General features: G+C 44.5%; 8 non-coding genes and 1 pseudogene across 8 annotated transcripts; 5 read left to right on the forward strand and 4 right to left on the reverse strand.

Moving 5' to 3' along the window:
* The first annotated feature begins 12,091 nt into the window (after nt 1-12,091).
* Nucleotides 12,092-12,210, forward strand: LOC148812784 (5S ribosomal RNA; annotated as a pseudogene).
* Nucleotides 12,211-12,834: 624 nt separating this feature from the next.
* LOC148812785 (U1 spliceosomal RNA) lies at nt 12,835-12,998 on the reverse strand. The gene has a single exon (XR_016086303.1). It is a non-coding gene; the product is annotated as a U1 spliceosomal RNA (small nuclear RNA).
* An 18,374-nt stretch (nt 12,999-31,372) lies between these two features.
* On the reverse strand, nt 31,373-31,444 carry trnad-guc (transfer RNA aspartic acid (anticodon GUC)). Its single transcript has one exon. It is a non-coding gene; the product is annotated as a tRNA-Asp (tRNA).
* A 2,650-nt stretch (nt 31,445-34,094) lies between these two features.
* trnav-cac (transfer RNA valine (anticodon CAC)) lies at nt 34,095-34,167 on the forward strand. The gene has a single exon. It is a non-coding gene; the product is annotated as a tRNA-Val (tRNA).
* Nucleotides 34,168-40,456: 6,289 nt separating this feature from the next.
* On the forward strand, nt 40,457-40,530 carry trnan-guu (transfer RNA asparagine (anticodon GUU)). The gene has a single exon. It is a non-coding gene; the product is annotated as a tRNA-Asn (tRNA).
* A 9,766-nt stretch (nt 40,531-50,296) lies between these two features.
* trnat-agu (transfer RNA threonine (anticodon AGU)) lies at nt 50,297-50,370 on the forward strand. The gene has a single exon. It is a non-coding gene; the product is annotated as a tRNA-Thr (tRNA).
* A 3,864-nt stretch (nt 50,371-54,234) lies between these two features.
* On the reverse strand, nt 54,235-54,316 carry trnal-aag (transfer RNA leucine (anticodon AAG)). Its single transcript has one exon. It is a non-coding gene; the product is annotated as a tRNA-Leu (tRNA).
* A 1,351-nt stretch (nt 54,317-55,667) lies between these two features.
* Nucleotides 55,668-55,809, reverse strand: LOC148812791 (U4 spliceosomal RNA). Its single transcript, XR_016086304.1, has one exon. It is a non-coding gene; the product is annotated as a U4 spliceosomal RNA (small nuclear RNA).
* A 1,133-nt stretch (nt 55,810-56,942) lies between these two features.
* Nucleotides 56,943-57,014, forward strand: trnaw-cca (transfer RNA tryptophan (anticodon CCA)). The gene has a single exon. It is a non-coding gene; the product is annotated as a tRNA-Trp (tRNA).
* The last annotated feature ends 6,565 nt before the right edge of the window (nt 57,015-63,579 follow it).

Genomic DNA, 63,579 nt, shown 5'->3' on the forward strand with positions numbered 1-63,579 from the left:
GAGCATGTCTCTCAATAATAATAGAATAGTGTGTGATCTCCAGTCCCAGCCAGAGGAACAGACATTGAGCCTGTCTCTCAATTATAATAATACAGTGTTTGACCTCCTATCCCAGCCTGAGGAACAGACAGTGAGCCTGTCTCTCAATAATAATAATACAGTGTGTGACCTCCTCTCCCAGCCTGGTGAACACTGAGCCAGACTCTCAGTCATAATAATACAGTGTGATCTACTGACTCAGCCTGAGGAACAGTGAGCTTGTCTCTCAATAATAATAATACAGTGTGATCTCCTGTCCATGCCTGGAATACAGACAGTAAACCTGTCTCTCAATAATAATAATCCAGTGTGTGACTTCCTGTCCCAGCCTGAGGATCAGACAGTGAGCCTGTCTCTCAATAATAATAATACAGTGTGTCATCTCCTGTTCCAGCCTGAGGAACAGACAGTGAGCCTGTCTCTCAATCATAATAATACAGTGTGTGACCTCCTGTCCCAGCCTGGGGAACAGTGAGCCAGACTCTCAGTCATAATAATACAGTGTGATCTACTGTCCCAGCCTGAGGAACAGTGAGCTTGTCTCTCAATAATAATAATACAGTATGGTCTCCTGTCCCAGCCTGAGGAACAGACAGTGAACCTGTCTCTCAATAATAATAATAATACAGTGTGTGACTTCCTGTCCCAGCCTCAGGAACAGCGAGCCTGTTTCTCAATAATAATAATACAGTGTGTCATCTCCTGTCCCAGCCTGAGGAACAGTGAGCTTGTCTCTTAATAATAATAATACAGTGTGATCTCCTGTCTTAGCCTGAGGAACAGACAGTGAACCTGTCTCTCAATAATAATAACCTTGTGTGGAATGTCCTGTCCCAGTCTTAGGAACAAGCAGTGAGCATGTCTCTCAATAATAATAATATAGTGTGTGACCTCCTGTCCCAGCCTGAGAAACACCGAGCCTGTCTCTCAATAATAATAATAGTGTGTCATCTCCTGTCCAAGCCTGAGGAACAGTGAGCCTGACTCTCAATAATAATAATACAGTGTGTGATCTCCTGTCCTAGCCTGAGGAACAGACAGTGAACCTGTCTCTCAATAATAATAACCTTGTGTGGAATGTCCTGTCCCAGTCTGAGGAGCAAACAGTGAGCATGTCTCTCAATAATAATAGAACAGAGTGTGATCTCCAGTCCCAGCAAGAGGAACAGACAGTGAGCCTATATCTCAATAATAATAATACAGTGCGTGATCACCTGTACTAGCCTGAGGAACAGACAGTGAACCTGTCTCTCAATAATAATAATACAGTGTGTGACCTCCTGTCCTAGCCTGAGGAAGAGACAGTGAACCTCTCTGTCAGTAATAATAATACAGTGAGTGATCTCCTGTCCCAGCCCAAAAGAAGAGACAGTGAGCCAATCTCTCAATAATAATAATACAGTGTGTGATCTCCTGTCCCAGCCTGAGGAACAGACAGTGAACCTGTCTCTCAATAATAATAATAATACAGTTTGTGACCTCCTGTCCCTGCCCAAAAGAAGAGACAGTGAGCCAATCTCTCAATAATAATAATACAGTGTGTGATCTCCTGTCCCAGCCTGAGGAACAGACAGTGAACCTGTCTCTCAATAATAATAATAATACAGTGTGTGACCTCCTCTCCCAGCTTGAGGAACAGACAGTATGCCTCTCTCTCATTAATAATAATAAAGTGTGTGACCTCCTGTCCCAGCCTGAGGAACAGCGAGCCTGTCTCTCAATAATAACAATACAGTGTGTCATCTCGTGTCCCAGCCTGAGGAAAGTGAGCTTGTCTCTTAATAATAATAATAATACAGTGTGATCTCCTGTCCCAGCCTGAGTAACAGTGAACCTGTCTCTCAATAATAATAATACAGTGTGTGACCTCCATTTCCAGCCTGAGGAAGAGACAGTGAACCTCTCTATCAGTAGTAATAATACAGTGTGTGATCTCCTGTCCCAGCCCTAAAGAAGAGACGGTGAGCCTGTCTCTCAATCATAATAATACAGTGTGTGATCTCCTGTCTCAGCCTGGGGAACAGACAGTAAACCTGTCTCTCAATAATAATAATCCAGTGTGTGATCTCCAGTCTTAGCCTGAGGAACAGACAGTGATCCTGTCTCTCAATAATAATACCCTAGTGTGGAATGTCCTGTCCCAGTCTGAGGATCAAACAATGAGCATGTCACTCAGTAATAATAGAATAGTGCGTGATCTCCTGTACTATTCTGAGGAACAGACAGTGAGCCTGTCTCTCAATAATAATAATACAGTGTGTGACCTCCTATCCCAGCCTGAGGAACAGACAGTGAGCCTGTCTCTCAATAATAATAATACAGTGTGTGACCTCCTGTCCCAGCCTGGGGAAGAGACAGTGAGCCTGCCACTCAATAATAATATTACAGTGTGTGATCTCCTTTCCCAGCCAGGGATCAGACAGTAAATCTGTCTCATAATAATAGTAATCCACTGTCTTAGCCTGAGGAACAGACAGTGATCCTGTCTCTCAATAATAATAAAAATACAGTGTGTGACGTCCTGTCCCAGCCTGAGGAACAGACAGTGAGCCTGTCTCTCAATAATAATAATAATACAGTGTGTGACCTCCTGTCCCAGCCTGAGGAACAGACAGTGAGCCTGTCTCTCAATAATAATCAGTGTGTGACTTCCTGTCCCAGCCTGAGGAACAGACAGTGAGCCTGTCTCTCAATAATAATAATACAGTGTGTGTCCTCCTGTCCCAGCTTGGGGAACAGTAAGCCAGACTCTCAACAATAATAATACAGTGTGATCTACTGTCCCAGCCTGAGGAACAGTGAGCTTGTCTCTCAATAATAATAATACAGTTTGATCTCCTGTCCCAGCCTGAGGAACAGACAGTGAGCCTCTCTCTCAATAATAATAATAAAGTGTGTGACCTCCTGTCCCAGCCTGAGGAACAGCGAGCCCGTCTCTTAATAATAATAATACAGTGTGATCTCCTGTCCCAGCCTGAGGAACAGTGAGCCCGACTCTCAATAATAATAATACAGTGTGTGATCTCCTGTCTTAGCCTGAGGAACTGACAGTGAACCTGTCTCTCAATAATAATAACCTTGTGTGGAATGTCCTGTCCCAGTCTGAGGAGAAAACAGCGAGCATGTCTCTCAGTAATAATAGAACAGTGTGTGATCTCCAGTCCCCGCAAGAGGAACAGACAGTGAGCCTATATCTCAATAAGAATAATACAGTGCGTGACCTCCTGTCCCAGCCTGAGGAAGAGACAGTGAACCTCTCTGTCAGTAATAATAATACAGTGTGTGATCTCCTGTCCCAGCCCAAAAGAAGGGACAGTGAGCCTATCTCTCAATAATAATAATACAGTGTGTGATCTCCTGTCCCAGCCTGAGGAACAGACAGTGAACCTGTCTCTCAATAATAATAATAATACAGTGTGTGACCTCCTGTCCCAGCCTGAGGAACAGACTGTGAGCCTGTCTCTCAATAATAATAATACAGTGTGTGACTTCCTGTCCCAGCATGAGGAACAGACAGTGAGCCTCTCTCTCAATAATAATAATAAGGTGTGTGACCTCCTGTCCCAGCCTGAGGAACAGCGAGCCTGTCTCTCAATAACAATAATACAGTGCGTGATCACCTGTACTAGCCTGAGGAACAGACAGTGAACCTGTCTCTCAATAATAATAATAATACAGTTTGTGACCTCCTGTCCCAGCCCAAAAGAAGAGACAGTGAGCCTATCTCTCAATAATAATAATACAGTGTGTGATCTCCTGTCCCAGCCTGAGAAACAGAAAGTGAAACTGTCTCTCACTAATAATAATAATACAGTGTGTGACCTCCTGTCCCAGTCTGAGGAACAGACAGTGAGCCTGTCTCTCAATAAGAATAATACAGTGTGTGACTTCCTGTCCCAGCATGAGTAACAGACAGTAAGCCTCTCTCTCAATAATAATTATAAAGTGTGTGACCTCCTGTCCCAGCCTGAGGAACAGCGAGCCTGTCTCTCAATAATAATAATACAGTGTGTCATCTCCTATCCCAGCCTGAGGAAGAGTGAGCTTTTCTCTTAATAATAATAATACAGTGTGATCTCTTGTCTCAGCCTGAGTAACAGTGAGCCTGACTCTCAATAATAATAATACAGTGTGTGATCATCTGTCTTAGCCTGAGGAGCAGACAGTGAACCTGTCTCTCAATAATAATAACCTTGTGTGGAATGTCCTGTCCCAGTCTGAGGAACAAACAGTGAGCATGTCTCTCAATAATAATAGAACAGTGTGTGATCTCCAGTCATAGCAAGAGGAACAGACAGTGAGCCTATATCTCAATAATAATAATAAAGTGCGTGATCACCTGTACAAGCCTGAGGAACAAACAGTGAACCTGTCTCTCAATAATAATAATACAGTGTGTGACCTCCTTTTCCAGCCTGAGGAATAGACAGTGAACCTCTCTATCAGTAGTAATAATAAAGTGTGTGATCTCCTGTCCCAGACCAAAAGAAGAGACAGTGAGCCTATCTCTGAATAATAATAATACAGTGTGTGATCTCCTGTCCCAGCCTGAGGAACAGACAGTGAACCTGTCTCTCAATAATAATAATAATACAGTGTGTGACCTCCTGTCCCAGCCTGAGGAACAGACAGTGAGCCTGTCTCTCAATAATAATAATACAGTGTGTGACTTCCTGTCCCAGCATGAGTAACAGACAGTGAACCTCTCTCTCAATAATAATAATAAAGTGTGTTACCTCCTGTCCCAGCCTGAGGAACAGACAATGAGCCTGTCTCTCAATAATAACAATACAGTGTGTGACTTCCTGTCCCAGCCTGAGGAACAGACAGTGAGCCTGTCTCTCAATAAAAATAATACAGTGTGTGACTTCCTGTCCCAGCCTGAGGAACAGACAGTGAGCCTGTCTCTCAATTATAATAATACAGTGTGTGACCTCCTGTCCCAGCTTGGGGAACAGTAAGCCAGACTCTCAACAATAATAATACAGTGTGATCTACTGTCCCAGCCTGAGGAACAGTGAGCTTATCTCTCAATAATAATAATACAGTATGATCTCCTGTCCCAGCCTGAGGAACAGACAGTGAGCCTCTCTCTCAATAATAATAATAAAGTGTGTGACCTCCTGTCCCAGCCTGAGGAACAGCGAGCCCGTCTCTTAATAATAATAATACAGTGTGATCTCCTGTCCCAGCCTGAGGAACAGTGAGCCTGACTCTCAATAATAATAATACAGTGTGTGATCTCCTGTCTTAGCCTGAGGAACTGACAGTGAACCTGTCTCTCAATAATAATAACCTTGTGTGGAATGTCCTGTCCCAGTCTGAGGAGAAAACAGCGAGTATGTCTCTCAGTAATAATAGAACAGTGTGTGATCTCCAGTCCCCGCAAGAGGAACAGACAGTGAGCCTATATCTCAATAATAATAATACAGTGCGTGATCACCTGTACTAGCCTGAGGAACAGACAGTGAACCTGTCTCTCAATAATAATAATACAGTGTGTGACCTCCTGTCCCAGCCTGAGGAAGAGACAGTGAACCTCTCTGTCAGTAATAATAATACAGTGTGTGATCTCCTGTCCCAGCCCAAAAGAAGAGACAGTGAGCCTATCTCTCAATAATAATAATACAGTGTGTGATCTCCTGTCCCAGCCTGAGGAACAGACAGTGAACCTGTCTCTCAATAATAATAATAATACAGTGTGTGACCTCCTGTCACAGCCTGAGGAACAGACAGTGAGCCTGTCTCTCAATAATAATAATACAGTGTGTGACTTCCTGTCCCAGCATGAGGAACAGACAGTGAGCCTCTCTCTCAATAATAATAATAATAAGGTGTGTGACCTCCTGTCCCAGCCTGAGGAACAGCGAGCCGGTCTCTCAATAATAATAATACAGTGTGTCATCACCTGTCCCAGCCTTAGGAACAGTGAGCTTGTCTCTTAATAAAAATAATACAGTGTGATCTCCTATCCCAACCTGAGGAACAGTGAGCCTGACTCTCAATAATAATAATACACTGTGTGATCTCCTGTCTTAGCCTGAGGAACAGACAGTGAACCTGTCTCTCAATAATAATAACCTTGTGTGGAATGTCCTGTCCCAGTCTGAGGAACAAACAGTGAGCATTTCTCTCAATAATAATAGAACAGTGTGTGATCTTTAGTCCCAGCAAGAGGAACAGACAGTGAGCCTATATCTCAATAACAATAATACAGTGCGTGATCACCTGTACTAGCCTGAGGAACAGACAGTGAACCTGTCTCTCAATAATAATAATACAGTGTGTGACCTCCTGTCCCAGCCTGAGGAAGAGACAGTGAACCTGTCTCTCAATAATAATAATAATACAGTTTGTGACCTCCTGTCCCAGCCCAAAAGAAGAGACAGTGAGCCAATCTCTCAATAATAATAATACAGTGTGTGATCTCCTGTCCCAGCCTGAGGAACAGACAGTGAACCTGTCTCTCAATAATAATAATAATACAGTGTGTGACCTCCTCTCGCAGCTTGAGGAACAGACAGTAAGCCTCTCTCTCATTAATAATAATAAAGTGTGTGACCTCCTGTCCCAGCCTGAGGAACAGCGAGCCTGTCTCTCAATAATAATAATACAGTGTGTCATCTCCTGTCCCAGCCTGAGGAAAGTGAGCTTGTCTCTTAATAATAATAATAATACAGTGTGATCTCCTGTCCCAGCCTGAGTAACAGTGAACTTGTCTCTCAATAATAATAATACAGTGTGTGACCTCCTTTTCCAGCCTGAGGAAGAGACAGTGAACCTCTCTATCAGTAGTAATAATACAGTGTGTGATCTCCTGTCCCAGCCCAAAAGAAGAGACAGTGAGCCTGTCTCTCAATCATAATAATACAGTGTGTGATCTCCTGTCTCAGCCTGGGGAACAGACAGTAAACCTGTCTCTCAATAATAATAATCCAGTGTGTGATCTCCAGTCTTAGCCTGAGGAACAGACAGTGATCCTGTCTCTCAATAATAATAACCTAGTGTGGAATGTCCTGTCCCAGTCTGAGGATCAAACAATGAGCATGTTACTCAGTAATAATAGAATAGTGCGTGATCTCCTGTACTAGCCTGAGGAACAGACAGTGAGCCTGTCTCTCAATAATAATAATACAGTGTGTGACCTCCTGTCCCAGCCTGGGGAAGAGACAGTGAGCCTGCCACTCAATAATAATATTACAGTGTGTGATCTCCTGTCCCAGCCAGGGATCAGACAGTAAATCTGTCTCATAATAATAGTAATCCACTGTCTTAGCCTGAGGAACAGACAGTGATCCTGTCTCTCAATAATAATAAAAATACAGTGTGTGACCTCCTGTCCCAGCCTGAAGAACAGACAGTGAGCCTGTCTCTCAGTAATAATAATAATACAGTGTGTGACCTCCTGTCCCAGCCTGAGGAACAGACAATGAGCCTGTCTCTCAATAATAACAATACAGTGTGTGACTTCCTGTCCCAGCCTGAGGAACAGACAGTGAGCCTGTCTCTCAATAAAAATAATACAGTGTGTGACTTCCTGTCCCAGCCTGAGGAACAGACAGTGAGCCTGTCTCTCAATTATAATAATACAGTGTGTGACCTCCTGTCCCAGCTTGGGGAACAGTAAGCCAGACTCTCAACAATAATAATACAGTGTGATCTACTGTCCCAGCCTGAGGAACAGTGAGCTTGTCTCTCAATAATAATAATACAGTATGATCTCCTGTCCCAGCCTGAGGAACAGACAGTGAGCCTCTCTCTCAATAATAATAATAAAGTGTGTGACCTCCTGTCCCAGCCTGAGGAACAGCAAGCCCGTCTCTTAATAATAATAATACAGTGTGATCTCCTGTCCCAGCCTGAGGAACAGTGAGCCTGACTCTCAATAATAATAATACAGTGTGTGATCTCCTGTCTTAGCCTGAGGAACTGACAGTGAACCTGTCTCTCAATAATAATAACCTTGTGTGGAATGTCCTGTCCCAGTCTGAGGAGAAAACAGCGAGCATGTCTCTCAGTAATAATAGAACAGTGTGTGATCTCCAGTCCCGGCAAGAGGAACAGACAGTGAGCCTATATCTCAATAATAATAATACAGTGCGTGATCACCTGTACTAGCCTGAGGAACAGACAGTGAACCTGTCTCTCAATAATAATAATACAGTGTGTGACCTCCTGTCCCAGCCTGAGGAAGAGACAGTGAACCTCTCTGTCAGTAATAATAATAGAGTGTGTGATCTCCTGTCCCAGCCCAAAAGAAGAGACAGTGAGCCTATCTCTCAATAATAATAATACAGTGTGTGATCTCCTGTCCCAGCCTGAGGAACAGACAGTGAATCTGTCTCTCAATAATAATAATAATACAGTGTGTGACCTCCTGTCCCAGCCTGAGGAACAGACAGTGAGCCTGTCTCTCAATAATATTAATACAGTGTGTGACTTCCTGTCCCAGCATGAGGAACAGACAGTGAGCCTCTCTCTCAATAATAATAATAAGGTGTGTGACCTCCTGTCCCAGCCTGAGGAACAGCGAGCCTGTCTCTCAATAATAATAATACAGTGTGTCATCACCTGTCCCAGCCTTAGGAACAGTGAGCTTGTCTCTTAATAATAATAATACAGTGTGATCTCTTATCCCAACCTGAGGAACAGTGAGCTTGTCTCTTAATAATAATAATACAGTGTGATCTCTTATCCCAACCTGAGGAACAGTGAGCCTGACTCTCAATAATAATAATACAGTGTGTGATCTCCTGTCTTAGCCTGAGGAACAGACAGTGAACCTGTCTCTCAATAATAATAACCTTGTGTGGAATGTCCTGTCCCAGTCTGAGGATCAAACAGTGAGCATTTCTCTCAATAATAATAGAACTGTGTGATCTTTAGTCCCAGCAAGAGGAACAGACAGTGAGCCTATATCTCAATAACAATAATACAGTGCGTGATCACCTGTACTAGCCTGAGGAACAGACAGTGAACCTGTCTTTCAATAATAATAATACAGTGTGTGACCTCCTGTCCCAGCCTGAGGAACAGACAGTGAGCCTGTCTCTCAATAATAATAATACAGTGTGTGACTTCCTGTCCCAGCATGAGTAACAGACAGTGAACCTCTCTCTCAATAATAATAATAAAGTGTGTTACCTCCTGTCCCAGCCTGAGGAACAGCGAGCCTGTCTCTCAATAATAATAATACAGTGTGTCACCTCCTGTCCCAGCCTGAGGAACAGTGAGCTTGTCTCTTAATAATAATAATACAGTGTGATCTCCTGTCCCAGCCTGAGGAACAGTGAGCCTGACTCTCAATAATAATAATACAGTGTGTGCTCTCCTGTCTGAGCCTGAGGAACAGACAGTGAACCTGTCTCTCAATAATAATAACCTTGTGTGGAATGTACTGTCCCAGTCTGAGGAACAAACAGTGAGCATGGCTCTCAATAATAATAGAACAGTGTGTGATCTCCAGTCCCAGCAAGAGGAACAGACAGTGAGCCTATATCTCAATAATAATAATACAGTGCGTGATCACCTGTACTAGCCTGAGGAACAGACAGTGAACCTGTCTCTCAATAATAATAATACAGTGTGATCTCCTGTCCCAGTCTGGGGAACAGAACTTGAGCCTGTCTCTCAGTAATAATAATATAGTGTGTGATCCACTGTCCTAGCCTGGGGAACAGACACTCAGCCCGTCTCTCATTAATAATAATACAGTGTGTGATCTCCTGTCCCAACCTGAGGAACAGATAGGAGTGAGCCGGTTTCTCAATAATAATAAAGCAGATTATGATCTCCTGTCCCAGCCTAAGGAACAGTCAGGAAAGAGCAGGTCTCTCGATAATAATAATACAGTGTGTGATCTCCTGTCCTAGCCTGAGGAACAGACAGTGAGCCTGTCTCTCAATAATAATAATACAGTGTGTGACTTCTTGTCCAAGCCTGAGGAACAGACTGTGAGCCAGTCTCTCAAAATAATAAAAATACAGTGTGTGACCTCCTGTCCCAGCCTGAGGAAGAGACAGTGAGCCTGCCTCTCAATTATAATAATACAGTGTGTGACCTCCTGCCCCAGCCTGGGGAACAGTGAGCCAGACTCTCAATAATAATAATACAGTGTGATCTCCTGTCCCAGCCTGAGGAACAGTGAGTCTGTCTCTCAATAATACAAATACAGTGTGTGATCTTCTGTCCCAGCCTGAGGAACAGACAGTGAGTCTTTCCCTCATTAATAATAATACAGTGTGTGACTTCCTGTCCAAGCCTGAGGAACAGAGAGTGAGCCTTTCCCTCAATAAGAATAATACAGTGTGTGACCTCCTGTCCTAGCCTGAGGAACAGACAGTGAGCCTGTCTCTCAATAATAATAATACAGTGTGTGACCTCCTGTCCCAGCCTGGGGAACAGTGAGCCAGACTCTCAATAATAATAATACAGTGTGATCTCCTGTCGCAGCCTGAGGAACAGTGAGCCTGTCTCTCAATAATAAAAATACAGTTTGTGATCTCCTGTCCCAGCCTGAGGAACAGACAGTGAGCCTGTCTCTCAATAATAATAATACAGTGTGTGATGTCCTGTCCCAGCCCAAAGGAAGAGACAGTAAGCCTATCTCTCAATTATATTAATAAACTGTTTGATCTCCTGTCCTAGCCTGAGATACAGACAGTGAGCCTGTCTCTCAGTAATAATAATAAAGAGTGTGATCCACTGTCCCAGCCTGGGGAACAGACAGTCAGCCCGTCTCTCAATAATAAAAAAACAGTTTGTGATCTCCTGTCCCAGCCTGAGGAACAGACAGTGAGCCTGTCTCTCAATAATAATAATAATAATTATTATAATAATAATAATAGAGTGTGTGACCACCGACAATGGCCACAAAGCCGGGGAATGGCACCTGTAAAGTGTTAATTGGGGCACAGGAACAGCCCGTCTTGTCTCGGGGGCCGGCTTCAAAGACAATACAGCAAACACAACGGGGCAGGGGAAGAAGACGACACGACACATGCAGGTACATTCAGTTCCGGCCGGAACGAGTCATTTGTCAGTGTTTTCAAGTGCTGGGAGCCGAGTAATCCTTCGCTTGTATCGTTTCTCCCCGGTGACTAGATCTCACCCTGCGACTCTCGACTGGGCTCACCCACGGCAGCCCAGCAGGTGTGAGCCTAGCTGGCACCCGGATGGGAGATTCCCCCCGGAAAAGCTCAGGTTGCTGCTGCTCCTGCAAGAGGTGTGACTGGGACCAGTAGGGAGCGCTCACCCTGCGGTCTGTGTGGCTTTCTTATGCCCCAGCATCCTGATGGCAACACTCTGCTGCACAAACAGGCGCCGCTCTTCGGGGGAGGCGTAAAACCGAGGTCCCGACCCTCCTTGGCCATTAAGAAATTCCAAGGCGTCTCTCAAAAAGAGATGCCGGAGGTGTTACTCTGGTGTTAGTGTTCCCCTTTACCAATCAGTCGGGGTCTCCTCCTAATCAGCGTCTCATATGTAACAATCAATGACGAGGCCCCCCTGTCCTGCGATATTGTACTTGTCTCCTGGCCGCTGGCTGGCGCCGTGAGATTTAGTACTTGCGCAAGAGACCGGGGGCAGAGCGCGAACGCGGTCCCCCGCCCCCCGCAAAGTGTGCGCTCCAGGTTCCCTCTCGGGGCTCTGCAACACAGCGGAAAGGCAGCGAGAAGGAGCCTCTTGCTCTGACGCCGCAAGGCCACAAGAGGGCGGAGGCGCCGCGCGCCCGGCCGACGTGTTGGACTGGTGCGCTTTATGTGCTGAAATAAACACGCGACAGCCCAGAAATGTTTTCAGAGTGCTGTGCACTGGAGGTTTTTGTCTTGTGAAGACTTGCCTTGTGCTCCTCCGAGCAGTTTGTTTGTTCTCCTCCAGTGCGGGACAAGCCAACACAAGGGAGCACATTCGCCAACATCCAGGTACGCAATGCGATTTGGAAAGAAGCTCCTTTCCAAAGAGTTGCACACGAACGATCCTTCAGTCCCGCTCGGGGGGCACGGAGCCCCAGCCACACACAGCTTCAAGTAGCGAGTCAGGCGTCATGGCTTTCGCTTGCGGCCACACCACCCTGTACGCGCCTGATCTCGTCTGATCTCGGAAGCTGAGTAGGGTTGGGCCTGGTTAGTATTTGGATGGGAGACCGCCTGGGAATGCCAGGTGCTGCAAGCTTTTGCTCTCTCGGCCAGCAGGGGTCGCCGTTGGTACCGTAGGCTTTGGGAGGAAAACCTGGAGGATGGAAAGGTGATCTATAGCCTCATCTCTAGAGATGTTTTGTTGCTATGGCATGTGTGTGACCCATATAAAAAAAAAAACCCGTTTGTAAAACAAATATCGAAGCTGCCTCTAAATCTGCAAATGAAGATGAGTCGATAAACCACTTGTTTTTCGTATAACTATACATATATTCATTTATTACTGATTTCATTCATTGAGCACGGATACAATAGAGGTACAGCCATTCACTGTTTGACATGTCTGCACTGCTACAGAACCTAGCAATCAGAAAACGGGTGAAACTGTCTTGAGAATTAGCATACAGTACCGAGGCCCCCATGACCAAATAAAGGCTAACCTCGATAATCAGCCTAAATAATGCAGATTACAGCAAAACGACTGACTTTGAAAAGGGAATGAATGTCCGGAAGGAGTAGTGTAACCAGCTTGAAATGCTTCTCCGGACCTCTAACTAAAAGAAACCGGGAACCAGCAGTGGCATCGACTCCTTTCGAACTGGGATTCTATCGCAGCTTGTGGTGTCGTAACTCTTCCGTATCCGATATGGACCAAGCACATCAGGGGAGAGCGCGAACGCAGTCCCCCACTACCAGAAATTATGCAGTCGAGATTCCCACATTTGGGGAGTTCGCAGGGGTCAGCACAGCCGGAGTGCAATGGCCGAGCCTCACCCTGGGTGAACCTCCTTCTTGATCAAGGTATCTCCCCTGCCAGGTAAGTATGAGTTGTACAAGCCCCTGCAAGTGGCCCGCACCCACAGCAAAAAGCGCGCAGCCTAGACCAGCTCCTCGCCCCGCATCGCCACCGCATAACAACGCCTGAAGAAGACCCAGGCAGGTCGAAACGCCGCGACACAAAGAAAAGCAAGATTGCCTTTTCACGGAGCCATAGACTCTACAGAGGTAAATTGCCTAACAGTGGAAACCTAACGGTGCCAACGAAGCTTTATGAACGAAGCTTTTTTTATTTTTTTAAGTATGGATCGTTATGGTATGCGTCAACCCAGAGTTGACAACGCACGCTGCCTTACGGTCACTCCCCACACCGCCGCCCACACCGCCTACACACCAAACCACACCACATCAGACACATCAAACAGACAGGATACCTTCCAACTAGGAACCAGGATCATCTACAAAATGATCCAGACAGTCAACCACCTAAAAAACACAGCAGTTTCCGGAGGGGAGAACCAGGCACCCGCCAGCCTACGACGGAAGACAGAGGAACTCAAGCACCTCATAAGACCGGCCAACCCAACCGAACTCACATGTTTGAAGCTAGTAAGCAATGCCAAAAACTGGCTCCACACCACATTGCAGATCCTCGAAGAGCACTACGAGGAAACTCTCACACATCTGTCCAGACGACTGGAGGACCTGGAGCTTCCCGGCTGGGAACAAGCTTTCGCGGTTGCCTCCAACTGGGCAAAGAAAAATTATGGGAGGAAAATACAGAAGGACACGTTGGACCATACACAAGCTATGGTTACTGCTACACTTAGCAACAAGGAATCCACTATCCCCACGTCTCCAAACAGATTCCAAATACTCGACACACTAATCAGGGAAGAGGTAAATGGCTCAGAAGAGACATACGTAACCCAGGCAGAATCCCTTCCAGAACCAGTGAAGAGACACTGGGAAAGCAGACATCCAACCCAGAAATCTGGCCCCATGAGAGCCAGAGCATATACTCCAGAAATAGATTACTTTCCTCCAATCCCCAGGCCACAAAGGATCCGAAGAGAGCAGAGAAGCAAGAAGACAGAGAAGACTTCATACTACCTTTCCACAAGGCCTGAACATCAGAAAATAAAGTGGGAGGGTTTCAGTCGTTGGAAGGAGAGTGCAACACTCCTTGTCCCAGATGGTCCCTTCTTAGAGAAAATCTAGGAGAAAGAGCTTTGTTCCCCTACCCTAACCCTAATACTAACACTGACATTAACCCTGATCCTAACCCTGACCCTGGTCCTAACCCTAACCCTAATCTTAACCCTGACATTAACCCTGATCCTAACCCTGACTCCGACCCCGACTATTACCCCCCCACACCAGCACCAGCCCAACCAAGATACAGACCACACCGACATGACAAGACCACAAGAAAGCTAATGGACAGGAAGCTGGAAACCCACAAACGCTGGCTCTGCATAGGGGACTCCAATTTATCAAGAATACCCCCCTATGAAAATCCAGATCTACAGATAGAAAGCTACCCAGGAGCATCATTTTACAATGCAGCAAACCTCCTACAACACACCCCCCGGAACACAGTAGTGGAGAAAATCATTCTATCCTTTGGAATCAATAACAAGGCACAAAAAGCAAAGGAAACAGCTATCAAACAACTATGACAGATGCTACGGGAGGCTAAGGGAACCTTCCCATCTGCAGAAATATACATCCCACTGATTAATTACTCCAGAGACCAGGAAAAACCTGGACACAATAAACAATCACATACAGCAAAACATGCCATACCTCCCCAAACTGGAAGAAGCTCTTTTCAAGACAGAAAGAGATGGAATTCACTGGACCACCGCAACAGCTAAAAAAATGCTAGACCACTGGTCACAACATTTAAACTGGTAAGCCCCAAAGCCGCAGAACAAGATGGGGACAAGAACAACAAAAATATTGTAAATCTAAGCAACAACTTCCACCCCACAACTGAACAAATAAACCTCCTCAATAAGAGCTTATCATTTGTCCCCACAGTAGGGACAAAGAAAGGTTAGAAAACCAGACTGAAAAGCAAAATCCGACAATACCACCGTCGCCTTAAACTGACCGCCTTCTTTGAGGATAAAGACACCGACACAGAAAGGGTTCCCTTCCTGCCTAAATCCAGTTGGGAACCAAGGGAAAACCAACTGCCACCAGAAATCCAGGAAATAATTCAAGAGGACAACAGAATTCTACAAAAACTCCGACCATACAGGGACTCACACAACATAACAAAGGAGGAACCCGTAGCCTTAAAACATTTAAAGGAAAACAAACATATAGTCATAAAACCAGCAGACAAAGGGAGTGCAATAGTTATCATGGATAGAGAAAAATACATTGCAGAAGCACACAGACAATTAAATAATCAGAAACACTATACTACATTGGAAGAACCGCTGTACAAACAAACAGCACTAGAAATAGGGCAAATCCTACAAACTCTGGTTGAATTAAAACACCTAACCAAAAAACAGGCATTCTACCTAAGAGGAGAGGAATCACCACGACCGAGGATTTTCTACCTCCTCCCAAAAATTCATAAAGCCCCAGAAACATGGCCACTCCACTACGAAATTCCACCTGGGAGGCCCATAGTGTCCGACTGCAACAGTGAATCCTACAGAATAGCAGAATATCTAGACCATTTCCTCAACCCCATTTCTAAACACCACCCAAGTTACATCAAAGACACCTATGACTTTGTAGCCGAAGTCAAAAATGCTACAATACAACAGGAAGCCTTCCTGTTCACCATTGACATTGACAGTTTATACACCAACATTGAAACTACGGAGGGACTGAAAGCAGTATTTCTCAAATACTCTGACCGCAACAGACCAGAAACACAAATTCTGAAGCTATTGGAAATTAGCCTCAACAAAAACGATTTTGAATTTGAAGAGCAATACTACTTACAAATAAAAGGAACTGCTACGGGGAAACGCTTTGCTCCGGCCTATGCTGACATCTACAGATGCAGCCATTCAAAGTGCGCGTCACAGACACGTACCGCAGGTGACGTCGCTCAGTATGACGCAAGATGACGCGTGGCACCGCAGTACGTGATTGGTTGACCGACAGGGGCACTCGTGGTCCGTTGGTCTGTCGTAGAAAGACTTACAGTAAAAACGTCTTTGCTGTGCCCGTTGTAGATATTGAATTTTACCACTGAAGGGAAATCTTAGTAGCTGAGCATAAAAAGAATAGGAGCATACTGTAACGCGTGTGAAGGCCATAAACGATATTAATTTTGGAACATAAACATACAGTATATACTGTAGCTGGTCTTGGTACTTTAAAGAAAAAAATACACACCAGTATTCCATTTCTCCCTAAACATTTTAAGCTTTGAAGTCTTTAACTAACATGATACCGGAGTCAACAAGCATACTTTTAGAATTTGATTAAAAGGGAATATAATATGGAATCGCGTATCTAAAGAATTTAATAACGGTATTCGTGTGCTGCGACAGGGCTGTGTAGGGCTTTTTCGCCTGCCTGTTCATGCGAGCTGTCTTCTAGCCGACTGGTCTAGGTGCGTGACTAGCAACTGGGAGGTTGTGTGATCGAATCCAGCTGGTGCCGGACTTTTCTTTTAACAAACATTTCTTCGAAAAAATAGAATAGCGATATTATGGACAATAAATTGACTTTTATATTTCAAAATATCGCAACATGAACGATATTTGCGATATTTTGAACATATCTTCCCTTCTGACAGCGGTTCCTCCTTCTATTGTGTGTGTGTGTGCAACAGAGTAAATTTTTATAGAGAAATGGAGGCTGGACAGTATGCGTTACAATATAAACATTTATATTGATTTAAATCGTGTTCTGATTTAAATCGCAAACGCGTGTTTAATTATGTGTTTTTTAATCATAATCAGGCTAATGCATTTCTACATTTTCTGTATGAACCAGCTTAGAGGTTCATACAGAAAGACAGCTTGTGTTTAAATTGAGTGTAAGGTAATTTATGCTTCTAAAGTCATGGTCAGCATTTATTATTGTACTGTGCTGTAAACTTTTTCTGTGCCTAGTCACATTATTTTATAGCGTTTTTATTGCGTTATTAAATCCGGTGGCGCTGTGTGTTAGAGTAGTTTCCTGACTCCCTTGTCACATGGTCTGTGATTGAATCCCATAGAACTATGACTTTATTTTTTAACAAACATTTCTTTGAAAAAATGAAACGTTTCCCTTGGTCAGAGATTAAATAAAACCTCACTCGCACCAAACAAATTTATATTTCTAAATATCACAAAATACGTTCATTGTCTTCCAATCGAGTCGAGTTGACATTGGAAGCCTGCCACACCCGGACTGTTAAACCAACGCATTAGCACGTCAAAGCCCATCGAGGGTATTGAGCCAGTATTGCCTTTAGTATTCCCCCCTCTCCCCTCAATTCAATTCAATTCAAGGTGTTTTATTTGCATGACAGATGGGTACAAGCAGTGTTGGGTATGTATATTGTAACGCTTACGGCAGACAGGCACTGTGTAAGAGCCGGCGCACCAGAGCAGCGCACCGAGGGAGCGTCTGCATTTCTAACTTAGTTTTTAAAATTAGTCAAGCAATATGAAGCATCTCCTTTTACTTAGTGCCTGAGCATAAAAAGAATAGGAGCATACTGCAACGCGTGTGAAGTCCATAAACGATATTAATTTTGGAACTTAAACATACAGTATATGGCTGGTCTCGGTACTTTAAAGAAAACATACACACCAGTATTCCATTTCTCCTAAACATTTTAAGCATCGAAGTCTTTAACTAACGCGATACCGGAGTCAACAAGCATACTTTTAGAATTTGATTAAAAGGGAATATAATATGGAATCGCGTATCTCAAGAAATTAATAACGATATAATTATATTCATGTTGCAAAAGAACTGCAACGGACATAAAAACTCCCTTGCTTTTAACAGAGCGTTCCATAATTTCTAACTACGAAAATGCCAGGTGAAAGGATTTGTAAACATATTTTGTTAAAGCAAGTCAGAACCCATTCAGAGCCTACATTACATTTTAGCGTTTCATTCTGAGCAGAAGACCCTCACACCTGAAGAAGGGGGAGGTGTTTTTCGCTGGAAATCTCGCCTGCTTCTACTTTACAACCGGAGTGCTGGCTGTGACGAATTAAACCGGTATTACAGGTTACAATCACAGACCATGTGACATGGGAGTCAGGAAACTAACACAGCGCCACCAGATTTGATAACGCTATGAAAACGCTATAAAATAATGTGACTAGGCACAGAACAAGTTTACAGCACAGTACAAAAATGCTGACCATGACTTTAGAAGCATAAATTGCCTTACACTCAATTTAAACACAAGCTGTCTTTAGCCCTCTAAGGTGGTTCATACAGAAATGTAGAGATCCAGGCTCAGAACACACAGCTTCATTAGCGAATACATATGCAGGACAACTAGAGAAGACGTTTTACAGAGGATGGATTTTTAGAAACATCCCATCAGTGACATCACTGAAGTCAACTCCTAGGTACTGTAACTGTCGTGTGGATAGTTTCACAAGAATCAGACAAAGGTTTAAGCATCGCTTGTTCTAGATAAAACTGCAAAAAAAAACAACAACCCATAATGTACTTCTTTGCGGCTCTGTTTGCCCAAATCATATATTCACAACGTGAAATCTAGAAAATAATATTACGTAACCAAAATCCGCAATATGGAAACAGAACCTGTGTAATTGTTGATAGATGATGTACTCGTAACATTTTTTCAAGACGAACTACAACATTTAAAAAATGACTTGTATGTACTTGATATCTCTAATCAATCCACGGGTCCCAGCACGAAACGAAAGTAAAACGCATACCGTTTCGCGCTTCTTATTAGTTGCTCAAAAGTAATTTGACCGTATGAAATGCATAATATAAACCTAGAAACATATACGTGAGTAGTACTTAAGCACTGTAGTATCGGTGTTAAGACATACCTCTCAAATACTGTAAATCAAGTTAAAAATATCTCAAGATTCTGGTCATAATGAAACCATGTTTCGTGTATGTTTTCTTTAAAGTACCGAGACCAGCCATATACTGTATGTTTATGTTCCAAAATTAATATCGTTTATGGCCTTCACACGCGTTGCAGTATGCTCCTATTGTTTTTATGCTCAGCTACTAAGATTTCCCTTCAGTGGTAAAATTAGATATGAATATTCAATACTTAAACGGGCACAGTTAAGACATTAAATATACATATACATACTGTATACAGTACAGTTTGCATACGGTAATATGTTTATGTCCCTAAATCAATCTCTTTTATGAGCATGTGAAAGGCATGGTGAATCACTGTACTTTGCATGATTGGAAAAAAATGCGTGATTGCGAAATGCTGTGGCGTTACTTTTACAAAGACGGTCAATGAAAAAAAGAATGTGGACCAGGGCAATACTTTGAGTTTACAGCTTGTCCAAGGTCATTTATTATTAATACTATTATTAATATCTTCGTTAAAGACTTTGATGGCTACAGCTCAAACATGAGAGGTTGAGCTTTATTAGCTCCACCTTGCGGAAATTCCGGATACTATTATTTTGCTAGCGGTATTTACCGGTAACTCGCGGTATTTACCGGTAGCTTGCGGTAGACTGCGTACAGCGTACCGGAAAATAATGCGGTATCGCCCGCGCATTTTGAATGGCTGCATCTGTATATGGCCCATTGGGAAGCCACAGTATTCCCAAAATGTACACACAAACCTACACACTACTTCAGGTACCTTGACGACATCTGGGGAACGTGGACGCACGGCCCACAGTCCTTTCAAGAATTCATTAACACTCTCAACACACACCACAGGTCCATTAAACTCAAATACACCAAGCATGAAAACCAGATAGACTTCCTAGACACCACCACATACAAGGGTTCCTCCTTCAACAACACAGGCAAACTGGACATCAAGGTATATTTCAAAGACACGGACACACACGGCTTACTGCACAAAGACAGCTTCCACCCAAAACATACTTTCAAAGGACTGGGAAAATCACAACTCCTACGCTTCCACAAAATCTGCACACAACAACAAGACTTTGAGGAAGCCAAACACACACTCTTCCAAGCCCAAGCTCTACGCCCGAGAGGATATACACAAAGATTCCTCAGAAATGTGGCACAAACATTTCTAAACAGAAAAACACCTGATGACAGCAAAATAATCCCCCTCATCACAACATACTCCCAACTCAGCGGAATAACCAACCAAAAACTAAAGTCTACATTCACCACGATATTAGAAAACACAAACCTACTGAGGGAACACAAAATCATATCTGCATAACGAAAAAACAAAAACCTACAGGATTATTTAGTCCAAAGCAAACTAAAACCAGTACAAAACAGATCAAATACACCAAAAGCCAAACACTTCAAACAGAAAACAACGATCCAAAACAACAAAACCAAAGAAATCTTCCAGTTGCAAAGGGTGCTCTCAGAAAACACCAATAATGCTGTCTATGGCATCCAGTGCAAAACATGCGGGGTGACCTATGTGGGGGAAACGGGTAACTCCATCCGAACCCGACTGGCACAACACAGGTACAACATCCGGAACCAGCGGGAAAGGAGGACTCACCTGGTGGCACACTTCCTACAGCACGGGCTGGAAGCGCTGGAGGCCACAGGACTGGAGAGCAACCCCAACTGGACAGAGATGGAAAGAAAGAAAAAGGAAACGGAGTGGATCAAAAGACTTCATATTACCTTTCCACAAGGCCTGAACATCAGAAAATAAACTGGGAGGGTTTCAGTCATTGGAAGGAGAGTGCAACACTCCTTGTCCCAGATGGTCCCTTCTTAGAGAAAATCTGGGAGAAAGAGCTTTGTTTCCCTACCCTGACCCTGTCGATACTGACGATTGCACCTAACCCTAACCCTGACGATACTGACGATCGTACCAAACCCTAACCCTAACCCTGACAAAACCCGACGATCGCACCTAACCCTAACCCTGACGATAGTGACGATCATCCCTAACTCTGAGCCTGACTCTGCCAGCAGCCATATCACCCTGCAACTAACAACTGGCAACCCACTGAAGTTAAGCAGGTGTGAGCCTGGTCAGTACCTGGATGGGAGACCTCCTGGGAAAGGTTGCTGCTGGAATAGGTATTAGTCGGGCCAGCAGGAGGCGCTCACCCTGTGGTCCACATGGGTCCTAATGCCCCAGTATAGTGATGGGGACACTATACTGTAAACAGGTGCCATCCTTTGGATGAGACGTAAAAGCGAGGTCCTGACTCTCTGTGGTGATTAAAAATCCCAGGGCGTTTCCCGAAAAGAGTAGGGGTATAACCCCGGCGTCCTGGCCAAATTTCCCATTGGCCCTTACCAATCATGGCCTCCTAATAATCCCCATATATGAACTGGCTTCATTACTCTCTGCTCTCCTCCCCACTAATAGCGGATGTGTGGTGAGCATTCTGGTGCACTATGGCTGCCGTCGCATCATCCAGGTGGATACTGCACATTGTTTGGTAGTGGAGGGGAGACACGATTGCCTGTAAAGCGGGTTGAGTGGAGTGTCCAAAAGAGCACTATGTAAGTGTAAGCAATTATAATTATTAATTAATTACTGCTTTACGCAGAGAGTGGCGGGGGTGGGATGTCAGAGCCATACGACACTTCTTTACGGAGAGAGTGGCGGGGGTGGGATGTCAGGGCCATACGACAGTGCTTTACACAGAGAGCGGTGGGGATGGGATGTCAGGGTCATAAGACACTGCTCTATGCAGAAAGTGGAGGGGGTGGGATATTAGGGCCTGACAACACTGCTTAACGCAGAGAGTGGAGGGGTGGGATGTCAGGGCCTGACGATACTGCTTTACGCAGAGAGTGGCGGGGTTGGATGTCAGGGCCATACGACATTGCTTTACGCAGAGAGTGGTGGGGGACGGATGTCAGGGTCGTACGACACTGTTTACGCAGAGAGCGGAAGAGGTGGGATGTCAGGGCCATACGACAACGCTTTACACAGAGAGTGGAGGGGGTGGGTGTCAGGGCAACACGACTGCTTTACGCAGAGAGTGGTGGGGGTGGGATGTCAGGGCCTGATGATACTGCTTTACGCAGAGAGTGGCGGGGGTGGGATGTCAGGGCCCGATGAGACTGCATTATGCAGAGAGTGGCAGGTGTGTGTGTCAGGGCCATAAGACTGCTTTACGCAGAGAGTGGTGGGGGTGGGATGTCAGAGGCTGACGACAGTGCTTTACGCAGAGAGTGGTGGGGGAGATATGTCAGGGTCGTACGACACTGCTTTACACAGAGATTGGAGGGGGTGGGATGTCAGGGCTATACGACAGTGCTTTACGCAGAGAGTGGTGGGGGTGGGATGTCAGGGCCTGACGATGCTGCTTTACGCAGAGAGTGGTGGGGGTCGGATTTCAGGGCTTTACGACACTGCTTTATGCAGAGAGTGGAGGGGTGGGTGTCAGGGCCATACGACACTTCTTTACGCAGAGAGTGGCAGGGGTGGAATGTCAGGGCCTGACGATACTGCTTTACGCAGAAATTAGCAGGGGTGGGATGTTAGGGCCTGACGATACTGCTTTACGCAGAGAGTGGCGGGGGTTGGATGTCAGGGCCGTAAGACACCGCTTTATGCAGAGAGTGCAGGGGGTGGGGTGTCAGGGCCATACGACACTTCTTTATGCAGAGAGTGGTGGGGGTGGGATGTCAGAGCCTGACGACAGTGGTTTACGCAGAGAGCAGAGGAGGCAGGATTTCAGGGCCATACGACACTTCTTTACGCAGAGAGTGGCAGGGGTGGGGTGTCAGGGCCTGACGATACTGCTTTATGCAGAGAGTGATGAGGGTGGGATGTCAGGGCCTGACGAGACTGCATTATGCTGAGAGCGGAGGGGTGGGTCTCAGGGCCATACGACACTTCTTTACGTAGAGAGTAGCGGGGTGGGTGTCAGGGCCATACGAAACTGCTTTACACAGTGAGAGGCGATGGTGGGATGTCAGGGTCGTACGACACTGCTTTACGCAGAGAGCGGAGGAGGTGGGATGTCAGAGCCTGACGACACTTCTTTACGTAGAGAGTGGCGGGGATTGGATGTCAGGGCCTGACAACACTGCTTAATGCAGAGAGTGGAGGGGTGGGTGTCAGGGCCATACGACACTTCTTTACGCAGGGAGTGGCGGGGGTGGGATGTCAGGGCCATACGACAGTGCTTTACGCAGAGAGTGGCGGGAGTGGGATGTCAGTGCCTGACAACACAGCTTAACGCAGAGAGTGGAGGGGTGGGTCTCAGGGCTATATGAAAGTGCTTTACGCAGAGAGTGGTGGAGGTGTGATGTCAGGGCTTGACGACACTGCTTTCTGCAGAGAGTGGAGGGGTGGGTGTCAGGGCTATACGACAGTGCTTTCCTCAGAGAGTGGTGGGGGTGTGATGTCAGGGCCATACGACAGTGCTTTACACAGAGAGTGGTGGGGATGGGATGTCAGGGCTAGACGACATTGCTTTATGCAGAGAGTGGAGGGGTGCGTGTCAGGGCCATACGATACTACTTTACGCAGTTAGTGGCGGGGGTGGGATGTCAGGGCTAGACGACACTGCTTTATTCAAAGAGTGGAGGGGTGGGTGTCAGGGCTATACGACAGTGCTTTCCGCAGGGAGTGGTGGGGGTGGGATGTCAGGGCTTGACGACACTGCTTTATGCAGAGAGTGGAGGGGTGCGTGTCAGGGTTATACGACAGTGCTTTACGCAGAGAGTGGTGGGGGTGTGATGTCAGGGTCATACGACAGTGCTTTACACAGAGAGTGGTGGGGATGGGATGTCAGGGCCTGACAACACAGCTTAACGCAGAGAGTGGAGGGGTGGGTGTCAGGGCCATACGACACTTCTTTACGTAGAGTGTGGCGGGGGTGGGATGTCAGGGCTTGACGACACTGCTTTATGCAAAGAATGGAGGGGTGGGTGTCAGGGCTATACAACAGTGCTTTCCGCAGAGAGTGATGGGGGTGTGATGTCAGGGCCATACAACAGTGCTTTACACAGAGAGTGGCGGGGGTGGGATGTCAGGGCCATACGACAGTGCTTTATGCAGAGAGTGGAGGGATTGGTGTCAGGGCCATATGGCACTGCTTTACAAAGAGAGTGGCGGGGGTGGGATGTCAGGGCCTGACAACACAGCTGAACACAGAGAGTGGAGGTGTGGGTGTCAGGGCCATACGACACTTCTTTACGTAGAGAGTGGCGGGGGTGGGATGTCAGGGCTTGACGACACTGCTTTATGCAGAGAGTGGAGGGGTGGGTGTCAGGGCTATACGACAGTGCTTTACGCAGAGAGTGGTGGGGGTGTGATGTCAGGGCCATACGACAGTGCTTTACACAGAGAGTGGCGGGGGAGGGATGTCAGGGCTTGACGATACTGCTTTATGCAGAGAGTGGTGGGGAGGGTTTCAGGGCCATAAGACACTGCTTTATGCAGAGAGTGGAGCGATTGGTGTCAGGGCCATATGACACTGCTTTACACAGAGAGTGGTGGGGGTGGGATGTCAGGGCCTGACAACACAGCTTAACGCAGAGAGTGGAGGGGTGGGATGTCAGGGCCATACGACACTGCTTTATTCAAAGAGTGGAGGGGTGGATGTCAGGGCTATACGACAGTGCTTTACACAGAGAGTAGTGGGGGTGGGATGTCAGGGCCATATGACAGTGCTTTACGCAGAGAGCAAAGGGGGTGGAATGTCAGGGCTTGACGTCACTGCTTTCAGCACAGAGTTGACTGGTGGGTGTCAGGGCCATACGACACTTCTTTACGTAGAGAGTGGCGGGGGTGGGATGTCAGGGCTTGACGACACTGCTTTATGCAAAGAATGGAGGGGTGGGTGTCAGGGCTATACGACAGTGCTTTCCGCAGAGAGTGATGGGGGTGTGATGTCAGGGCCATACAACAGTGCTTTACACAGAGAGTGGCGGGGGTGGGATGTCAGGGCCATACGACAGTGCTTTATGCAGAGAGTGGAGGGATTGGTGTCAGGGCCATATGACACTGCTTTACACAGAGAGTGGCGGGGGTGGGATGTCAGGGCCTGACAACACAGCTGAACGCAGAGAGTGGAGGTGTGGGTGTCAGGGCCATACGACACTTCTTTACGTAGAGAGTGGCGGGGGTGGGATGTCAGGGCTTGACGACACTGCTTTATGCAGAGAGTGGAGGGGTGGGTGTCAGGGCTATACGACAGTGCTTTACGCAGAGAGTGGTGGGGGTGTGATGTCAGGGCCATACGACAGTGCTTTACACAGAGAGTGGCGGGGGAGGGATGTCAGGGCTTGACGATACTGCTTTATGCAGAGAGTGGTGGGGAGGGTTTCAGGGCCATAAGACACTGCTTTATGCAGAGAGTGGAGCGATTGGTGTCAGGGCCATATGACACTGCTTTACACAGAGAGTGGCGGGGGTGGGATGTCAGGGCCTGACAACACAGCTTAATGCAGAGAGTGGAGGGGTGGGATGTCAGGGCCATGTGACACTGCTTTATTCAAAGAGTGGAGGGGTGGATGTCAGGGCTATACGACAGTGCTTTCCGCAGAGAGTGGTGGGGGTGTAATGTCAGGGCCATACGACAGTGCTTTACACAGAGAGTAGTGGGGGTGGGATGTCAGGGCCATATGACACTGGTTTACATAGAGAGTGGCGGAGTTGGGATGTCAGGGCCATATGACACTGCTTTACACAGAGAGTGGCGGGGGTGGGATGTCAGGGCCTGAAGATACTGCTTATCGCAGAGACCAGAGGAGGTGGGATGTCATGGTTATATGACAGTGCTTTCCACTGAGAGTGGTGGGGGTGGGATGTCATGCCCATAAGACACTGCTTTATGCAGAGAGTTGAGGGATTGATGTCAGGGCCATACTACAGTGCTCCACTCAGGCCTCTGCTTGAATTTGTACTCCTCCTCTCTCTCCCTACCTCTACCTCTCCCTCTCTCTACCTCTCCCCCTACCTCTCCCCTTTCCCCTCCCTACCTCTCTCCCTACCTCTACCTCTCCCTCTCTGTGGGGCCAGCAGGGGGTGCTCACCCTGCGGTCTGTGTGGATCCTATTGTCCCAGTATAGTGATGGGGGACACGATCTGGCCCACCAGCGACGAGCAGGTTACCAGATCTTGACAAAGGGGGCAACTCTTAGTCGTATGAGCTTAGTCACACATCTCAGCGATTAAAAAAACAAAACAAACATATTATGTCCATTACTAACGACTTTTTTTTCCTACATTGAAAGTCTCTTTCCCGGGTGATTTTCTAGCGCGACTGGGGCTCTTCATTTCTCCTCGGTGTCTCATCGCGGGCGGATTTGAAACAGACCACAGAACCTGCCGCTGCAGTGCTCTCGGTTAGGGGCTCTCATCCTGCATCACCAATCTTCCACAGGAGGAACGGAGCTGGATTTCTGTCTGGAAAATAAACTCCAGAGTGAGAGAGAGAGAGCAGAGAGGGGTAGGGAGAGGTAGAGAGAGGTAGAGCGGTAGAGAGGTAGAGAGAGGGAGAGAGGTGGAGGGTGAGGGGGTTAGGGAGAGAGGGAGAGGTAGAGAGAGGGAGAGGTAGAGGTAGGGAGAGAGAGGGAGGAGGAGTACAAATTCAAAGAAGGAGAAAATCCACAACACAACACAGGCGTCGGCATGCGTGGGCTACAAAAGGAACAAGTAAAATATTTCTTCCGGGCTGAAAAGAGAAGGAAGGAAAACACACCGTTGCGGCACTACGACACGAAGACGCCGAGCCGGTTAAGCACAGCAAACCCAACCTGTTCTCACAAGTTGCTTGCGCTTCAGGCGAAATAAAAGCTGCTGAGCTAAATCAGGAAAGCGGTAACTATTAGGACTGCTCACTGTTCCTCAAGCTGGGACAGGAGATCACACACTGTATTACTATTATTGACAGATAGGCTCACTGTGTCTTCGCTTGGGCTTGAACAGGAGATCACACACTGGATTATTATTATTGAGAGACAGGCTCACTGTCTGTTCCTCAGGCTGGGACAGGAGGACATACACTATATTATTATAGAGAGACAGGCTCACTGTATGTTCCCCAGGCTGGGACAGGAGATCACACTGTATTATTATTATTATTATTGAGAGACAGTCTCACAGTCTGTTCCTCAGGCTGGAGCAGGAGATCACACACGGTATTATTATTACTGAGAGACAGGCTCACTGTCTGTTCCTCAGGCTGGGACAGAGGATCACACACTGTATTATTATTGAGAGACAGGCTCACTCTCTGTTCCTCAGGCTGGGACAGGAGATCACACACTATTATTATTATTGACAGATAGGCTGACTGTCTGTTCCTCAGACTGGGACAGGAGATCACACACTGTATTACTATTAATGAGAGACAGGCTCACTGTCTGTTCCTAAGAGTTGGACATGAGATCCCACACTGAAATATTATCATAGAGAGACAGGCTCACTGTATGTTCCCCAGGCTGGGTCAGGAGATCACACTGTATTATTATTATTGAGAGACAGTCTCACTGTCCGTTCCTCAGGCTGGAGCAGGAGATCACATGCTGTATTATTATTATTGACAGATAGGCACACTGTGTCTGTGTCGTTTGGGCTGGGACAGAAGATCACACACTGTATTATTATTACTGAGAGAGAGGCTCACTGTCTCTTCCTCATGCTGGGACAGGAGATCACACACTGTATTATTATTATTGAGAGACAGGCTCTCTGTCTGTTCCTCAGGCTGGGACAAGAGATCACACACTGTATTATTATTATTGTGAGACAGGCTCACGGTCTTTTCCCCAGGCTGGGAGAGAAGATCACACTGTATTATTATTATTGAGAGTCTGGCTCACTGTTCCCCAGGCTGGGACAGGAGATCCAACACTGTATTATTATTATAATACGGAAAGCGGTAACTATTAGGACTGCTCACTGTTCCTCAGGCTGGGACAGGAGATCACACACTGTATTACTATTATTGACAGATAGGCTCACTGTGTCTTCGCTTGGGCTTGAACAGGAGATCACACACTGGATTATTATTATTGAGAGACAGGCTCACTGTCTGTTCCTCAGGCTGGGACAGGAGGACATACACTATATTATTATAGAGAGACAGGCTCACTGTATGTTCCCCAGGCTGGGACAGGAGATCACACTGTATTATTATTATTATTATTATTATTATTGAGAGACAGTCTCACTGTCTGTTCCTCAGGCTGGAGCAGGAGATCACACACGGTATTATTATTACTGAGAGACAGGCTAACTGTCTGTTCCTCAGGCTGGAACAGTAGATCACAGTATATTAGTATTATTATTGAGAGTCTGGCTCACTGTTCCCCAGGCTGGGACAGAAGGTCACACACTGTATTATTATTATTGAGAGCCAGGCTTACTGTCTTTTCCTCAAGCTGGGACAGGAAGTCACACTGTATTATTATTATTGAGAGACCTGCTCTTACCTGACTGTTCCTTAGGCTGTTACAGGAGATCATAATCTGCTTTATTGTTATTGAGAGACTGGCTCACTCCTGTCTGTTCCTCAGGTTGGGACAGGAGGTCACACACTGTATTATTATTATTGAGAGACAGGCTCACTGTCTGTTCTTCAGGCTGGGACAGGAAGTCACACACTGTATTATTATTATTGAGAGACAGGCTCACTTTCTGTTCCTCAGGCTGGGACAGGAGATCACACACTTTTCTATTATTATTGAGAGACATGCTCACGGTTTGTTCCTCAGACTGGGACAGGACATTCCACACTAAGTTATTATTATTGAGAGACAGGTTCACTGTCTGTTCCTCAGGCTAAGACAGGAGATCACACACTGGATTATTATTATTGAGAGACAGGTTTACTGTCTGTTCCCCAGGCTGGGACAGGAGGTCACACACTGTATTATTATTATTGAGAGACAGGCTCACTGTTCCACAGGCTGGGACAGGAGATCACACACTGTATTATTAGTATTGAGAGACAGCCTCAGTGTTCCCCAGGCTGGGACTGGAGATCACACACTGTATTATTAGTATTGAGATACAGACTCACTGTCTGTTCCTCAGGCTGGGACAGGAGATCACACACTGTATTATTATTATTGAGAGACAGGCTCACTGTTCCTCAGGCTGGGACTGGAGATCACACACTGTTCTATTATTATTAAGAGACATGCTCACTGTTTGTTCTTCAGACTGGGACAGGACATTCCACACTAGGTTATTATTATTGAGAGACAGGTTCACTGTCTGTTCCTCAGGCTAAGACAGGAGATCACACACTGTATTATTATTATTGAGAGACAGGCTCGCTGTTCCTCAGGCTGGGACAGGAGGTCACACACTGTATTATTATTATTGAGAGAGAGGCTCACTGTCTGTTCCTCAGGCTGGGACAGGAAGTCACACACTGTGTTATTAATATTATTGAGAGACAGGTTCACTGTCTATTCCTCAGGCTGGGACAGGAGATCATACTGTATTATTATTATTGAGAGACAAGCTCACTGTTCCTCATGCTGGGACAGGAGATCACACTGTATTATTATTATTGACAGATAAACTCACTGTTCCTCAGGCTGAGACAGTAGATCACACTGTATTATTATTATTGAGAGTCTGGTTCACTGTTCCCCAAGCTGGGACAGGAGACCACGCACTGTATTATTATTATTGAGATACAGGCTCACTTGGTGTTCTTTAGGCTGGGACAGTAGATCACACTGTATTATAATTATTGAGAGGCTATTTCACTGTTTCCCAGGCTGGGACAGGAGATCACACACTGTATTATTATTATTGAGAGACAGGCTGACTGTCTGTTCCTCTGGTTTGGGCAGGGAATCACACACTGTATTATTAGTATTATTGAGAGACAGGCTCGCTGTCTGCTCCTCAGGCTGGGACAGGAGATCACACACTGTTGTAGTGTGCTCTCATGAGGCACCAGTTCTGTAGAGGTTTGGGCATTTACTGGGACAATTATTTTTGTGGCAGTAAATCACAAAATTGATTCTTTTAATGTTCTTGGAATCCAACCATGCGATATAACTCAAACAACGCACACACAGGTACTAATACATGAGGATACATTTATTAATATATAGAATATGCATGTAAACCAAACAGATCTTATCGTAAGGGTTATCAGAATACAAAAGATATAAATTCATTCAGTTACAAATTTACACATATCAAGAGGACATAAGTTCGGTATATCATTCATTTAGACCGTTTCGTAATTGAACTTGTTTACAACTTCTACATTAGATACTCAAAACAAGTACATAACCCTTAGGAATTAAATTAATATCAACTGGTTGGGAGCAGTAAAGCAATGAAGTTGAATACTCACTGCCGCTAAGCCTGTAATCTAACCGTTTCCGTAGTGTAGCGGTTATCACGTTCGCCTCACACGCGAAAGATTCCCGGTTCGAGTCCAGGCGGAAACAGCCTCTCTTTGCACGCTCCTGTACTTCACACAGGTATTAAACGACTGATCATTTGTTCCCAATGTATTTCCGGTGCCTTCATGCACTCTTGTACCAAACGCACGTTCCTTCTGTACGCGGAGCCGATCATTTGCAATTGGGCAATCAGGACGAGCTCTGTCGGCTCAAAAGCAGCGCAGGACCTGCAAGAACAACAGAAAGATTAGCATGCAGCGGGGGATGCTAGATCTCATCAAGAATCGGCTCCAGCAGTCCCTGGTTCGAAACTGGGCGGAAACAGACCGGCTTCTTTTGTCGCCACGCACAAAAGGGGATTGGGGATTCGCCTAGCGCTGTGATCGAACAGACCCACTCACCTCTTAGTGTGGCGGGATCTGCACAGTGCATGTCGCAGCGCATCCTGCTTTCACTCCAATGCGCGTCCTGATGTACCCCAGTCTCCCGCGTGACAGGTGGGGATAATCACCACTATACTAACGAGGAAGACATCGCTCTCTCCGACCCCCGGCATCGCGTCCCGACCCACCGTGCTGGAAGCCGACGCGTGCTGTGATTTCTTTACGGAGCAGAAATGACAACCGAGGAGCCGAGAGATCATTTCAGCATTTCGCGTCTGAACAGAAAACACAAACGAAAAACTCGGAATGACTTGCCTTTGACGCTTATCAAAGCGTTCTTTGTGCATCGAACAGACCCACTCACCTCTTAGTGTGGCGGGATCTGCACAGTGCATGTCGCAGCGCTTCCTGCTTTCACTTCAATGTGCTTTCTGATGTCGAGTCGTGTGCCGTGCGGAGGCTCTGAAAGCGAGAGCAATGAAAAGGTGCACGACGCTGTGAAAGAAAACAGAGAAGTGAAAGGCAGTCCTTTCTCTAAGGAGGTAAAAGAAAAGCTTTCTACTCCCCGTCGGGGAATCGAACCCCGGTCTCCCGCGTGACAGGCGGGGATACTTGCCACTATACTAACGAGGAAGACGTCACACCCTTCGACCCCCGGCATCGTGTCCCGACCCAGCGTGCTGGAAGGCGACGCGTGCTGTGATTCCTTTACGGAGCAGAAATGACAACCGAGGAGCCGAGAGATCATTTCAGCATTTCGCGTCTGAACGGAAAACACAAACGACCAACTCGGAATGACTTGCTTTTGACGCTTTTCAAAGCGTTCTTTGTGCACGACGACTGCGCCGCCTAGCAGATACAAATGGGTTGTACAACTCTGAACTAGCAAATGGAAGAGGGCTAAGCCCCCTCTCTTTTAGCCCAGGTTCGATCTGTCTCCCAGAATCACCAGGGCGCACGCACACACACACACCCGTGCCGTTGAAGTGCTCTGCTTCATTTCTAAGGGCAACTCAACATTCACTCCTACCCCGAGAACAGAAAAGACAGCGTCCGCAGCAACAACAGCTCAGGTCTCTGCACAGGAGCTAAGCTGCCCCCATCTCCTCTGCTCTGCGGCTCCTGTGGAGTGGAGTGGAGTGGAGTCCTGCCTGGAGCCTTGTTTGCAGGCGGCGGCTCCCCGCGCTCTGTCTGTGCGTCGTGTCCAAGAGCTCCTGGGAGGAAGAGAGAGCCCTCCCACTCGGGGGCTTTACCACGGTCTGTGTGAGGAGGGGCGGGTGTGTCCAGTAGCTTATCGAGCGGAAGCCTGGGGCGGCGGAGAGCTGTGATCGTGCAGACCTTGAGGTGTCACCTCTTTGTCTGCTTTCCCGCCCCCCCTCCGCCCAAGCTCTGCTCCAGAGTAGCCCGGCAACCCCTCACACCTGCACGTGTCACAACCTAAGGTGTGGTCATGAGACACCCATGGGGTGCTGTTCTGTTCTTGCTAATTGTTTCCTGCCCGTCGCAGGCAGGAGTCCATGCGAGGAAGATGCGCTGGACAGAGCCCAGAGGGCGCAGCTGGGTGGCTTTCCTTCTGAGTGACGTTCCTGCAACACTCTCCCGCTCCTCTTGGTGCGCTCATGCCGCAACATAGGAAGGCTGGAGCAGGTGGCTGTGGGCTCTGTGCACTGCCGAAATAGCTCAGTTGGGAGAGCGTTAGACTGAAGATCTAAAGGTCCCTGGTTCGATCCCGCGTTTCGGCATTTTGTTTCATCGCGCCCTTTGTTCCTCTCTCCAGCGCCCCCTGCCTAAAGTGACGCTTCCCTTTCTCAGCCCGAAACGCAAGCGAGACACCAGCAGCGGTCCCTGCAGGTTTCCGTAGTGTACCGGCTATCACGTTCGCCTAACACACGAAAGGTCCCCGGTTCGAGACCGGGCGGAAACAGCCTCTTGTTGCACGCTCCTGTACTTCACAGAGGTCTTGAGCGACCGGTCATTTGTTCCCAATGTATTTCCGGTGCCTTCATGCACTCTTGTACCTAACGCACATTCCTTCTGTACGCGGAGCCGATCATTTGCAATTGGGCTGTGCCGACAGACCAGGACGAGCTCTGTCGGCTCAAAAGCAGCGCAGGACCTGCAAGAACAACAGAAAGATTAGCATCCAGTGAGCCCAAGATCTCATCAAGAATCGGCTCCAGCAACAGGGCTGGGCGCATTGTTCCATTCTCCGACCACTCTCGGTGTAAACAAGTCCCTCCTGGTCTCTGCTTGAAATGCACTTTCCTGCGTTTGCTTTGGTGTAACTGGCTTCCCCTGCATGCGCGAATGTGAAGAAGATCCTTAGTAAGTCATTGAAGAAAACCGAGAAGAGGTCGGAGTGGCCTCTGTCGTTCATCAACGATCCAGTCAGGCGCTTTACTCCTCTGTAAAGCGCCGTTCGTTCACATCGATTGGCTTTTTTTTGCCTTCATTCGCGCAAGTAGTAAAAGCAGACGCCCCTATTCTGCTGTGACCCGGATTCGAACGGGGTTGTTGCGGCCACAACGCAAAGTACTGACCACTATACAATCACGGCGAGTTACCGATACCCCCGTGGCAGGGCGGAAAAGGCTGTGCTCTCTTCGTGTGACCTAATTCGGAAAAGTCCTGACGTTGCATGTCAACTGAGCCCCAGTATACATCGACCCTTCGACACTCTGAGTGACAACTCTCTTGCGCGTTTTCTCATATTTATGTAGTTTGCTTGCATGATGCCCGGAAGAGCGGGGTTGTGTGTTCCCATATGGTCTAGCGGTTAGAATTCCTGGTTTTCACCCCGGCGGCACGGATTCGACTCCAGGTATGGAAACCTGTCAGTTTTGCCTCCTGCTTTCCAAAAGATCAGCACCGTGTACGAAGGAGCCGCATTAAAACCACTCGAACGTGCAAAACGCGTGAGAAGAGGGGGCGCTTGTTTCCAACCGAAGACTTCTCGCGTGTGAGACGAGCTGATCATCCCTGCAGGAGGTGGGAGGGTTACTCTGGTAGACAGGGCTGACCTTCGGCAATAGGATTTATACTCTCCAAGATGATATTTGCACTTTCTGGAGAGGCGATTTTCTCCACTTCAGTAGCCCGATTTCGTCGATTGCGTGGAGAGGGCTGTAGAATGTGGCGCCGCCTTTCCTTCTCCGTCCATGACAGGCGTGCTGGTCTCTGGAGAGAGAGCACGGTCCATCAGCGCACTCCAATAAAGGCACTGGAAGCAGCTGAATCGCATTGGCGAAGCTCAGCGCTGGGCCGCTGGGCAGGGATTGCCACCGTTTCCGTAGTGTAGTGGTTATCACGTTCGCCTCACACGCGAAAGGTCCCCGGTTCGAAACCGGGCGGAAACAGACCGGCTTCTTTTGTCGGCACGCACAAAAGGGGATTGGGGATTCGCCTAGCGCTGTGATCGAACAGACCCACTCACCTCTTAGTGTGGCGGGATCTGCACAGTGCATGTCGCAGCGCATCCTGCTTTCACTTCAATGCGCGTCCTGATGTACCCCAGTCGCCCGCGTGACAGGTGGGGATAATCACCACTATACTAACGAGGAAGACATCGCTCTCTCCGACCCCCGGCATCGTGTCCCGACCCACCGTGCTGGAAGCCGACGCGTGCTGTGATTCCTTTACGGAGCAGAAATGACAACCGAGGAGCCGAGAGATAATTCAGCATTTCGCGTCTGAACAGAAAACACAAACGACCAACTCGGAATGACTTGCCTTTGATGCTTTCAAAGCGTTCTTTGTGCATCGAACAGACCCACTCACCTCTTAGTGTGGCGGGATCTGCACAGTGCATGTCGCAGCGCTTCCTGCTTTCACTTCAATGTGCTTCCTGATGTCGAGTCGTGTGCCGTGCGGAGGCTCTGAAAGCGAGAGCAATGAAAAGGTGCACGGCGCTGTGAAAGAAAACAGAGAAGTGAAAGGCAGTCCTTTCTCTAAGGAGGTAAAAGAGAAGCTTTCTATTCCCCGTCAGGGAATCGAACCCTGGACTCCCGCGTGACAGGCGGGGATACTTGCCACTCTACTAACGAGGAAGACATCGTACTTTCCGATCCCCGGCATCGTGTCCCGACCCAGCGTGCTGGAAGGCGACGCGTGCTGTGATTCCTTTACGGAGCAGAAATGACAACCGAGGAGCCGTGAGATCATTTCAGCATTTCGCAGCAATTCAGCATTTCGAAAACACAAACGACCAACTCGGAATGACTTGCTTTTGACGCTTTTCAAAGCGTTCTTTGTGCATGACGACTGTGCTGCCAAGCAGATACAAATGGGTTGTACAACTTTGAACTAGCGAATGGAAGAGGGCTAAGCCATCTCTCTTTTAGCCCAGGTTCGATCTGTCTCCCAGAATCACAAGGGCACACACACACTGTCTTGTTTCTCGTACACGTATAGTGTAAAAATTAAGAACCCAGGACGAAGATGTGACACTCGAAGAAACTCTTTATTATTTAACCTGTAACTCCGAACCAGTTAGCTCCTAAATTCACTATGACCTGTGACCCTGAGCAACCGTTATTCCCCACTCAGCCCTCCATCAATCAACATGCAGTTTTACTGCTGACGCACACAAATATTACACCTCCTCCAGCTGTTATGAATCGCCTCTCTTCAAAGCCCGGTGTGTTTTTTTTTGGAGATGTTATATATGTCAGAAAGAGCACTGTGACGTCAGAGACACCAGCCAGAGCGCCGGGATCAGAGAGCGAGACTGCGGTGGAGAGTTATTGATCACTTATCTATCGACAACCTATTAATTCAGCTGAAGAACCGTAGAATTAACGATTAACTTCACCGATTGGTGAGTACTGATTCTTTTCCCGTTCTTGACCCTGTTTTAAATATCTAGAAAACGGTCAATACCGCCTGTATCGATCAATTACAGTACCATAGTGCGTTTAGTGTTAATAATGTTCAATCCAAAATTAAAGAATGGTTATTCAAATTATTATTTAGGAATTTAATCCTAGAGCTAGATAGTTATATTCCAAGTTGATAAATTTGTTTAAGTAACAGTTTAAATGCATTTTCCATTTGTTTACAAATCATAAGTTTGGTAACCACGGCGACACGCACCAAGTCACTGTGCCCGGCTAGGTGTCTCGCCTTCATCACAAAGAGCGGTGTGACGTCACGGACAGCTACTAATACTAGTGTATTCATGTTAATATTAGTGAGAGTACAACTGGTAGTTTTAATATTAATGCTAGTATTCATGTTAATATTAGTGCTTATTATAGATTTACAGTTAGACTATTTACACTAGTAGTCATGTTAGTTTTAGTGATATTATTACTGTTATTATTAGTATTAGTAGTGTAGTAGTAACTTTGTGTTATTGTTAGTAATAATGATAGTGTTAGTCATAGTGATAGTGTTACTGTTGTAATATTAGTGGTATTTTTGTTAGTGTTTGTAATAGTGTAACTGTAGGTAAGAGTGTATGTGGTGTCCGTCAGTATGTGAGTTTGTGTCTGTGAGTATGTGTACTGTCTATGTGTGATTCTGTAAATGTGCGTATCAGTGTGTGCGTGTGTATCTCTTAGTGTAGTGTCTACAGTATGTGTGTGTCTGTGAATGTGTGCTAGTTTGTATTTGTGCATGTATGTGTCTGATTGTGTGTATAAATGTGTATGGTGTTAGTCAGTATGTGTAGTGTCTGTGTGTGTGAATGTGTGTGAGTGTGTAGGTGTATACTGTATCTCTCAGTGTGTGTGAATGTGTTTGTAGGTGGGCTTGGGCTCCAATGTTGTGTCTGATAGAAGTGACCCATCAACAGGTGTTGAGGTCCAGAGCTGCATGCAAATCGAATCACTTTCTAGAGTCCAGACCAATGTCTACAGAGCTGTGAGTGCTCTGTTTTTATCACTATTAGTAGTAATGACAGCAGTAATAGTAGCAGGAGTATTAGTATCAGAATTAGTATTAGAATCTGAAGTCATGGTCGTAGTAGTAATGGTAGTAGTGGTAGTAGCAGTTGTGTCAGTGGCAGCAGTATTAGGAGCAGTAACAGTACTACTAGTAGCTTTAGAAACATTAGTAGTAGCAGTAGGAGTAGCTGTAAAATTTTATTAGTTGCAGTTGTATCAGTGGCAGCAGTAGTAGTAGCTGTAATAGCAGTAGTAACACTATAACCATGTGTTACGATCCCTGCCTCCCAGCAACGAAAGAGGCAGAAGAAGGCGGAGTCTTAGTTCATTAGTCTACCTGTTAGTGTACACTTTCACCACCACACCTCCGTCTCCTTTTATATTTAAGCACTAGTCTTTCCCTACTTCCTCGGTCAGTATTGGTTTACCTTTCGAGCTACTTAGTTGCGCTACGCCTTCTACCTCTTCGTACTGTTCAGGTTCCGACTTTGGTTTCTCCCCTCTTTTGGAGTTTGGATCTCTGGCTTCCCCTGGACTATCGGCTCTCTCCTTCGTCTACGGTTTTGGAGATTTTATTTTTACAGGAAGACGCATTCCGAAACGTATCTCTGTAGTTTTAGAAAAGCTTTGAACAGCGTATTTTATACAACGCACAAACAGTATTCTAATTTCACACGGCAGATCAGTGCAGCAATCGTACTCGATTTGACTGTGATTCTGAAATACTTCTAGTAAACATATTCAGGTTTCCTTGAACCTTTAATAAAAAAAATTACTTTGCGATGTTCCGCAGATGTGCAGTGCGCCTTTCCTCTTTTCGAATTCAAGGGTACTCACTGCGGGAGCTCCTCACTGCGTGTCTTTTACTCTACTGTGATTTCTTTTAATTTATCTACGTGGAGTGTGGTGAGAAGATCACCTTGAACATTTTCGGTTTGTGAAAGGAAACACTAAAGAAAATACAAGTGATGAACATATAAAATAACCACAGTACAGCTAGAAGAGGGAAAGATAAAAGACGATTACGCAGAGTCTGAAGCTTGCTTAACAGAAGAACTATATTCAGAGGGCCAAAGAAGTGAATATTTCACCAAGTGAGAGAAAGCATCTCGGAAAAAGGAGGTGCAGTCTCTTCCATGCAGCATAACACCACAAAGACAGACTACAAGTGCTGAAAAGCTGCTATCAAGCGTAACCCGGCCGAGTGCTCTAAGGAGCTGGATTAAAGCGCCGTCTCTTCGAGGGCGTGAGTTGGAATCCCACTGCTGCCCAGTATCTCCTTGTTAAGAATCATGGTTTTGTTGTTGTAGATTCTGCGCGATTAAATCAGTTTCAATAGAATTAATTTGAACAGTCATATTTGTTTTATTCCTCCTACCATGGCAATTTGTGCTCAAAGATTGAACTTTTTTGTATTTTAAAAAAACGTGCTAGCCTTGATGGGAAAGTAAGCGGAACTGCAGGCGTGGTGGCCAAGTGGTAAGACGTCGGTATCGATAAGGTCAATAATCTGTTAAACATTTTATGCCATTTTTTCCATAGATGATGTTCACCTTGGAACAGTGAGAAAGGCATACCTGGATGCAGTTGAACCATCACCTTACTATTATTTTAGTCCCAACGTGGCCGGACTAAGCAATTGTACCACAGAGACTCCAACGAGTTGGTTTTCTCCATTTGCAGTTTTGGGTAAAAAATAATCTGCACTTTTAAGCAAGTATTGTATTTCAAATTTTGCAAATTTCTTGAAAAACGTTGTTTCAGAGAGAAACTGAGTAGACAGGGATAGCCCAGTCAGTAGAATATCGTACTTTTTATCTCTAGGTCCCTAGTCAGGCGACTGATTTTCTTGCAACTACTGTGAACCTGCGAAATAGATGGTCTTTTGTCCCTCAGTTTTTCAAGTTGTTCTATGAATGTTTGAATTGTTCAATATTTTTCATGCTCTTAAGCACTTTCCGTCACAAAGTTTATGGTGTTCTTGGTGCTGTGCTGCACGTAGATAATGTAGACAAGAGCACAGGTAACAATACAGGACAAGCAGTGAGGAGCTCCCGTAGCTTTCAACTCAGTGCAGAGTCCAGAGGGAGGCCTAGGTCACTAAACGATCAACAGGTATCTAATAATGACGTTCACGAAGGTGACAATACGTTTTTTTCAACATATCCTTACATTTACCCGTACAGCACAACGTATTTTCTATACCCTCAAATCCCCAATGTAACTACTTTCTCCTGAAAAACACAAGTATAGAGTGAAATCACAATAACTTATACAACAAATCTATTCAAACACCCAGATATGACAGAACACACCCCTTTAAATATGTATTTCCTTTATTTCAGTTTTCTTCCCTCCTCAGGATACCTGAAAATTCACTATCGCATATTAAAGGCTGTACATGTAATACATCTACTAATAAAGATGGACATTAAAGTTAATTATTAAAAAAATACACTTTTCATTAAGACATGTATTGATAAAATTATTGTGAATAGTTGTGGTGTCTGGAAAGCAATTTTTGTTAAATATAATAATTTTCAAGCGAGTGGTGGATTTTCAGTTCAAAAATCATTTTGCCATCATAAAAAATATTTTCAAGGCAAATCAGAACAAATCAGAGTGGTGCATAAGCTTGTTATTTAGTGACTAAATTATTTCCACTGCATTCACAACAGTTCTAATGTGTTCAATTGTTCCACATAGCGGGCTACTGAGTTGTTTTCGGAACTGAAACCTATAAGAACAGTATTTAAGATGCACCATGGCCCAGAATCGTTCATTGGGACTAGGATTAATATCAATTGAAAGTACTCCAAAATAAAAGATTTAACCTGAATATTAAAAGAGCAGGAAAGTATTACAACAACACCATAACGTCTTGACTTCCAATCTTCTTCCTTGTTCAGGCCATGTACAGTAAAATGACATAATCAGTGGAGTCATGCCGAGGTTGAAAGTTTAAGCCTCACCTGGAGCAGCCTGGTTTTCTGTCTTGACAAAAAACGGCGTGAAATGATCACGTATTTCACTCTACTTCTCTCTTGTATTAAAGCAGATCTTGCTAGGTGAGCATTTGCTCCGGTTAATTAGGTCACTTTTCATGTTAACTCACTTCTTCTAAACACAACATTTCCTGGTGCATGTTTTCTCCATGAAAAAAGTCATTTTCCCTTCCATGATTTCTCGTTTTGTTTCATCAAAGAGTACAGAAAGAAGAAAGAAAGGAAAAGTGTCATAAATGAACTCTGCCGCCCTTGGGAGATGTCAAGCGCATTGGACATGAAAAGTGCCCAATAAAAGCCATTTCTCTTCGTTTCTCTTACAGTCGGGGCTCCTGTTGCGTGTAAAGGAGGCAGCTTGCTCAGCCAGCAGACTCAGGGCTTACTGAACACAGATGGCTCAGAGCGGTGTGTCCAAGCGGCTGTAAAAGAGGAGAATTCTGCCGGCACTGTAGCTTAGTTGCTTTAAGTATCTATCTCGTTAACTGGAGATCCTGGCTCCACATCCCAGCTGTGCCTTTCTTTTTGTGCAGAAAGTACCATTTTGGACAACCGCATAGGGCTTGATTTAGTTTAATGCATGAATGCATTTCCTTTCTGCAACAACTTGTTTTTCAAGAAATTCATACAGCTTGTGAAAAATGAAATTTAATTCTTGGCTATCAGAGCAGAAGGAATATTGCCGACTGGCAAGAAAATGCAAGCAATGTTTATTTTTTGACCGGAAAGGTGCGAATGGAGAAGTGTCTCTCTCATCAGTCTCTGTGGCGCAATCGGTGAGCGCATTCGGTTGTTAACTGAAAGGTTGGTGGTTCAAGCCCACCCAGGGACGATCTTCTTATTATTGTCAATGTAAACACTGCCTCCGCTAAAGCCGGAACCTTAAACCTCTTTATATTTGCCGAAAATGCGAGTCTTTTGCCCGTGTCCAACAACAACACTTGAGACCGGGGAAGTCCAATAGTGATCAACGCCGCAACTCCCCAGAGAACCATATTCACCCATGGAAAAGTATCTTTGAAGGGCTGGCGGGAGATATCATTTATACTCCTGTTGCGTCCTCTGCTAAAATAGTTCAGAAATACAACGCGGATTTGTTTGAGATTTTGACAAGCATTGTTACGTTAGCACTGTGAAGTTGGATGTTGATATTTTGATATATTTACCTTCATTTTAACATAAATATAAACATAAATGCTGTACAATCTATGCTGTACAATCAAACACAGGCATATTTTGAGTCTCGTGCTGATCGTCCTGTGGATCCAAAAGAAAATTTTAAAGCTGATACATTTTTGATTGTAATTTGCATCTAGCTACAACGTCCCTGGAAAAGAGATTTTATTAGTTGCGTGCAATCGGTATCTTTTACTTTACGTATGGTAGTGGAAATACTTTGAAAAATGTTTTCTAAAGAAGATTGTATTGCCAGGACCTGCCTTTAGCGCTCAGTAGCGATGACGCTGTTGATATAGATGGAGAAGAAATGTCAGATGAATTGATGATCTAAGCTAAAATAGCCCTAACACGCCTCCAGTAACAGTGTTTGTATTCATAGCAAGTAATCTCTTATCTATCTGTGTACAGGTCAGCTGGAGGTCCACAGGTGATGGTAATTTAAGTAAGTAGCTGTGTTAGCATGCATGGGCTGCAAAAGAACAAGTAAAGGTTTATTCAATGCTGAAACAAGAAGGAAGCAGTGGAGCCTTCTTTGGGTGTGATACCAAGACATCGAAAGTTTATTTTTAATTATTGTTCTAAAAAATGCGAAGGCAAATAACCTTTTTACATGATATGGAATGTGACTGGTTAAATTTCAGCACAGTTGCAACCCACTTTATAAAGGGTGTGCACACGTATACAACCAAGGCATTGAAAGTTTTTTGTTGTTTATTGTTCCAAAAAATGTTCCATTTCTTTTCTTTCTTAAATGTTGTTGATTAAAAGATCTTATTAAATGTGAAAAAATCTGATTGTGAAAAGGTCAAAATGTTAGTGAAAAAATATGTAATGTGAGGAAAGATGAATTGTGGGAGCCCCTTGACTCCTCATGTCGTACTGTATTTCTCTCTCATACTACTGGGTGAGGTGCCGTCACTTCTGGATAAAGTCCGTCAGTGGTCATTCCAGACGGGTCAGGTACGACTGCGCTTCGGCACAATAAGAGACATGTGACTTGCGAGGATCCTGACAGTGTCACCCTTCTTCCAGAGCTTGGATAGCTCAGTTGGTAGCGCATCAGACTTTTAATCTGAGGGTCCAGGGTTCAAGTCCCTGTTCAGGCAGTTGTCCTTTCTTTAAATCTATTGTGAATGTCATTATAAATCGGTAAGGTGTCGGTCTCGTAAACCGACGATCGCGGGGTCCAACCCCGTCCGTGCCTATATCGTTTGCCAAGACTTTACTTTATCTATATCGTCAATTGTCTTGCAATGCAGAAATCTCTGTAATAAGAAGAAAAGGACTATCAGTAGTAGTTAATAATCCTTCGACAAAGAAACGGGCGCATTCAAAACAGCAGCCTCCACTGCTGGTTAGGATGGCTGAGTGGTCTTAGGTGCCAGACTCAAGGACTCAATCATGTGTAGTGACAGTTTTATTTTATTCACAACACGGATTTCCATTCATGTTTATTAAGATGTGTAATTTGTATGTTTGTATGAGAACAGTTTCTTCAAAAGTCCTGTCAATTAACAGTGGAGGGCTAGCCAACGTATGTCTTCATGAAAACGCTCTTTAAGGTGATTACAAATGTCTTGAACAAATCTGCGTCATATTTTTAAAATAGTTTAGCTCAAGATACAACGGGAGCATAAATGAATTCTTGCGCCCGCCATTCCAAGATAAAACTCCATGTGTGAATCTTATTTTACTTGAAGTTGATGATGTTGGTCACTATTGGAAATTGCCCAGTGATATCGACTCAGGTACTCAGTTGTTACGTGCTGTAATTCGATACATGCAAAGCATTTGCATTCCCTCCAATTATCAATAAAGTCAATAATGTATTAAACATTACATGCCACTTCTTCCCTAGATGATGTTCATGTTGGATCAGTGAGAAAAGCATGCCAGGTTGTGCATGAACCAGCACCTTACTATCATTTTAGTCCCAACCTGACCGCACTAAGCAATTGTACCACAGAGACTCAAAAGGGTCGGTTTTCTCCATTTACAGTTTTTGGGAAAAAAATCATCTAATTTTTAAGCAAGATTGTATTACAAATTTCACAAATTGTAAGTATTTCTGGAAAAACACTGTTTCAGAAAGAAACTGAGTAGACGGGAATAGCCCAGTCAGTAGAATATCGAACTTTTCATCTCAGGGTCCCTATTCAGGCGGCTGATTTTCTTGCAACTACTTATTCCATGCTGAAACGAGCAGGAAACAACGTTTCAGCAGTGGAGCCTTCTTTGGGTGTGATATAGAATAAACCTTTACTTGTTTCTTTCAAATTAATTTAAACCTCATCTCCAGCACCTAAACTTGTCAGTTGCTTTCAGTAGCTAAAGACACAGGCCATTCTGCTCCAGGTGAGGTTCGAACTCACAACCTCGTCATAGCTCCGCTGTGTACTGCTGTATAAGCACCGCTTGCTGGCCAATTGCACCGCTGGAGCTGTGGAACACCCACCCCTCATACAGACTGACACTGCAGAAACACAGGGTGAAAACAGGGTTTTGGTTGTGAATCCATCTCCACATGGGGGAAAGGGACAGTACAATAGAAAAGAATATACAAGAGAAGAAACTGAAAGAATTGTGCTCACTGCAGAGTAGGAAGGAAAGAGGTGGCCGGATACATAAAACAGCTTGGCGGATAATTTGTAACGACATTCTTTGCTGACAATCAGCAGTTGGATTTCTTTTCATGTTCCGCTGTGTAGTTTGAACGTTTGTTCTCCCAGATCGGTTGGTTACTGTATATGAGATCAGCTGATATAAATTAGGACTAATCAGAATCAATACAACTGATGTCTGGTGAAGGCAAATAACCTTTGTACATGATCTGGGATGTGACTGGTTAAATTTCAGCACAGTTGCAACCCCCTTTATAAAGGGTGTGCACACGTATGCAACCAAGGCATTGAAAGTTTTTTATTTATTGTTCCAAAAAATGTTCCATTTGTTTTCTTTCTTAAATGTTGTTGATTAAAAGATCTTATTAAATGTGAAAAAATCTGATGGTGAAAGGTCAAAATGTTAGTGAAAAAATGTGTAATGTGAGGAAAGATGAATTGTGGGAGCCCCTTGACTCCTCGTGTCGTACTGTATTTCTCTCTCATTCTACTGGGAGTGGCGCCGTCACTTCTGGATAAAGTCCTTCAGTGGTCATTCCAGAGGGGTCAGGTACGACTGCGCTTCGGCACAAGAAGAGACATGTGACTTGCGAGGATCCCGACAGTATTAACTACCTTCCGGAGCCTGGATAGCTCAGACAATAGAGCATCAGACTTTTAATCTGAGGGTCCAGGGTTCAAGTCCCTGTTCAGGCAGTTGTGCTTTCCTTAAATCTTTCGTGAATGTCATTATAAATCGTTAAGGTGTCGGTCTTGTAAACCGAAGATCGCGGGGTCCAACCGCTTCCATGCCTGTTTAGTTTGCCAAGACTTTACTTTATCTATATCGTCAATTGTCTTGCACTGTAGAAATCTCTGTAATAAGAAGAAAAGAACTATCAGTAGTAGTTAATAATCCTTCGACAAAGAAACGGGCGCATTCAAAACAGCAGCCTCCACTGCTTGTCAGGATGGCTGAGTGGTCTTAGGTGCCAGACTCAAGGACTCAATCATGTGTAGTGACAGTTTTATGTTATTCACAACACGGATTTCCATTCATGTTTATTAAGATGTGTAATTTGTATGTTGGTTGTATGAGAACAGTTTCTTCAAAAGTCCTGTCAATTAACAGTGGAGAGCTAGCTGACGTATGTCTTCATGAAAACGCTCTTTAAGGCGATTACAAATGTCTTGAACAAATCTGCATCATATTTTTAAAATAGTTTAGCTCAAGATGCAACGGGAGTATAAATGAATTCTCCCGCCCTCCATTCCAAGATAAAACTCCATGTGTGAATCTTATTTTACTTGAAGTTGATGATGTTGGTCATTATTGGAAATTGCCCGGTGAGGGCTAACACAAGTTTTAATGTAGATGACACTGTAGTAGAAGAGGTATTATTAACTCTTGTAGAGTGATGCTGATTTTATTTTTTGCCTTTAATTTTAAAGTGAACTGCATTCTAAATTATAGCATGACATAGCATGACTCTGAGCTTTAGTTTTTCAGGTGCGTAGGCTGCAAAGGAACAAGTAATAGGTTTATTCCATGCTGAAAAAAAGAAGGTGCGCAGATAAAGCTGTCAGTTCATCTTAGTCCATGAATATCAGCAACGTTATCGCTACAGAGCGCTAAAGGCAGGTCCTGACAATACTTCATGAGATGTTTTTTAATATTTCTGGTACCATACAAAAAGCCAAAAATATACATTGCATGTAACTGATAAAATCTCTCTTCGAGGGACGTTATAACTACAAGCAAAATAAATGGAAACTTTATCAGCTTTAAATGTTTCTTTTGGATCCAGAATATATTGTATATTAATAAAGAGCCATTCTTATATTCTTTTGACCTGTTTATTAACTACACAAATCACAACCTTATGCCATATATTCATACTCCCTCGTTGTGTTGTCTCGCAATGTCTACTCACTATAATACATCTCCTCTTTTGTTATTTTAGTCCAGAACCTTACCATACGATTGTAAGAATTATATATCAACACACAAGAAAATTATCTATTACAACAAAATTTATGTAAAACCTTCCATTTCTATTCAACACATTCAACTCTCTTTTTTTAACAACAACTCAAATATGTAACAACTCAAATTTTAGTTAAATTTCTACTTAAGTCGCTTCTAAATATCACCTCATTGCTAGCAGACTAAGTAACTTCTACATAGAAAACACAAACAGAATAGGGCAATTTAACATTTGGAGAGCTATGTACTTTGCATTGCCTGTCCTTTCCTAGTTAGTTTTCTAAAGGGTTCTGATATATCTGTATAATTGGGAATGAATTTTATAAAAAATCTACAAGTGCCTAAGAACAAGCGCAAAAGTGCAACATTCTCAGGTCTCGGTGCACTGCAAACAGCTGTCACCTTTTTCGGTCTGATATTATTCCTTCTGCAGTGACCAAAGGTCCCAGTATCTCGATCTCTTTTAGGCCAAAGATACACTTATCTTTATTTAAAGTTAAGCCTCTGTCTTGGAATCTTTGGAATACTTGCCTGAGCCTCTGTTCTAGTTGTTCTTCATTTTCCGCATGTACTACAACAACATCCATATACTGTACCATACAACATCTGGCATTGCACACAACATTGAGTCCATAGCCTTCTGATAGGCGTCTGGTGCAATAGACAAGCCAAAAGGAACTTTTCTGAAACGGTAACAACCCCTGTGTGTGATGAAGGTAGTCAGGTGTCTTGATTCTGGGGCCAACTCAACTTGCCAGAACCCTTTTCAAGCTTTTTTGGTACTGGATGTCTCTCTCTGATAACTGCTTCATTCACTTCTCGCAGATCCACAAACAGTCTCACTTCCTTGGTGTCTTTTTTAGGTATTATCAGAATATTTGAGATCCATTCTGCACCTTCATTCACGTCTTCAATAATTCCATCATCCAACATTTTATCTAACTCTTGATTAACAGCTTCTATCATCGGATATGTAGTGTGCTCTCACGAGGCACCAGTTCTGTAGGGGTTTGGGCATTTACGGGTGTAGTGTTTCATAGCCGTTCAGGGACGCCAAATATGTAATCATAGTGGCTCTCTGAAGGCACCAGTTCTGTAGGGTTTGGGCATTTACTGAGACAATTATCAATTGTAGCAGTAAATCACAAAGTTGATTCTTTTGATGGCTTTAGAATCCAACCACGCGACATAACTCAAACAACGCGCACACACAGGTACTAATACACGAGGATAAATTTATTAATACATAGAATATGCATATAAACCTAACAGATCTTATCGAGAGGGTTATCAGAATACAAAAGATATATATTCAATCAGTTACGAAGTGTTACACATCAAGAGGACATACGTTCAGTATATCATTCATTAAGACCGTTTCGTAAATGAACTTGGTTATAACTTCTACATTAGATACTCAAAACAAGTACATAACTCTTAGGAATTAAATTGATATCAACTGGTTGGGATAACAATTGAATTCTCGAGCTGTAATGCATTGAAGTTGAATACTCATCCAATTTCTGGGGATTCAGATCTCCTGCAGGCACAAACAATCAGCTGCAGGCTTGTTGCTGTCCAATCCGCGCTCTCTGGCTCCGTGCCAGGCTGTGCTGTGCGGCTTGCGACGGTGCGCTGCTGATGCTCACTGACCGGCTAGTTAGTGTTGGCTTTAACTAGCAAAGTTTGTGCACAGGAGAAAAGATGACTGTGGGTCCCAGCAAGTCAGGAAGAGGACTGGTTCGTTCCTGATGAAGAGCTAGTTCTGAATGGTGATTCAGCTGTCCACAGTTCTGACCTGTTCACGAGGCCTGCTGCTGGTTACTCTCTGGCAACCTCCACTCTAGACTCTTAGAACAAAGGAAAGTTCTGGCACTCGGACACACTGGCCGTTCCGTGGTTGTCCGGGCTGAGTCTCGGGATGGTCAGGAGGCGCGCTGCGAGAATGTCCTGCCCTTGGGAGCCTTCTGCTCCTGGGCCGTCCTGCCCTGGAATTCTCCTTTGAATTCCCTTTAGAACAGTCCACAGAATCCTCTCCAGAATCTTACTGAATCTCCCGAATCTGAATCTTGTTGAATCTCAATCTTGTTGAATCTGAATCTCCAGGCCTGTGTTGCCTGTTTTTACCTGGAGGAACTTCAGCTCGTTGATTGGCTGAAAGTTCCATGGGCATCAGAGTCCCACGTGGGTTACTCAGCCCTACCAGTCCCTGATTGGTTGATCAAGGTGAGATATGAGTCACTTAGTCCTGACACTTAGTAATGCAGTCCAGATGTCCATCCGGCACTCCCTAGACTGATAGGCGCCAGTGGATGACCATTGATCATGATAGCCAGACTTAGCTAAGTGCATCCCCCTTTGGGAGCTTGCTTCTTATCAAAAGAAAAACATTTTAAATCAACTTGCATGAATTCTTTCTCTGTGGTTGCACCACAGAGATGGAGGGTGAGATGGGGCCTCCTTTAGGAGCATACCAATGCTTAACTCTGTCTTATTACAAGCATTGCCGCTACACGGGGACAATTATTAATTGTAGCCATAAATCACAAAATGCTTCTTTTAATGGCTTTAGAATCCAACCTTGCGATATAACTCAAACAACGCACACACACAGGTACTAATACACAAGGATACATTTATTAATACATAGAATCTGCATATAAACCTAACAGATCTTATCGAGAGGGTTATCAGAATACAAAAGATATATATTCAATCAGTCACGATGAGTTACATATATCAAGAGCACATACGTTCAGTATATCATTCATTTAGACCGTTTCGTAAATGAACTTCGTCATAACTTCTACATTAGATACTTGAAACAAGTACATAACTCTTAGGAATTAAATTGATATCAACTGGTTGGGATAACAGTTGAATTCTCGAGCAGTAATGCAGTGAAGTTGAATACTCATCCAATCTCTGGGGATTCAGATCTCCTGTGGGCACAAAGAAACAGTTGCAGGCTTGTTGCTGTCCAATAAGCACTCTCTGGCTAGGTGCTAAGCTGTGCTGTTGCGGCTTGCGACGGTGTGCTGCTGATGCTCTCTTTTGGCTGAAACTAGCAAGAGTTTGTGCACAGGAGAAAAGATGAATGTGGGTCCCAGCAAGTCAGGAAGAAGATCAGTTCGTTCCTGATGAAGCGCTAGTTCTGAATAGTGATTCAGCTGTCCACAGTTCTGACCTGTTCACGAGGCTTACTGCTGATGCTAACTTCGGGTGGATCCTCTGGTTACTCTCTGGCAACCTCCACTCAAGACTCTTAGAACAAAGGAAAGTTCTGGCACTCGGACACACTGGCCGTTCCGTGGTTGTCCGGGCTGAGTCTCAGGATGGTCAGGAGGCGCGCTGCGAGAATGTCCTTCCCTTGGGAGCCTTCTGCTCCTGGGCCGTCCTGCCCTGGAATTCTCCTTTGAATTGTCCGAAAAAGTTCACAGAATTCTCGCAGGCCCTCTGTGTTGCCTGTTGTTACCTGGAGGAACTTCAGCTCGTTCATTGGCTGAAAGTTCCATGGGCATCAGAGTCCTACGTGGGTTACTCGGCCCTACCAGTCCCTGATTGGTTGATCAAGGTGAGATGTGAGTCACTTACTCCTGACACTTAGGAATGCAGTCCTGATGTCCTTCTGGCACTCCCTAGACAGATAGGCGCCAATGGATGACCATTGATCATGATAGCCAGGCTTAGCTAAGTGCATCCCCCTTTGGGAGCTGTCCCTTATCAAAAGAAAACATCTTTAAATCAGCCTGCATGAATAGCTTCTCTGTGGCTGCACCACAGATTTGAAGAGAGAGATGGGGCCTCATTTGGGAAAGCACAGCAACACTTAATTCTGTCTTATTAACAAGCATTGCCGCTACACGGGTTTGCTTGAACCTTTGATAAAAAAAGTGATCTGATCTGAAACTACCCAGCTTACAATCTCTGAGGTAGTTGTTACTAAATACATGTGCTGTGTGCCTTTACTTTTGTAAAAAACTGGTATCGGGAAAAGTTTCTTAATATTTCTTTTGATTAGCATGCAAGAAAATGTGATCATTACCTATGGAATTTCCCGCCAGCGTGGAGCTTGAATTCACAACCTTGAGATTCAGTGTTCAAGAGTCACAGAAGAGGTCGGCCTGGTCTTCAGTTTGCCAACGATAAGCTCCGGCAGTGCTCCTCTGTAAAGCAGATTGTTCGGATCGGTTATGTGGGACGGCACTTCGATACTAAGATCGTTTGCAGCACACGCATGGTTTCCCCCCTTCACGCAAAAAACATAGACGAAGGAAGCTCTCTTGTCTTGGGCTGCTGAATTCCGGATTTAAAGCGCTCTGGGTGCCAGCTAAGTCTCTAACAAGCACACTATAAAGACAGGAATTACACTTTGCTCACGTCACGCATGGAATGGCGAGGCTACTTGTTCCAATATTATCTAGTCTCACCTCATATGGTGCCGATTCCTGGTTTTCATTTAAGAAAGAGCACTGCAAACACCGTAAACAGTGCAAAACGTGTGATGAAAGAAGTCTTTTCCCCCCTTTGTCTAACGCAGAACACAGCGGAGTCATGCCGAGGGTTGTGAGATCAAGATTTCAGCGGAGCACTGTCGTCTACGTCTTTAGCTACATGAGTTGGACATCCTCTTGTACACGGAAAGCAGATTGAGATCCTCTCACATGAAAAGTGCCAGATAAAAGCCATTTCTCATCCTTTCTCTTAGTGGTGGAGCTATCGCATGTAAATGAGGGAACTTGCAAGGCGAGCAGGCTCAGTGCACACCGAACGCAGATGTCTCAGAGCAGTTGAGACGTCTCCAAGTGGCTGTCAAAGGACAGCACTTTGCCGGCGCCGTGGCTTAGTTGGCTAAAGCGCCTGTCTAGTAAACAGGAGATCCTGGGTCCGATTCCCAGCGGTGCCTTTCTTCCTGTCTTACTGTACAGAATTTATCCTTACGGGCAAATCCCATGCCTTTTAATTCAGGTGAATGCAAGTGTTCGTTTCCTTTCTGGAACAACTTGTTTTGAAAGAAATCTATACAGCTTGCGAAAGATGAAAAACAAATCTTGCTCATCAGTGAAGAAGAGGTACTCCCAGCAGGCCAGCTAATACCAGCAAAGTTTTTTTTTTCACCCTAACCCAGAGAATGGAGAAAAGCGAGGCGCCTGTGGCTCTGCAGTGTAATCAGTTCGCGAGTTCCGCGGTTAGCTGAAAGAGTGGTAAATGGAGCTCGCCCCAGCCCGTCCTTATTCTTTTAAAGAGGATAAAAAATTAACTTTGCCGCCATTACTACCAGCTTTAAAAGACTGCCATGGGCACGGAAAAAAACACACTACAGATGACTTTTCTGGAACCGAAGCAGAGATTCCTTTACGAACCAACTGATAAAGCTCAGCCAGTGAATACTGTTAACAGAATGTGAAAGCACGATCAACTTTGTAACTGCAACCACAGGAAAAACAGCAAGAAGCAGGCTCCATTCCCCATTTAAATCTGTCGTGCGAGGCATGCTTTTTGAACGCATGAAGTAAATCCCACGATCGCTTTTGAACTTGGACAAAGTACTTCCAAAGGAGCGCTATGCGCAAAGATTTAACAAGCTCAACCCCCGCCAACGATTCGGTGTGAAGAAGCAGAACATTCAAGTTTCACAGACAGAAGCAGCACGCCAGCATTAAAACGGAGGGCACACTACGATTTGCATTGACACAAAAGTGATCTGGGCAGATGTCGTTCCCTGCATAACGCAAAAAGTGGCAAAGCGCTTTTGGGTTGAGAGGACGCAAGAAGGTTTTTGTTTTGTGCCTTGATGTCAAGCTGAGAAAGTATCTTTAAACACTTTGCTTAGTTTCTCGAGAGACAACCAAAAAGCAGCTCCCTCCCTTTCGTCTGAAGTCAGCTGAAAGGGGGTCTCGACAGAAGCACCTAGCAGCGGTGGGATTCGAACCCACACCCCCGAAAAGACTGGAGCCTTAATACAGCGCCTTAGACCGCTCGGCCACACTAACCGCTGTGCACTGTCTCTTTGTCTCATTACTTGCCCGGAGGAATCCAGGTGGGTTTTGCTCTTGTTGCCCGACTTAGTGGCGTTATGACCGTGGAACCGACTGCACCTGCTTTTTCTGAGATGCTTCCCCTCTCATGGCGAGATCTCGACTTCTTTAACACCTCTGGATAAAGATCTTCTGTGGAGCAGGTTTCAGACCTCTGCGTACAGCACCCTTGATGTCATTTGATTTTTACAGCAGCCGCATCCGGAAAGTTGAGTCTTTTACGTTTTATTTGAACAACAAAACTACATACAATACAAACAAGAGCACATATAACGTATCAAGAAAATCGTCAGGGGCACATGCTATAATACAATTACACTTTATGAATAACGATTACACAAGGTAAATAAAGATAAGGTCCGCACAGCTTGTTCTTACATTTCGAAAGAGTCCGTAAATACCCCTTTACGTCTATTTTGAACTATTCAAACGTAGGACTCTTCCCAGACCATTTCACTTTATACCACATTCCTAAACAAGGATGCATCTCCTGTTTTAGAACTATTTTGGGCGGTATGGCTTATACAACACACCCACAGTATTCTAATGGTGGACGGCAGATCTGTGCTATAGTTCAGTCGAATACGAAGGATCCAGCAATCGTACTGGATTTGACTGGGATTCTGAAATGTCGCTTGCAAAAGTATTCGGGTTTGCTTGGACCTTTGATAAAAAAAAGTGATCTGATCTGAAACTTTGTTTTGTGCCAGCTTACAATCTCTGAGGTAGTTGTCACTAAACTCGGACGTGATGTGGCACACATGTGCCGTGTGCCTTTACTTTTGTAAAAAGCTGGTATCGGGAAAAGTTTTCTTAATATTTCTTTTGATTAGCATGCAAGAAAATGTGATCATTACCTATGGAATTTCCCGCCAGCGTGGAGCTTGAATTCACAACCTTGAGATTCAGTGTTCAAGAGTCACAGAAGAGGTCGGCCTGGTCTTCAGTTTGCCAACGATAAGCTCCGGCAGTGCTCCTCTGTAAAGCAGATTGTTCGGATCGGTTATGTGGGACGGCACTTCGATACTAAGATCGTTTGCAGCACACGCATGGTTTCCCCCCTTCACTCAAAAAACATAGACGAAGGAAGCTCTCTTGTCTTGGGCTGCTGAATTCCGGATTTAAAGCACTCTGGGTGCCAGCTAAGTCTCTAACAAGCACACTATAAAGACAGGAATTACACTTTGCTCACGTCACGCATGGAATGGCGAGGCTACTTGTTCCAATATTATCTAGTCTCACCTCATATGGTGGCGATTCCTGGTTTTCATTTAAGAAAGAGCACTGCAAACACCGTAAACAGTGCAAAACGTGTGATGAAAGAAGTCTTTTCTCCCCTTTGTCTAAAGCAGAACACAGCGGAGTCATGCCGAGGGTTCTGAGATCAAGATTTCAGCGAAGCACTGTCGTCTACGTCTTTAGCTACATGAGTTGGACATCCTCTTGTACACGGAAAGCAGATTGAGATCCTCTCACATGAAAAGTGCCAGATAAAAGCCATTTCTCATCCTTTATCTTAGTGCTGGAGCTATCGCATGTAAATGAGGCAACTTGCAAGGCGAGCAGGCTCGGTGCACACCGAACGCAGATGTCTCAGAGCAGTTGAGATGTGTCCAAGTGGCTGTCAAAGGACAGCACTTTGCCGGCGCCGTGGCTTAGTTGGCTAAAGTGCCTGTCTAGTAAACAAGAGATCCTGGGTCCGATTCCCAGCGGTGCCTTTCTTCCTGTCTTACTGTACAGAATTTATCCTTATGGGCAAATCCCATGCCTTTTAATTCAGGTGAATGCAAGTGTTCGTTTCCTTTCTGGAACAACTTGTTTTGAAAGAAATCTATACAACTTGCGAAAGATGAAACACAAATCTTGCTGATCAGTGAAGAAGAGGTACTCCCAGCAGGCCAGCTAATACCAGCAAATTTTTTTTTTTCACCCTAACCCAGAGAATGGAGAAAAGCGAGGCGCCTGGGGCTCTGCAGTGTAATCAGTTCGCGAGTTCGGTGGTTAGCTGAAAGAGTGGTAGATGGAGCTCGCCCCAGCCCGTCCTTATTCTTTTAAAGAGGATAAAAAATTAACTTTGCCGCCATTACTACCAGCTTTAAAAGACTGCCATGGGCACGGAAAAAAACACACTACAGATGACTTTTCTGGAACCGAAGCAGAGATTCCTTTACGAACCAACTGATAAAGCTCAGCCAGTGAATACTGTTAACAGAATGTGAAAGCACGATCAACTTTGTAACTGCAACCACAGGAAAAACAGCAAGAAGCAGGCTCCATTCCCCATTTAAATCTGTCGTGCGAGGCATGCTTTTTGAACGCATGAAGTAAATCCCACGATCGCTTTTGAACTTGGACAAAGTACTTCCAAAGGAGCGCTATGCGCAAAGATTTAACAAGCTCAACCCCCGCCAACGATTCGGTGTGAAGAAGCAGAACATTCATATTTCACAGACAGAAGCAGCACGCCAGCACAGCCAACATTAAAACGGAGGGCACACTACGATTTGCATTGACACAAAAGTGATCTGGGCAGACGTCGTTCCCTGCATAACGCAAAAAGTGGCAAAGCGCTTTTGGGTTGAGAGGACGCAAGAAGGTTTTTGTTTTGTGCCTTGATGTCAAGCTGAGAAAGTATCTTTAAACACTTTGCTTAGTTTCTCGAGAGACTGCCAAAAAGCAGTTCCCTCCCTTTCGTCTGAAGTCAGCTGAAAGGGGGTCGCGACAGAAGCACCTAGCAGCGGTGGGATTCGAACCCACGCCCCCGAAGAGACTGGAGCCTTAATCCAGTGCCTTAGACCGCTCGGCCACGCTACCCGCTGTGCGCTGTCTCTTTGTCTCATTACTTGCTCGGAGGAGGTCGGGTGGGTTTTGCTCTTGTCACCCGACTTAGTGGCGTTATGACCGTGGAACCGACTGCACCTGCTTTTTCTGAGATGCTTCCCCTCTCATGGTGAGATCTCGACTTCTTTAACACCTCTGGATAAAGATCTTCTGTGGAGCAGGTTTCAGACCTCTGCGTACAGCACCCTTGATGTCATTTTATTTTTACAGCAGCCGCATCCGGAAAGTTGTGTCTTTTACGTTTTATTTGAACAACAAAACTACATACAATACAAACAAGAGCACATATAACGTATGAAGAAAATCATCAGGGGCACATGCTATAATACAATTACACTTTATGAAAAACGATTACACAAGGTAAATAAATATAAGGTCCGCACAGCTTGTTCTTACATTTCGAAAGAGTCCGTAAATACCCCTTTACGTCTATTTTGAACTGTTCAAACGTAGGACTCTTCCCAGACCATTTCACTTTATACCACATTCCTAAACGAGGATGCATCTCCTGTTTTAGAACTATTTTGGCCATGTGGCTTATACAACACACCCACAGTATTCTAATGGTGGACTGCAGATCTGTGCTATACTTCAGTCGAATTCGAAGGATCCAGCAATCATACTGGATTTGACTGGGATTCTGAAATGTCTCTTGCAAAAGTATTTGGGTTTGCTTGAACCTTTAATAAAATAGTGATCTGAAACTACCCAGCTTACAATCTCTGAGGTTCTTGTGGCAAAGCACAGTCATACCTGACCTGTCTGGAATGACTACTGAGAGTCTTTATCCAGAAGCAACGGCACCACTCCCAGTAGAATGAGAGAGAAATACAGCATGACATGGGGAGTCATGGGGCTCCCACAGTTTATTTTTCCTCATGTTACTGATTTTTTCACTAACATTTTGACCTTTTCACAATCAGACCTTTTTTCACATTTAATAAAATCTTTTAACCAGCAAACCGGTTTTATCGGTTTGTGAGGTTTGTGAATGCGTGCAGTAAGTCCTTATTGAACTAGGACAAAATATTCCTGATGGAGTGCTGTGCGCAAACATTGAATAAACTCGACCTTTGCAGATGATTCGGCATGAAGAAGCAGAAGATTAATTTTTCACAGACAAGCAGCACACCAGTACAACCAATATTAAAATTGAATTGACAGCTCACAAACATTTGCACTGACTCAAAGGTGATCTCAACGGACGTTGTTCCCTGCATAACGCTGAAAGAGCTAAAGAACATTTCTGTTGAGAAGACAAAAACACGCTTCTTTGTGCTATGATGATACAATGACAAAATTTGTCTTTAAACACCTTGCTCAGCCTCTCACGAGACTGTCAAAAATTGCTCCCACTGATTGTATTTCAAATCAGAGGAAGCGGGGTATTGGGAAATGTTTTCAACTAGCAATAACTGCGCCTCTGCTAAACCTCATAGGCGACGATACTGCCACTGCGCAAAGCTGACGGTTGCCAGGCAACCATGGGGCTCCTATGGAAATTGCGATTAATCATCTCATGATATGCCATTGCTGTAACGCTTCACATTTGTCTTCCCCTTATAGCTTTAGGTTTACATAGGTTTAACTATTTCATAGTTTACATCCTTTGGATACATAGGGCATTCTGAGAAAACCACTGCGCATTTTCAGCAGTAGATGACAGAGCCTTGATGATGATGACAGAGCAAAGATATAAGATAACAGAGCAATGTTCTCGGATTTTGCACAAACAAATCCTAACTTCCTGAAAGTATTACAGCACATCTGCGTCTGACTTTCCGTAGCTTCAGGATGACTGACACGACTGGACAAACACAATCTGTGGCATTTAGCACGAATAGCATGAATAGTCTAGCAGGCATTGTGTTGTCTCACTGCAATACAATACCACTGCGGTTCGTGACTCTCTAGGAAACAGTCCACCTGGCCCTGAAACCCATTCGAACGTCTAGCGACAGTATTGAACAATATCATGATTCCTTCGCAATATGGGGAATCATCACAAATGCTGGAGAAAGCTTCCGATATCAGTGGCATTATCGTATGATGTTCTGAGGGGCTCTGTGGTGTGCGCGTTGATGGTGTAGTGTCGGGCATAGCTGTCTTCCAAGCAGTTGACCCGGGGTCAGTTCAAGCCCAATGCATCAACAGCCTTTTCAAATGCTGTTAAAACTGTTAGGAAGCTAGTCACCTATACATTTTTGAAAGCACAGCCAGTCTGAATTTGGGAGAATCATACAGGTGATTCTGAGTGATGTCTGCATCCACGCAATTTGATAAATGCTAAATGGAGAGGGGATTCTGTGTTAATTGTGCTCCTCCTGGGAGAGGTCAAGATGAGAAGTTCACGAGGCTGGTGGTAAATATCCTGTCCAGGAATATCGGGGCTGTAGGGGGTCAGATCTATAGATGTAGTAAACACATTAGTGGAGACGGTGTGTCTGCTCCCTGTGTGAGAGCCGAGCAGGAAGAATAATCTGTGGTCTGGGAAGAAGAGACCCTCGTTGCGGTGTTCCTCACAGGAGAGAATGAACAAAAAAATTTTCAGGGACGCTGATTTTTCTCTTTGGGGGAATTAAAAGCACGTGTAGCGAGTGATCTCGTGGCGCAACGGTAGCGCGTCTGATTCCAGATCAGAAGGTTGCGTGTTCAAATCACGTCGAGGTCAGCTGATGGGTTTGCAGGTGTTGCTGGTGCCAAACCCGGAAATTACACCATGCTGTTCAGTATTATTTGTACACCACATAGGTAATCTGAACGAAATAACAGAACAGTACAGACCACGCAGTCAGGAGCTTATGCAGCGTTTCATCTTGAACACGACAAGAGAAAAGGCACACTGCACGTCCGCGAAACATCACGTCTGACTTTAGAGAAAGTGACATCAGAGAATGGAAGTTTCAGACCGCTTTTTTGTTACAGGTTCAAGCAAACCTGAAAGTTAGGGAGTGTTTGGTCACTTTTGTATGAAAAAGTGTCTGAAGCCTGTAATTATAATTTGCCCTTTTTTAATTGTGGTTGAAATCCACTCCCATGTACCAAGACCTTACAGTATATTCATGTTTACTTAAATAACTAACTATTGGACTATTGGACATTAGTTGGTGTTTTTTTTGTAACGATTTGCTATTTCATGCAGGAAAGAAAGGAACCCAGACCCAACGTTTGCTTTCAGGTGCGGTTCATTTACATAACGGACATCTATTTCTGAGGAGCCTGATTTAAATCACACAACCCCGGTAGAAGTCAAATCGACAATCTTATAAACCGAAATCAGACGCGTTATCCATTAAACCACTAGCCCGCCACGTAACTGAATTGCACCATGGTGAGTTCAGCGCCGCTACTAGTAATACCCCACCCCCATCTTAAATTTCTACGTGAGAAACGTGTTTTCTACATTTTTATCAGTTTTTAAAAATCATCACTTTTAAGCAGACAAAGCCTTTATGTGTCGCTCTGAATTTCTAATTGATTTAGAATTCCAAGAAAAAAGGAATTTTGTTCCACAACGGCGTGAAATGATCACGTCTTTCACTCTACTTCTCTCTAGTAGTAAAGCAGATCTTGCTAGGTGAGCATTTGCTCCGGTAAGTTAGGTCACTTTTCATGTTAACTCACTTCTTCTAAACACAACATTTCCTGGTGCATGTTTTCTCCATGAAAAAAGACATTTTCCCTTACATGATTTCTCGTTTTGTTTCATCAAAGAGTACAGAAAGAAGAAAGAAAGAAAGGAAAAGTGTCGTAAATGAACTTTGTCGCCCTTGGGAGATGTCAAGCGCATTGGACATGAAAAGTGCACAATAAAAGCCATTTCTCTTCGTGTCGGGGCTCCTATTGAATGTAAAGGAGGGAACGTGCTCAGCCAGCCGACTCAGCGCTTACTGAACGCAGGTGTCTCAGAGCGGTGTGTCCAAGTGGCAGTAAAAGAGGAGAATTCTGCCGGCGCCGTGGCTTAGTTGGTTAAAGTACTTGTCTAGTTAACGGGAAATCCTGGCTCCAAATCCTAGCAGTCCATCGCCTGTGTTGCACTGGACACCCTGTAGATCATCAAAAGCATATTGAGCTCCTTGGTAATGAAATTGCCGGATAAAAGCCATTTCACATCCTTTCTCAACATGCTCAGCGAGCAGGCTCACCGCACACCGAACGAAGATGTGACAGAGCGGTGTGTGCAATTGGCTGTAAAAGGATACTGCTTCGCCGTCGTTGTGGCTTAGTTGGTTAAAGCTCCTGTCTAATAAACAGGAAATCCTGGGTTCAAATCCCAACGGTGCTTTTCTTCCTGTCTTCTCGCACCGTTTATTGGTATAGACAACATGCTTCTGCGTTATGTTTAAAAGAAGTGTTCATTTCATTTTTGGCACAGCTTATTTTTCAAGAAATCCACACATTGCGGAAGATAAAGTGCTCATCTTTCTTATCAATGCAAAAGAATTACTGCCAGCTGGCAAGAAAATGACAACGATTTGTTTTTACTTTAGCCAAAAATCTGTGAATGTAGAAAAAATACGACATGTGTTAGTTTCTATGCCACACTCAGGGTGTCCTTCAGTTAAACACAACGTTGGTAGATCAAACGCACGCAGAGACACACTTCGAATTAATCCGATCTAAACATTACCTTCTCTAAATGTGATTGAGTTTCTTTCCACGTCCTTAGCCATCTTGATGTTTGCAGAGATTTTCAACTTTTGACACGAGTCAAACTACGAGTAAATAGTTGAGTACCTAAGTCAATATCACCGGGAATGTGAAAATAAATGTAAACATCAATATTTCTGCTGTCTCCTGAGAAACACAAGTATAGAGTCAAAACACAATAAATAATGCTAAAAAATTATTCAGTTAACACCCAGATGTGACAAAACACATTTAAGACTTACATCCCCTTTAAATATGCATTTCCTTAATATCAGTTCTCTTCCCTCCCCAGGACACTTGCAAATTCACTATAGCATATTAAAAGCTGTGTGTAAGTCTTACATGTGTTCTGTCACATCTGGGTGTTAAATTAATAGATGTGTTGTGTTATTTAATATGATTTGACTCCACGCTTGTGTTTCTCGGGAGACAGCAGAAATATTGGGGATTTGCGGCTACAGAAAATAATGTGAACTTTACAGGCAAAAGTAAGGTTACGTTAAAGAAACAAAAACTAATTGTCACCCTTTTTAACGTGATTTTTTAAGACATTTGTTCGGAATAGTATATCTTCTCGTGTCTGTGGCTGTTATCCTACAATAACGGTGGTGAAATAGCAGGAATGTGCGGAAAGAATCGGAGATTGAACAGAAGACTCATCCAGTCGATAGTAAGGTTGTGTAGGACCGCACACACTACGATGTCAGTGTTGAGTAGCGTGGTTTAAAAGCTTCTTCACGAACCAGGAAGGAGTAGAAACCTAAAGTCTTCTGATCCGTAATCAGACACGTTATCTATTGTGCCATTGGCGTTTGCATCGCGTTCCCATACAGCACCACATTCAGTTCAGAGCCGCTACTATTCATCTGTTTTGTACGTGTGTCTAGTTACTACGTCTTTCATTATGTCTGGTTTAAAATAATATATCTTTAAAACAGACAAAGAGTTTATGAGTCTCCCTGAAATTCACACACGAAGAATAAAAGATATCGCGTTTAAAAAGAATACAGAGATGCCGGCGATAGAAAACGGAGCGTCTTAAGTGCGCGCTATCACTGAACTAAACTCCCGATCGGTAAGTTTGTCGGCGGCTTTTTAATTGTGTTAGGAAGAGCAAACAGTCCACAGTGTACATTTTAAAGGTCTAAGCAAAACAGTCAGACGTGAGGATTATTCAGAACAGGAGCCTCTACTTCTTTGTATACTGAGCTTTCAGGTGAACGTCAAAATGAAAGACAAATTCGCAATTTTCCCTTTTTGATTAAGGAACAAGAAAACACCATCCTTCGAGCTGGATTCAAACCAGGGACATAAGGAATGCCCGCTGTTTTTGTTTACAGTCTTAAGATCTAGTAACTGAGCTATCGAGAGGTCGAAAAGTAAACGCTTTGTCACACGTGTAGCCCAATGTAGTTTAGTGTTCCTCTTTATTTAAATCCCAGTTCGACATCAAAATACTCACTCCCATAGTCTCGTTCAGAAGAAGAAATGGACCAGGCTTCCACTGTATAAACGTCCAGAGTTCTTAACGTAAAACGTTTGAAGGGACATCAGTGCAGGCGGAAATTGACCCTTTTTCTAGTAGTATCAGGATCATATAAAACCTTTCTTTTGGATTGAGAAGAGGATCATGGAGACACTCAAAACATCCCTGTCTTTGCTTCTTTCAAGGACGAATGGAGTATTGAGCTGCAAGCATCGGTTCAAATCAAAACTCTCTGCTACTGCAGTTGCTTGTTTGAGAGTTTCTTCAAATCTTTCAACTGAACGTTGATATCAAGGGATATTGACAGTAATATCATACGGGTTTTGGTTTTCTTTTGATCGAAAATTGTATTAAAATACAAGCCTCTTTCACATTTGTATAATACTTTCCCTTGCATCCTCAGATAAAAATTCTAAATACCACAAAGTTACAATATATGGAATAGCATTTATTTTAAAATGTATTTTAAAATTTGCATTTAATTAGAGCTATATTTAGAGCTTAGTAAAGATAACATTGCTAATATTGATGGAGTAGAAATGTAAGATGAATTGATAGCTTTTTCTGAGCTAAAAAGTCCTACAACGCCTCCTGTAACAGGTAAGGACTCATAGCAAGACATTGCTATTGCATTGCGCATTTTGCAGATACGACCAGTTTCTGCTTCTGGTGAGTGCATTTTTTCCCAACTGAAATTAACAAGAACATTTTCAAGATGCGCCATGTCCCTAAATCGTTCATCAGGACTACTATTAATATCAGGTGAAAGCAGTACAAAGCATAAATTTAACCTATTAAGAGACTATATCTGTCAGCTACTGCTGTAAGCCATGTTCAGCCAACGCTAGAAATATTACTGCTCTACTACAGTAGCTAAAGAAAGCAAGTCCGACTTAGAAACGGATCACAAGTCGAAGACATAAACCGACAAGGATGGGACACGCGTGCAGAGCACAAGGGATTAGCAATCCATCGCCTTAACCACTCGGCCACCTCGTCACGAAAGCCATCTACACTTGGGCATGATTTTGGTCGGCGACCAGGCTCAGCGCACATCGACCTCAGATGTCTCAGAGCGGTGTGTCCAAGCGGCTGTATAAGAATAGGTAATAGGTTTATTCCATGCTGAAAAAAAGAAGAAAGAGAACACAACGTTTCGGCCGTGGAGCCTTCTTCAGGTGTGAGAGAGACAGGGCAGTAGGCAAAGGTAAAGTAGCGGGAGAACAAAGGTTTGAGGGTGGGTATCCACCTATATAAGAATAGTGTTCTGCCGGCGCTGTGGTAAAGCTGGTTAAAACACCTGTTTCATAAAGAGGAGATGCTGGATCCGAATTGCAGCGGTACCTTTTTTTCCTGTCTTGTTTTACAGAACATGTAAAACAACATGTAGAACAACATTACCGGGAATTTCCAATAATTACGGACATTGGCAACTTCCAAGCAGTTAGTATTCACCCATGGAATTATAGGTTCCAGTGGGTGGCGGGAATGCTCCCGTTGCATCTTCAGCTAAAGTAATTTAAAATACATAGCAAAATTGTTTGAGAACTTGACAAGCAAAAACGACAGATCGCCGAAGTTGTATTTTAATATTTTCGTATATTTACTTTAATTTGAATATAAATGTTAACATAAACGCTGTTCAATATAATGTAATTTTGTTGTACTTTTAAAATATTTTAGCTGAGGATGCGAGGGGGGCTATTACACCTTGCCAAACATCTAAATAACTGTAAAAGAGGCTGGCATTTTAATAAAACGGGCGATCAAAAGAAAGCTACAAATAGTACGGTATTATGCTCAATATCCCTCGATACTGAAGGTCAGATGAAGAACTTGAAGAAACTCTCAAAGAATCAACGGCAATAGCAGAGGATGTTGATTTTGAACCTACGTTTGCACATCAATTATCCAGCAGTCTTTGCTTGACAGACTTCCTCAAGATATTTGGTGTTCTATATAGAAAATCGAAAATTAAAAGTGCTAATGTGCCAAGAGGGGTGGTCCGAGGCAAAGACTGCGGTAGAGGAAGAATAATCTCTGCACGATAAGGCGTGTCTAATACTCGGCCCCTGAAAGGCATCATATTCGTTGAACTGCCTCCCAGCTGTGACTCTTGCACGAATTTCGCGGTACGTGTGTACGAGCTTATAATTCAGGAATATCAATGGTCAGACGTTTATGGTGGGTTTGTGTTTTGTATTATTTAGTGAATGGAAAAAAAAAACATTTTCAAAACTACAGCTCGAATGAAATAATAAAAAAAGTTTATTTGCCTGTTTGTTGTAACAGCTGTGCCAAAAATATTCATCTACATCAGAATAGTACCTGAACGGGACTAGACCGTATTGGATTTTAGGAAATTTATTTTTGCACATCTTCGCCTACGATCAGGAATACCTTCCTGTTTTCAGCGTGTTTATTGTTTCTACCTGTGATCTCGGAAAGAAAGACCCACTACCTGTGAAATAGGTAAAACCGAAATATTCCGGGAATTTGCTATGGTTTGAGAGGAGTGTATGAAGGTATTAAAGGAGAGAAGAGACGCGCATTCCGCACGGGGAGCGCAGAACCCTGAACCGCGCCTGTGTCTTTTCTTATATAACCGCTGAGCCCGGACACAGTGTCTCCAGCCAGTGAAATACAGGAGAAACCGCAAGGAAAACAATGTTTCTTTTAATAAGTCTTTCTCTGGTTTTCTATTTCGGTCTTTCACATTTGAATGCATACTTTGCAGTTAATCTTTCCTCGATTACAGGCAGCCCAAACAGTTCTTAAGGCAGACATCGAAGCCTATTTGACTTTCTGCTGATCACATAAGTGTTCAAGAAGTATTTCCCTGCCCATCATGTGCCCCCAAGCCGGTTTCTCCGTTTTCCTCTTCCTGTCGTTGTCAGCGAGCACAAGAAGACAGGAAAAACGCAAGGCAGGGAAAAGACAGTAGCTGTCAGAGTGGGATTTGAACCCACGCCTCTATTCAGAGACCAAAACACCCAAGCAATGGAAAAACACGAGCCCTTAAATCTGGCGAATTAGACCACTCGGCCATCCTGACAAGCTGCAGGTGTTAGTGTGCTGGAAGCACAAGTAATTCACAAAA

This window comes from Atractosteus spatula (assembly GCF_055471065.1).
Source record: "Atractosteus spatula isolate fAtrSpa1 chromosome 10 unlocalized genomic scaffold, fAtrSpa1.hap1 SUPER_10_unloc_16, whole genome shotgun sequence".
Lineage (NCBI taxonomy): Eukaryota > Metazoa > Chordata > Actinopteri > Semionotiformes > Lepisosteidae > Atractosteus > Atractosteus spatula.